The sequence below is a fragment of the Podarcis bocagei genome (genome assembly GCF_964188305.1).
Source record: "Podarcis bocagei genome assembly, chromosome: 12".
NCBI classification, from domain to species: Eukaryota; Metazoa; Chordata; class Lepidosauria; order Squamata; family Lacertidae; genus Podarcis; species Podarcis bocagei.
The window spans coordinates 25557415-25618362 of record NC_138137.1 but is presented as its reverse complement, the minus strand read 5'-3'; the positions used below and the strand labels follow the sequence as shown (position 1 = coordinate 25618362).

General features: G+C 43.5%; 3 protein-coding genes across 4 annotated transcripts; all 3 read right to left on the bottom strand.

The window, feature by feature from the left end:
• Positions 1–23589: 23589 nt before the first annotated feature.
• On the bottom strand, positions 23590–27184 carry CYCS (cytochrome c, somatic). Of its 2 annotated transcripts, none has more exons than XM_081165045.1 (3): positions 27032–27184; positions 25099–25275; positions 23590–24014 (listed from the first exon to the last, which is right to left on the bottom strand). In XM_081165045.1, exons 2-3 carry the CDS (start codon positions 25265–25267, stop codon positions 23866–23868), a joined length of 318 nt encoding a protein of 105 aa, XP_081021171.1. In that variant the 5' UTR covers positions 25268–25275; positions 27032–27184; the 3' UTR covers positions 23590–23865. The 2 variants fall into 2 exon arrangements, with proteins under 2 accessions (XP_081021171.1, XP_081021172.1); XM_081165046.1 differs by having other exon boundaries at positions 25099–25272; positions 27032–27160.
• A 4272-nt stretch (positions 27185–31456) lies between these two features.
• Positions 31457–49628, bottom strand: SPMIP4 (sperm microtubule inner protein 4). The gene is made up of 9 exons (XM_081164708.1): positions 49543–49628; positions 46093–46235; positions 44668–44829; positions 41247–41276; positions 39789–39898; positions 35613–35674; positions 34702–34867; positions 33884–33975; positions 31457–32369 (listed from the first exon to the last, which is right to left on the bottom strand). Exons 2-9 carry the CDS (start codon positions 46224–46226, stop codon positions 31581–31583), a joined length of 1545 nt encoding a protein of 514 aa, XP_081020834.1. The 5' UTR covers positions 46227–46235; positions 49543–49628; the 3' UTR covers positions 31457–31580.
• A 1284-nt stretch (positions 49629–50912) lies between these two features.
• On the bottom strand, positions 50913–54333 carry NPVF (neuropeptide VF precursor). Its single transcript, XM_081163995.1, has 3 exons — positions 54171–54333; positions 52172–52554; positions 50913–51410 (listed from the first exon to the last, which is right to left on the bottom strand). The coding sequence occupies exons 1-3, from the start codon at positions 54297–54299 to the stop codon at positions 51323–51325; spliced, it is 600 nt and encodes a 199-aa protein (XP_081020121.1). The 5' UTR covers positions 54300–54333; the 3' UTR covers positions 50913–51322.
• Between the last annotated feature and the right edge of the window lie 6615 nt (positions 54334–60948).

The following is a 60948-nucleotide window of genomic DNA, read 5'->3' as shown; positions in this document are numbered from 1 at the left end:
GATCTTCAACACACCAAAAGGAGAAGATGGAATGCCAACCAGGGTCACAGAACAGATTTTTATTTTTGCAAAGTCAGGATTCATAGATGGCTATTTTAGGGATGCTACCCTTTGATAGAAGAACTCACCTACACAAACAGAAATTTCCATGAGATTGATTCATTTTCATGAGTCCTATGGAAGTGTCACAGGGGGGTGATCTGATCCCAAGGAAGTAGATAAATAGGTACCACTGCAGCAGGAAGGTAAATGGCATTTCTGTGTGCTCTGGTTTCCGTCATGGTATTCTATTGCTCCAGAAGCAGATTAGTCAAGCTGGCCACATGACCTGGAAAGCTGTCTGTGGACAAACACCAGCTTCCTTGGCCTGAAGCGAGATGAGCACTGCAACCCAATTTGACTGGACTTAACCGTCCAGGTGTCCTTCTTTTACCTTAACTCACCAGGGCAAACAGAACCATGTATCATGATCTATCAGGCGCTCACTCGTTTGTTTTGCTCCTTGCTTGGCACTATAGAATAGGAGGTTCTTTGGACACCTGGCAAGCCCACGGTACATGAATCGTGGGCTCTGCATTCACCATTGCAGGTCACATCTTGTACAGGCATAGAGATTTCACAGGGTGGGTAACATTGTGTTTTTAAAAAGTCATTTTATTGGCTTTTTAAAATGCCAATAAAATGTCATTCATTGTGAATAAAAAAAACCAAAACAGACTTTCTACGCATCACTCCTTTTTATTCGTTCTTCTGTGATGCTTCCCCAACATTGCTGCATTGTTGACATCTGGAGGGGAATTCTTGCGCTATAGTGTACCAAAGCACTACATCCCACCCCCCGCACCTGCTCCCGAACATTTGTGATTTTATCAGGAAATTATGGGGCATGTGCCTGAGGCAAATGAAGCAGTACGACTGCTGCAAAACAGGCGAAAAGGGTATTCAAAGTGGGGTTGTGTATAACTGCCCCAATAACATCATGATCACAAATTGTGATGAATGCTCTGATTACGCAGGTGTCTGGAGGGACCTACAGTTTTGATTGTTTTGTAAACTACCTTGGGCATCCTTTGGGGATGGATAGCAGAGGATCTTAACCATTGTAATAGTCATGACCACTCCCCACCTCAAATGGGAGGTGCTTTTGGGGGGTTGCACACAGCCCCTTGATCCTACACAATCCCCTGCAATGTAGCCTGTCTTCGCCTCCCCAAGCTGGATACCTGGAGGTTCCCACCCAACCTCAGACAGTTAGCCATCCCCAGCTGGGGAGGTGTTGCCAGGGGAGTTGACCAGGTAGGGTTAGGACCTCCCTGCACACACAATAGAGGGTGGAACTTACCTGGGAGTCCTCAGTCGGCACCAGAGCTTCTCCCACCCTGCCCTCCCTCAGTTTACACCTTCCTTTTGCAGGTTAACCTCTTATTTACAGGTGTGCGGGTGCTGCTATGGTCATTGATGGTTGCTGTTGAAGGATCGGGAAAAAGTTTCCCTGCATTGGCAGGTTTTGCCTTCCCCGTAGCAAAACGTCACAACTTTGGCGGTTTCAGGCTTTGGGCAGAATCCTTTAGTCTATCTTCCCTAAATGTGTGTGTGTGTGTGTGTGAGAAGCAGTGACCCACGCCCCCCATGTGGCGGCGATCCCAGGATTCCCCGTTAAAGGGGTTGTGTGGAAGGGAGTCACTGGCCAAACACCCTTAGGTTGACAGTGCTCTCCCCTGCGACAGCGGCGAAACAGGGGGCGGGCTCTCTGCTTGAACAGATGTTCTCCAGAGCCTGCCCAATCCACTCCTTCTGCATAACCCTGATGTTCCCCAGATCCCCAGCTGGGGACAGGGAGGGATAAACGCCCCATGCCTAAGCCAAGGTCTCCCTACAGCTGGAAGTATAATAAAGTTGTGGTCAATTTTAATCCCATAACACGTTGTCATGAGTCATTATTCCTCATGGGGGTCGCCTGGGGTCGGGGGGGTGTGTCTCTGCCTGGCCATGCAATGATTAAAAATTTTGTTTACAAGGATCTCTGGCTTGGGTCTGACTTCAATGAAAGCACATGGCTATGTGTCTCCCTACAGGGTAAGTTGCTACTACTGCTGTTCTTGTTTTCCCTCCTGGCACTGAGTTTATGGGCCATGCCAAGCTCAGCAAAGCATCACGGAGCAGTTCTTAGAACTGTGCACCATTGGATGACTCAGTAAACAGGTTTCTAGGTCTTTTCCTCACGACTGCTCAGGAAGTACAACTCAGCTAAGTCACTGAGTGTTCTGGGTCACAGAAAAGATTTGCTGCTGTGCAGAAGCAAGCAATAGAAAAACACACACCTGACTTACTCCACCAGAGTGCTTTATCTTTTTAATTACAAAGGTCATGTTTCTTGGCTCTGAATCTGACCTCCAAGCCTCACCTGCTTTCCAAGACTGGACTGGAACATCTAGTTTTAGGAAGTTAAATGGATAGGCCTGGGCAAATGAACCTGACAATAGTTTTGCTGGAAGACATAAGGGTTTCTATTGCAAACCTTGAGGCTGAGAGCAGTTATAATGCTACCTGGTCCTCTCATCATAGTTAAGAAAGTGAGGGCTTTGGTACTTACTACTCCTGCTTTATCTTCTCACTTTCATTTTCAAAGCTAACCATGGATAGCATAAAGGTAAAGGGACCCCTGACCATTAGGTCCAGTCGTGGCTGACTCTGGGGTTGCGGCGCTCATCTCACTTTATTGGCCGAGGGAGCCGGAGTACAGCTTCTGGGTCATGTGGCCAGCATGATTAAGCCGCTTCTGGCGAACCAGAGCAGTGCACTGAAATGCCGTTTACCTTCCCGCCGGAGCGGTACCTATTTATCTACTTGCACTTTGACGTGCTTTTGAACTGCTAGGTTGGCAGGAGCAGGGACCGAGCAACAGGAGCTCACCCCGTCACGGGGATTCGAACCACCGACTTCTGATCGGCAAGTCCTAGGCTCTGTGGTTTAACCCACAGCACCACCCACGTCCCAATATGGATAGCATAACTGGTATCTAAATGTGGTTAGTTGCAAACTATGGTTAGAAGTAGGTGCTTAAAATTAAAATCATGATTCATAAGCTCCAGTGCAAAGATAATAGTTGGTAACCACAGTTTGCACCAAAAATGAAGGGGAGAGTGGGATTCATCCCCAAGCATGGATGAAGCAGAGGCATAAAAGTCCACAAGGCATTTCTCACATTCTAATACTTATTTTAATGGTTTAGGTAGGAGATTGGGCATTGTTGTAGCTGTACTGGAACTGTGGCATAGTGTGGGTTGCCAGTGCCTGGGGCCATGCAGATGGGGGGGGGGGAGGGAAATCGATGGAGTGCGCATGCGTATTCAACTGCCTAATGGCATCCATGTCACCCAGGAGATGGCAGCTGCAGAGATAAGAAGAGTCATTCCTTGCTCTGTCATATGCTGGTTTGCATCTTGGCAACAGCTCCTGACTCCACTCTTGACAGATGCCCGTAGCTCATGTGCAGGTACCGTATTTTTTGTAAGGTACATTTGTATTGCTATGAACGTTGCGATGGCTTTAAACAGAGACTGGAATGTAAGCCGTTAGCTGTGGGAAGAGGAATCATCTTCTACAGATACAGGGTATATGAGGCCTGTCACTTGGCAGTTAAACTGCCACAGTAGTTGTTCACTGTTGCTAAGGTGATGGCTTGGTTTGGCCTTTCATACACAGAACCCAAAAACGGTCAGTCTGGTTGGTCATTTGGTGGACATTCCATCCCAAGCTATTGGTCCATAATTGGAATTTGGAATTCCATCAGATACAAATTGATTGGCTGGAGGTCCCAGCTGAGGGGAATATAAAGCCGGGATCAGCACTGTTTGAGGGGTCAGTTGAACAGTCGTCGGTGGACAGTGAAGAGAATGGGCAAAGAAACCTCGAAAGCCAAAAGGAAGCCGAGAGATTGAGCCCAAAGCAAACTGAAGAAAATGGCGAACTTTTGCTGGATGCTGAAATGATTTGAGATGAGAACGAAGGTGGATTGTGAGAGAGGCTTGGAAGACTCTGGCAGCAGTCTTGGGGGAAACTGAGGTCAGATTAACAAAAAGTAGAAGCTGACCAGAGTGAAGACTTTAGATGACAGTAAAGCTGGAATGGAAAGGTACCCTAGAGCAATGAATCCTGAGCCACACTTCTAGGAATGCCCTCCAGATAAGCCTATGAGTTAACTGGCAGGGTGTGGGTGTGTGATTGGAGTTGGAGAGTAATTGGTTAAGGAGGTTATCATACACAGAGTGGTACTAGAGCAGGCCTCTAGCTATCTTCTTTAAGGAGTAGCAAAACCATTAAGTACTACTAACACATTGTACCTAATAATAAACCAAGTTTTCTTTTTCAACTTACCTCCAAGTAAATAAGTTATACAGTTATTAAGCTTTCATATACAGTGGTACCTTGGTTCTCAAATGCCTTGGTTCCCAAACACCAAAAACCCGGAAGTAAGTATTCCGGTTTTCAAATGTTTTCGGGAGCCGAATGTCCAATGCAGTTGTCAGCTATTGTTTCTGGGGCGCCTGCACCAATCAGAAGTTGCACCTGGGTTTTCGAAATTTCGGAAATCAAACGGACAGATTAAGTTTTGCGCTTTTGTTTTTGCTATTTATTATGGATAAAAGCCCCCTGTGGCATTTGCCCTCCTAGGTGTGTGACCTAGGGATCAACATCCGGGGATCCTGTGTGATCGCCACACCCCCCATCCAAACAATGACTATCATCAGTGCAGGTAAGAAAAAATAATAATTTTAATTCTTATCATTTACACTATTGTCTTATTTATTTTATAATACAGTACATTGATTATTGCTTTCATTTTATGGATCAATAGTCTCGCTAGATAGTAAAATTCATGTTAAATTGCTATTTTAGGGGTTGTTTTTAAAAGTCTAGAATGGATTAATCAGTTTTGCATTGCTTTCTATGGGAATAATAATAATAATAATAATAATAATAATAATAATAATAATAATAATAAATATTATTTATTACTTATACCCCGCCCATCTGGCTGGGTTTCCCCAGCCATTCTGGGCGGCTTCCAGCTGAATATTAACAACAATACAGCATCAAACATTTAAAACTTTCCTAAACAGAGCTGCCTTCAATTGTCTTTTAAAAGTAAAATAGTTGCTTATTGCCTTGACATCTGCTGGGAGGGCGTTCCACAGGGCAGGCGCCACTACCGAGAAGGCCCTCTGCCTGGTTCCCTGTAACCTCACTTCTCACAGTCAGGGAACTGACAGAAGGCCCTTGGCGCTGGACCTCAGTGTCAGGGCTGGATGATTGGGGTGGAAATGCTCCTTCAGGTATATAGGACCGAGGCCATTTAGGGCTTTAAAGGTCAGCAACAACACTTTGAATTGTGCTTGAAAACGTACTGGGAGCCAATGATGATCTTTCAGGACTGGTGTTATATGGTCTTGGCAGCCACTCCCAGTCACCAGTCTAGCTGCCGCATTCTGGATTAATTGCAGTTTCTGAGTCACCTTCAAAGGTAGCTCCATGTAGAGCGCATTGCAGTAGTCCAAGTGAACCTTGGTTTTGGAACGCTTTGGTTGTGGAACAGGCTTCCAGAACGGGTTAAGTTTGAGAACCAAGGTATCACTGTATAAGAATATTTTTGTTTCACTTATAATGAAAATTAGGAAATATGGGGAATTCTTGCCTTTAAAAGTGTGCCTTCAAGAGCTGTCAGCATGGCAATACTGATGGGACCTCTCACATTTTAATAGGGAGATTAAAATGTAAAATTCCACAATACTGGTGCCATCAGTGAAAAAGCCTGCCTCCATGTTACGACTAGTCAGTTATCAGGCTTTTAGCTTTGTTCTTAATGCCCCTCTGAGGCAATGGAGGGGGAAATGGTCTTTCAGATATGTTGTTTAGGGCTTTATATGTAAGAAACAGAACCTTATAATTGGCTTGGTAGTTAATAGGCAGCTATGGCAGATCACTTAGCACTGGCATGCTATGTGCTGGTAAGGAGCACTAACATGGGTTGCAGCCGTCTGTGAATAAAGGTTTGTGAGAGAGAGGGAGGAGAAGCTCTGTGAGTAACAGAAGCCCTCGGGGTGCCTTTGCACCCATGGGTGCCACATTGAAGCAGCTATGACTAGGGTTACCAAAGTCCTGTGTGTGATACTAAAAGCATACAGTGTCCTTTGGTATTCAAGAGATCTGTGGATCATGGCACATCTTCAGAACTGGTCATATTTTCCAATGGGAAAAAGCACTTTCAGTGCCAACTTAAGTTTTTTTGCTGCCTGAAGCAGAGCTGAAATGCTATTCATCTAGGGCTAACACTTTGTATGATACAGGAAGGTGTTGTTTATACAGTGGTAACTCGGGTTAAGTACTTAATTCGTTCCAGAGGTCCGTTCTTAACCTGAAACTGTTGTTAACCTGAAGCGCCACTTTAGCTAATGGGGCCTCCTGCTGCCACCGCGCGATTTCTGTTCTCATCCTGAAACAAAGTTCTTAACCCGAGGAACTATTTATGGGTTAGCGGAGACTGTAACCTGAAGCGTATGTAACCTGAAGCATATGTAATCCGAGGTACCACTGTACACCAGTTCTTGCTTTCACTTGTTCCCCTTGAAACTACCGCCAGAAGCAGGTCTGTCCGCTCTTATCTTGTCTGTCCACTCTGCATAACAGGGCTGACAACGTATCTAAACAAAAACAGTAGTTGATACTAATATTTTCTGCCAATCTTTGTACATAATCCAGCACAAAATCAGAACCTAACACTTTGGTTGTGACCAAACTTTGGTTTGTGTCCTCACAAACCAATGGAAGGTAAGTCTAATGCCATCTGCAAAATTTTAAGTAGTTGCCAGAAACCATCCCTAGGAATCCAGAGATAGTCACTTAATCTACCGTGTGTGTGTGTGTGTGTGTGTAATATGAAAATGAACACAGGTGCTCTTTGAGGGCATCAAATTTTGCAAATAATGCTTTCTCCTCCCCAAGATTTGAACTAACAATAGTGTTTTATAGAACATTGCATGTCTTCTGTGCTTCATGACAGTGTTCTGACACTTATCACCTTGGACACCATATGAAACGTCAGTTTTATTTTACTGTTGTGACAGACTGAATGAATATCAGTTATCAGTTGTGTCAAGACATCCGCTTTGAAAATCTGGTTGACTGATCTGTTTATATTGTGAATTTAATGAAAAAGAGAGAGGAAGATTTCCCTCTGGTGGCTAGACTAGGGCATTGGAGAAACTGAGAAAAGTGGTGAAAATACAAATTTATTTGGTTTGACTATTGCCTTGAAGAGTAGATCACGTTATTTTGAAATTTTTAAGACTCCTCAGGCTACATTAAAATTCCATAACAGGAGTGCCTGGCATGCTCTGGTCCATGGGGTCAAGAAGAGTCGGACACAACTAAACGACTAAACAACAACAACAAAATACCTGGGGGGCAGAATGGTAAAGACAGGACCCAGTAGGATGCACCTGTGCTGGGCCCAGGGGTTAACCCGAGCAACACGGTCCAGGTCTGGTTCCGAATCCAAGAATTCCATGAGGAGTCAGTCCAACAGGGCCAAGGCAGGAAACCGGGCTAGGTCAGGCACAAGGTCTCAGGCAGGTTCCAGCAAGCAGCAATGTTGCTCCCGCAACCTGGGGCAGGGTCACGGCCGGTCCTGATCCCCCGGTGACTCACCTCCCTGTCTTGCCCGTAGGTGAGCACTTCTCCAGCGAGTACTCAGGTCTCTCCTCTCAGACCTGAGTCTCTGCAGCTCGGGAGATGTCGGTGGGTTACTAGACCCAGAGGCTGCCTTAGCTTCTCCTGACCTAACTGGTAGTGGAGCAGCTGTATGTGATTGCACAGCAGAAGGCAACGAGGTAATCCTCACATCTGGAGCCAGGGCAGGCTCAGGCTCCTGACTCAGCCCTGCTGGTGCTTGTTGCAGGGGAACCTGTGCAGACTGGGGCTCTTCAGAATCAGGCCCCCGACTTGGTTCAGATGCCGCCTGAGGCAGAGGATCCGGTGTGGACCGAGACTCCTCCAGTTCCGAGTCCGAGCCCGAGTCCCAGGCCATCACAGCACCAATGTAGCAACCTTTTGTGTTGAATCAAGAGCACAAGTCCATCTTGCTGTGATGTGATGTGGCTGTTAAATGTAGACCAGCCTATCTCCCTAGGGAGTTCACAGCTGTTATGTTAACTGGTGTGTACGTGCCACCAGATGCCAATGCCAACTTGGCTTTGGGATGCCTGCAGGACCTTATCAGCAGCCAGCAAGACAAGTATCCTGAAGCTGTGCACATCATTGCGGGAGACTTCAACCATGTTGAACTTAAAACAGTGCTCCCAACGCTCTATCAGCATGTGAAATGTCCCACAAGAGGGGACAAGACACTGGATAAAGTTTATTCGAATGTAAATCACGGCTATAGGGCTTTACAGCTGCCACACTTGGGCCAGTCCGACCATATGTCTCTGTTCCTGGTACCAGCATATATCCCAGTCAGGAAACGGGCTCCCACAATATTATTTTTTTTTTTTATGAAATTTTTTATTGCGTTTCTTTCCATAGGTTAACAGATTTGTTTACATAGCAACATGCAAGAAACATTTTTTATATATGAAAAAAGATAAAAAAAAAGAAAGAAGAAAAAGTTAAGAAACTTTCACAACGTCCTTCAACAGTTCGCTTTCTTTTTGGACCTCCTCACATCCTCTCAGCATTGCATTCATTATTCTAGCCAGTTCAGCAATTTGTTATCTTGTTTCCCATCTTATTATACCTTTGAGTTTATTATGTTACCAATTTCGAAAATTTGTAATTTAGTTTTAACACTCTTAATAAACATAATATTTTGTTTCTAATTTGTCTCGTTTTTTTTCCATCAATGCTTACTTTATCATTTACTTAGATAAATTGCAGAAGCATAACGTTTCTTAATCGTGCACAATCTTAACATTCAAACAACTTATAATATTTTTGCAAATAGTCCTTAAATTTTTTCCAGTCCTCCTCCATTGTTTCTTCGCTCAGATCTCGAATTCTGCCAGTCATTTCTGCCAACTCCATATAGTCCATCAGCTGCGTCTGCCAGTCCTCCAGTGTGGGTAAATCTGGTGTCTTCCAGAACTTTGCAATAAGAATCCTAGCTGCTGTGGTTGCATACATAAACAAGGTTCTGTCCTTCTTTGGCACCTTCCGGTCCACCATGCCCAGGAGAAAGGCCTCTGGTTTCTTAGAAAAGGTATATCTGAATACCTTTTTCAGCTCATTATGTATCATTTCCCAAAAGGCCTTTACTTTCGGGCAGGTCCACCAGAGGTGAAAGAATGTCCCTTCTGCCTCCTTGCATTTCCAACACTTATTATCAGAAAGATGATATATTTTAGCCAACTTGACTGGGGTCATGTACCACCGGTATACCATTTTCATAATGTTCTCTTTCAAGGCACTACATGCCGTGAATTTCATACCGGTGTTCCATAACCTTTCCCAGTCCTCAGACATAATGTTGTGTCCTACATCCTGTGCCCATTTTATCATAGCAGATTTAACTGTTTCATCCTGTGTGTTCCATTTAAGCAGCAAGTCATACATCCTCGAAAGTAACTTAGTCTTTGGTTCTAATAACTCCGTCTCCAGTTTCGATTTCTCCAACTGAAAACCCGCTTTTTTATCCATTTTGAATACCTCTTGAATTTGAGCATAATGTAACCAATCTCGCACCTTGCCTTTTAGTTTGTCCTGGCTTTGGAGCTTCCAATTATCTCCAACTCTTTCAATCAATTCCCAATATTTTGGCCAGTAGGCCTCCATATTGGGCCTTTTTTTAGAAATCTTGGCTTCCACAGGTGATAACCACCTCGGGGTCTTACTTTCTAATAAATCCTTGTACTTCATCCAGACGGCAAAAATTGATTTTCTGACAATATGGTTTTTAAACAGTTTGTGAACCTTCGCCTTGTCATACCACAAGTATGCATGCCAACCATACACATTATCAAACCCTTCCAGATCTAGGACATCGGTGTTTTCCAACAGAAACCAATCCTTCAACCAGCAGAAGGCTGCAGCTTCATAGTACAACCTTAAATCCGGCAGGGCAAACCCCCCTCTTTCTTTTGAGTCAGTTAGTATTTTAAATTTTATTCGGGGCTTTTTGCCCTGCCAGACAAACTTAGAGATATCCTTCTGCCATTTTCCAAAACATTCCATTCTGTCCACGACCTGAAGGGTTTGAAATAAGAATAACATTTTTGGCAAAACACACATCTTTATAGCTGCGATTCGGCCTGACAAGGTAAGTTTCAATCTTGACCAAATATCCAAGTCTTTTTTAATTTCCAGCCAACATTTTTCATAGTTATCTTTGAAAAGGTTTAAATTTTTAGTGGACAAGGATACCCCCAGGTATTTCACTTTTTTAACCACACTTAGCTCTGTCTCTTTCTGGTACCCCTCTATCTCTGTAGGTGTCAGATTTTTGACCAAAACCTTAGTTTTTTGTTTGTTTAGCTTAAATCCCGCCACCCGACCAAACTCCAAGATAAGTTCCAAAACTCTTTTTGTACTAGATTCTGGCTCCTGTACTGTCAAGACTAAGTCATCTGCGAAAGCTTTCAGTTTGTATTGTTTCGCTCCGACCACTATACCTTGCACCAACTGGTCCTCCCTGATCATATTCAGCAATACCTCCAGAACAGAAATAAATAGCAGAGGGGATAGAGGGCACCCCTGTCGTGTCCCTTTTTCAATTTGGAGTTCCTCCGATACCACATTGTTCACTATCAGCTTAGCTTTTTGCTCTGAATAAATTGCTTCTAGTCCATTTTCAAACCCCCGTCCCACTCCCATCCCTTTCAAGTTTTTCTTCATAAACATCCAAGAAATGTTGTCAAATGCTTTCTCCGCATCAATAAAGATTAAAGCAGCCCTTGTGTTTCTAATTCGCAACAGCTCCAATATATCAATAATGTTCCTGGTGTTGTCAGACATGTGTCTACCAGGGAGAAAGCCTGCTTGGTCCTTGTGAATTACTTCATTTAGTACATTTTTAAGTCTATTTGCTAAAATGTCTGCAAATATTTTGTAATCCACATTCAGGAGTGAGATGGGACGGTAGTTCTTAAGCTGAGTCTTTTCCCTTTCTGACTTGGGAATCAATGTGATGAATGCTTCTTTCCACGTTTCCGGTGCCTTCCTCCCCTCCATGATCTGGTTACAAACCTCCAGCAACGGTTGTATCAAGAAGTCCTTCAAAGTCTTATAATATTTGGAGGTGAGTCCATCCGGGCCTGGAGATTTGCCCGGCTGCATATTTTGGATGGTACCTTCAATTTCCTGTTGAGTTATTTTGCTGTTAAGAATTGATCTTTTATCTTGACTTATTTTAGGTAATCCATTTGTCCTCAAAAATTGATCTATTTCCGATTCTTTCTGAGGCCCCTGTGCGTAAAGCTCTTTGAAGTATCTGTGGAAGCACTTTCTTATTTCTTCTGGTTTCTGAACTATTTTTCCTTGAATCTCCAAGTTTGTAACCGTATTTAACTTTTGTCTTTTTTTCAACTGCCAAGCTAGCAACTTTCCACATTTATTTGCTGATTCAAACGATCTCTGCTTCATTTGTTTGATTTTCCACTCAATCTCTTGATTGATCAATTTCGAATATTGTGCTTGATGGAATTTGATCTCTCTTAGCACCTCTTTTGACTTCGGTTTGGTTCTCAACTTTTTCTCTCCTTCACTTATTTTCTCTAAATTTTTTTCCTTTTTTCCATTCCAAAATTTTCTCTTTATTGTATTCTGTTGTATCAGAAACCCTCTCATTACAGCTTTACTTGCATCCCAGATTGTTCTTTTCTCCACCGTAGTGTTCAAGTTTATTTCAAAGTAGTCCTTTAGCGTTTTTTGGGCCTTCTTAACAATCTCTTGATCTCTTAGCAAGGTGTCATTCATTCTCTATCTGAAGGATCCAGTTGGGAAAAGTCTCAATTCCATTTTTAAGGCATTATGGTCGGAGCAGGTTTTTGGGCAGATTTCCACTTTTCTTGTTTTCGGGGCCAGCCCTCTAGATATCCAAATTTGGTCAATTCGTGTCCATGATAAGTGGGCCTCAGAGAAGAAGGTTCCTTCTTTACCCAAGGGGTTCCTTGTCCTCCAAATGTCAATCAAGTCCATATTGTCTGTCATTTCAAAGAAGGTTTTAGGGAGTCTGCCGTCTGTTGTTAAGTTTTGATTTTGGGATTTGTCCATATTTGTAGACACCACCCCATTCATATCTCCCATCACAATAATGTTAGAATAGTCCAAATAGTCCATCATTGTCTCATGCAGCTTCTTATAGAATTCTGATTTTCCATCATTTGGCGCATAAACTCCTAATATCAAAATCTTTTCCCCTTGTGTTTGGATTTCAATTGCGAGAATTCTTCCATGATCATCTTTGAATAAAAATTTTGGTGACAGGTTCTCCTTTGCATAAATTACAACGCCTCTTTTTTTAACTTTGTCTGATGAGATAAATTCTTGGCCAAGTCTTTTATTGATTAATACTTTCCTGTGGAGCCTAGTCACATGTGTTTCTTGAAGGCATATTACATCCAATTGTTCTTTTTTTAGGATATGAAATATCCTCCTTCTTTTTTCCGGAGAATTCCCGCCATTTATGTTCCAACTAAGTAGCTGCAGAGACATCCTGTTCTATTTAAGATGTTCTTAGGATGGGGTGCCTTCCTTTTGCTCAGATCCCGAGGGTGCAGGCGTTGGCCCGCTTCCAGGCAATATTGGTGCTGGTAAAACTGGAAGCCAGTCCACTCCTTTTTGGAGATCTTCTCCGTGGTCGTGAAGGAACTTTTGGTTATCTTCAGGTGTTCTAATTTTAACCTTCCTTTCTTTGTAGGTGAAGGATAATCCTTGTGGAAACTCCCACCTATAGGGAATTGCGTTGTGTCTCAGCAATTTTGCTAGTTCTGTATAGGTGGCTCTGAGGTCCAGCAACTGTCTCGGAATATCTCTATAAATTTCCACCCTTTTGTCTTGTATTTCAATTGCTTTTTTGAAGTGAAGACCTAGGATCTTGTCTCTCTCTTCCTTTGATCTTAAAATTATCAAACAGTCTCTGGATCTGTCTTTCCTTACCAATCTTCCCAGTCTATATGCCGAGACAATCCTGAAATCTGTATCTTCCTTTAAACCCCAGAACTTCGAGAATTCCTGTGTCAAGTATCCAATCAAGTCTCCTTGCTCGAGTTCCGGGATGCCTCTCAATTTGATGTTACTCTCGCGATTTTTCAGTTCCACCATTGACAGATAAACTTGTTGTTCACCCACCTGTTTGTGCAGGGGCTTAACTTCTCCTTTTATTTCTTCAACTTCTTTTTGTAAAGCTCCCACTTTCTGGATTGCTTCTCCAGCTAATTCCCGATTTTCCGCTGTTGCTCCTTGCAAATTCTCTATGGCTTGCGTGTGCTGGGAAACTTGATCAGTCAATTTTTGAATCGAGGAAGTTGCTTTATCTATCTTCAAAGACTGGTCGTCCACCTTCTGGTTTAAACTTGATAGTTGCTCCAATATTTGTTTTAATAGTGTATCTGACCCACCTGCTGCCATATCTTCCTCAGTGGACTTCTCAGTTGTTTCCCCTTGTTCCCTTTGGGTCACCAGTACAGCTGGAACCGACGATCGGCGTCCTTGGGTCAGTGTTGTTTGTACAAATTGTGCTGGTTTTCTTTCCTTTTCTTTTTCCTTGGCCTCTTTAGATTCCTTAGCTTTAGATGCTCTTGTTCTCCCTGCACCACTCATTACACATCTGTCAGTGTTCAAGGTCAGATTGTCTATTGTTCCATGGGAGAGACAAATTCAGTTATAAACGACCAGTGAAGTGGAATTCAAAACAAAAGTCAATTCCCAGGATTTTATAATCCGAAAGCCCTGTAGGGGGAGTGCCACCAAGTTTCAAAGACAAAGAAGGAAGTAATCCGCCATTAAAGTTCCAAATTGTTTCAACTCAGTAAATTCGATAATCCAACAGTCCCTTCAAAGACTCAAAATTCCCCAAAGCACCTTTTAAAGTTCAGCAAAGTTTCACAAGAGGTGCTTGCAACAGTATCACGTCCAGTCTTTCCTGCTCAAATGTATCAGTTATGCTCCAACAAAGTTTTTACAAATTTTTGCAACTGTTTCCGCAGTTTGACACAGTCTCCCTCTCCGGCAGCCCGACGATCTGGCTCTTTAAAAATACGACCCAAAGAAAAGGGGAGGTAGGAGGGAAGCCCCCGTTACTCCTTCTTTTAATCAAAGTCCCTTTCCACCTTCAGTTCAGCAGGAAAAAGAGCAGGTTTAATAGCACGAAAAAGTTAGAACTTCCCACAGTCCCGTTTCAAGCGCTTTCCGCTTTTTAAAGCTTTGCTTTGATCTTGTCAGCAATGTCGGAAGACGGACTTCCCTTTTCTCGTCTCCCGTTTTCAGCCAAATTTAACAAATTCTTTGCCAATTTTAAACCCTTTACTCACGGGTATGTTACTTGCAGTTTGGTGTTGGTTTTAGGAAGAAGGATCAGCGCTCATCTGCAACGGCCGCGCGGCTTCACTTCCGCGGAAAGAGCGATGAACTCACAGCACCGCTACCCCTCCTTCACTCCGGGTCTCCTTACGGGGTCCCTTCTGTGTTTTCGGAGCAGCTTCTGGTGCCCGCCGAGTCCCACGGCCACGGGCTCACTCTACCCGTGGTTTATCTTGATGGGTCGTCGCTATGCCGCAGCGAGCGACCCTTTTCCGCGGAGCCCCTCTTCAGAGCTCGAAGAGGACCGCCATTACAGTTTCGCGCCGCCCCCGGAAGTCCTCGGGCTCCCACAATATTGCGGGCTCCCACAATATTAAAATCTGTTAAAATCTGGCCTGAAGGTGCTATTCACCAGCTGCAGGACTGTTTTGAGAGAACCAATTGGGATATTTTCGATAGTTCAGACCTGGAGGAGCACACGGCGGCAGTTCTGTGCTATATCAATCACTGCACAGACACTGTCACTGTAAATAAATCCATCCGGTTTTACCCCAATCAGAAACCCTGGATGAATAGAGAGGTCCAGTGCCTGTTGCGGGAAAGGAACAGGGCTTTCAGGTCAGGCGAGGTGCAGCTTTACAGTGTAGCAAGAGCAAACTTGAGGAGGGGTATTCGACGGGCAAAATTGGATTATAGGCTGAGGATTGAGGATAATTTAAGGAGCAACAACACAAGACAGATGTGGCAGGGGATTCAGCATATTACCAACTACAAACCTAACCTTGGTGCTGTCGACGGTGACCCCTTGCTGGCGGAGGAGCTTAACCTCTTCTTTGCTCGCTTCGAGAAGGAGCCACCTGAGACGCCGGTATTACAGCCACCAGCCCATAGGGGCCCCTCATTCACGGTAGAGGAACATGAGGTGAGACAGGTTTTGAGGATGGCGAATCCGAGGAAGGCGGCTGGACCTGATGGCATCACTGGAAAGGTGTTGAAGGGCTGTGCGGATCAGCTGGCGAGGGTCTTTACTAAGATCTTCAATAAGTCCTTACACCAGTCTATTGTCCCACCCTGCCTGAAGTCGTCAACTATTGTCCCTTTGCCTAAAAAATCCACAATCAGTAGTTTGAATGACTATAGACCAGTTGCACTGACTCCAATCATCATGAAGTGTTTTGAGAAACTGGTGCGCCGTCACATTATTTCCTGTCTTCCATCAACTTTTGACAACTACCAGTTTGCATACAGAGCAAATAGATCCACAGAAGACGCCATCAATACCACTCTCCATGCTGCTCTGTCCCATCTGGAGCAGCCGGGGAGTTATGTGAGGCTGCTGTTTGTGGACTTTAGCTCTGCTTTTAACACTATCCTCCCCCATAGACTGGTGTCCAAGCTAGAGGCGATTGGACTCTCCAACTCCACCTGTCTCTGGGTTTTGGATTTTTTGTCAGAACGTTCTCAGAGGGTTAGAGTAGGGTCACACATGTCCACAGCCCTTAGCCTTAACACCGGCTCACCACAGGGTTGTGTGTTGAGTCCCCTGCTCTACACTCTCTATACGTATGACTGTACAGCCATCTATTCCAGCAACAAAATCATCAAGTTTGCTGATGACACTACAGTGGTAGGGCTCATTTCAGGAGGGGATGAGTCCGCCTATCGGGACGAGGTGGAGCGGCTCTGTGTTTGGTGTGGTGAGAACAATCTGGCTCTTAATACGGCTAAGACCAAGGAATTGGTGGTGGATTACAGGAAAAAAAAGGCGGACATTCAGCCCTTGTATATCAACGGGGAACGGGTGGAGAGGGTGGCGGAATTCAGGTTTTTGGGAGTAGCTATCGATCAGGGCATGACTTGGAGCGCACATACCACTGCTCTGGTGAAGAAGGCCCAGCAGAGAATTTATTTCCTCAGACTCTTAAAGAAGAACAATCTGAGTGAGAGACTGCTGGTGTACTTCTACCGAGGCTCCATAGAGAGCATTCTTACATACTGTATTTGTGCTTGGTTCTCCAGTTGTACAGCTAGGGAGAGGAAGGTGCTCCAGAAGGTCATAACCACAGCCCAAAGGATTATTGGTCATCCTCTCCCATCCTTGGAAGAACTGTACGGTTCCCGTTGTCTTAGGAAAGCAAATAACATCCTGCAGGATTCATCTCACCCGGGACACGGTCTGTTTGCACTACTGCCTTCTGGCAGGAGATATAGAAACATCAAGTCAAAGACAAATAGACTGAAAAACAGTTTCTATCCAAGAGCTGTGGCCTTTTTGAATGCTGTAACTCGATAGTGTGACCTGGGAGTTTGATGGGTGTGGTGTGGGTGTGGCTGGAATGTGGTTTGTTTGGTTGTTGTTGTTGTTTTGCTTTTGATGTTTTAAGGGATGGCATCCAATTTCGTTGTACTTTGTACAATGTTGCACTTGTGTAATGACAATAAAGAATCTATTCTATTCTATTCTATTCTATGTGATGTTTGTCAAGTGATTGAATTCAAATAGAAAATATTAGTACCAAGTATTCAGAACATAATTGTGTCATAGTGATGGCTGAAATGCCACTATGTATTTGCTTTTTTGGTTCGGTTCATTCTTAACTCCCTTACCCCTGTCTTGTTTCTCTTCATCCCCTGACATTCCCACTGACTTCCGTCACCTTCCATTGCCTCATTCCTGCATCCTGGGGCCTCTGTGATGTGGGGCTATTCCCTCACCCCACTTGTATTACATCTCCTCGTAATATGTTATATAACAGCAAAGATATGAGTTGAATTTCCAGCTCCTTACAAAATAGTCCGTTCGACTCCCAAAACCATTCGAAAACTAAGGTGCTGCTTCTGATTGGCTGCAAGAGCTTCCTGCACTCAAGTGGAAGTTGTGCCGGACATTTGGCTTCCAAAAAAAGTTTGAAAACTGGAACACTTATTTCTGGGTTTTTGGCATCCAGGAGCCGATTTGTTCGTCAACTGAGCCGTTCGTGAACCAAGGTACCACTGTAATTTAATTGAGTGAGATTCTAAATACTTTTATGTATGACTATGATTGGTTGGTAACTGAATTCTAGAGAGTTCTCTAGTAGTCACATGAGAGGTATCTAGTGAATGAGAGACTCCATTTAATGTCAGGAAGATGACTGTGTTTTAGAATCCACTGTGAATACTGCTAAGTTGAACAGAATGTTTGAGTGCTTCTTCTTTGCTTGAAAGACAGAAAAGCTGAAGGAAAAGGTGAAAGTGGAAATCTCTCATAGAAGTCGCAAGGCATGGCCTAACTGAGATACAGAAGGCTGAGTACTGAGCTCTGGAAAGGGAGGAAAATACAGTTTGTTTGGAAGCCCATGCTTGGAGAAGCACGTGACTGTAAATATTCTGTTTTAATTCATTCATAACTAAGTTTCTGCAAGTAAAGTTTTTGAATGTTGAAGTATTGACATTGGTTTAATTTCCAAAGAAGGGTGTCAGTCACATATACGATTTGAGCTTCTTAGCTGAAATTTCACTAACTTCAACAGGGGTTCCCATCTCCCAGAGTTTGGCAGGTCTGGGTGTGAAACATCTCTACTGCATCCAAACCCCCTCCAGCGTTGCAGACCAGAAGTTTGGCTTGCTCTGTTCAGAGGCATTCTGGATTATTTATCCCGTGAATGTTAAAGTGAGCCACAAGTGCAATCCATAGCGGCAGTCTCCGTTTTCTCTCCTTTGTTTGCCTGCCTGCTGCTCAACGCAATAAGCTAATGCAGACACTGTGCCGCGCAGGTAAATACTTGATCCCAAGCAGAAATCAAAGGATAACACTGAGTGTTCTGAAATTCAATCATACCATCTAATGGAGGACCCAAGAGTCTAGCATTTCACAAGAGGGATCAGAGTCTGAACTCCACAAAGCCGCCATTTGATACATGCAGCAAGCGACACTGTTCTTTCGCCAGCCACTTATGAATAGGCAACAAAAATGAACACAGGAGGATATCAAAAACTACGGAATAAAAGAAAGGGCAGGAGTGTAAGATGGATTCTCTGTAGCTGTGGCAGAATGCTTCCCTGCAGGGCGAATTTTATCTCATGTTTTGGCTGCGTAAGTAGAGTTCTTGGTAGTACATTTCTATTGAAGCTTCTGGAGCATGTTCTGAACTGGCTGCACTCCCTTAAGAACCACTGAAATATACTCGGAGTCGAGAGTGGATTTCATGCTCTTTATCCAGCTCATAGTGGTGAGGAGGAATGGAAGTTCCCCCAGAATGTCTGCTTTATATACATTATTTACACAATGGGCCCCAGGTGATTGGCTAATTCCGGGATTCTCCTGTAGGCCAATCAGGTTGCGGATTCACTTCCACCTGGAGCTGGATTGGGTGGCTCCTGTGGACCAATCAGACTGCTGCATTCTGAATCCTATTGTTCTAGGACCAATCAGACTGCTGCATTCTGGGGCCTATTGTTCTAGGACCAATCAGACTGCTGCATTCTGGGGCCTATTGTTCTAGGACCAATCAGACTGCTGCATTCTGGGGCCTATTGTTCTAGGACCAATCAGACTGCTGCATTCTGGGGCCTATTGTTCTAGGACTAATCAGACTGCTACATTCTGAATCCTATTGTTCTAGGACCAATCAGACTTCTGCATTTTGGATCCTATTCAACTCAGTACATAACAACCACCCTGCTGGATTAGTCCAACGGCCCATCTAGTCCTTTGTCCTTTTCTACAGTGTCAACCAGACACTTGGCGGAAGATCACAAGGAGGCATGAAGGCAACAGATGCCTGACACTATTGCCAGTTGTCTTAACTCTCCCTGTCAGATGAGGGACTGGAACTCGTGACTCCGGTTTTGCTTTGAATTTCAGATTAGAATGGTACGAAAAGTAAATCACAGGTTGCAAGGCTCAGCAGCTGTATGAGAAGCATGAGCTAAGATGTTGAAGCAACAAGTGACACCCCCTCTGCCCCCTCCCAGGGATGGACTTTGGTCTATAAAATTTCAGAGGCGCCCAGTGTAGAGATGTAAAATTTTGAAGCCGTGAGAGGAAAAAGTCCCCCCCCCCCCCGTTTCCTCTAGGGAAAAATGGAAATTTTGGAAAAATTGAAAAAAAGTTCAGTGTGGAGTGGTTTTACAAATTGCATGAAACACAGTATAGATAAAAGTATTATGCTTGCAATAAAACATGTAATCACCCCCTTTCCCCCAAAAGCAGTAAAAAAAGCAAGAAACCATCAACATAAAAAATAATCAATTTGCCCTTTAGCACCAACAGCAAATAAAGTTACGGTCCACTCCAATATTTAAGCTCCAAAGAAGGTCTACCCTTTGAGTAGTGCTTTTTTAAAAACACAAAAAACACACAAAAAAAGAAGACACAACATATACATGCAGTTTATTCTATCTCATTTTCTGAACTACTGCTATCATTTTCCATTTCTTCTTGTTTTTGCTCTTTGTCATTTTTCTCATGGACTTCTAAAAAATGGCTTTGGGGGGGAGGGAAAGAGGGGGAACCTGCCCCCCCCATTTTTCTGTTCTCTCCGCCCCAGCCTTTCCAAATCTACATGACGATAGCCGGGGCAAAGCATAAGGCAATTTTTTTTGTATGCCAGGCCCAGAAGTACGGTAACCAACATCCAGTTACTGAATAGTATGTACCGTATTTTTCGCACCATAGGGCGCACCGGACCATAGGGCGCACCCAGTTTTTAGGGGGGGGGAATCAAGAAAAAAAAATATTCCCCCCCCCAGCCCCAAAGAGCAGCGTACAGGCTGCGCACAACCTCTCCCTGCCGGAGGGGTTGCGCGCAGCTATGGCACAAGCCAAGGCAGCGAGCAGGATGGATCCCGCTTGCTGTTTTGGCTTCCTCTTTAGCCCCGCGCAGCCTCTCCTTGCCGGGAGACGCTACGCAGGGCTTCTCCTGGCTTTCCTGGGAGGTGGTTGGATTTCCTCACCTCTCCCATAAGCCCGCAGAAGCCGCGCAACCACTTTAAAGAGATCACGGCTTCTCCTGGCTTTCCTGGGAGGTGGGGGGATTCCCTCACCTCTCACAAAAGCCTGCAGAAGCCGCACAACCCCTTTAAAGAGATTGCAGCTTCTCCTGGCTTTTCTGGGAGGTGGGGGAATTCCCCCACCTCCCGCAAAACCAGCAGAAGCCGCGCAACCCCTTTAAAGAGATTGCGGCTTCTCCTGGCTTTTCTGGGAGGCGGGAGAAGGGACTGATGCGGCCAGTCAGTCCCTTCTCCCTCCTGTGGAAAAGCCCACAAGAGCGCACGGAGCTTGTGTGAGGCTCTTGGGGGCTTTTCCTGCCTGCCTCCCCCCTGCATTCGCTCCATAGGACGCACAGACATTTTCCCTTGCTTTTTAGGAGGGAAAAAGTGCGTCCTATGGTGCGAAAAATACGGTAATAGTAAGGCTCAAACTCTGTTTGAAAGGAAAATAAGTGTGTGTGTGTTTTTTAATTGAATTTGTTATTATATATTATAAACCACATGATGGTAAGAGAGCTTTCTGAACAGTTTACAAAAATATACAAAAGACAATTAAAATGATTGATAAAACAAAGTCAAAAGCAGGTATTTAAAGAGTATTCAATAGATGTTTAAAGTCAGCAGTGGTTGAAAGGAAGTCCTGGCTTCAGCGAAAGGGACCCGAAGCCTTTGGAGCACAGCGCGAGGTCCCGCTGTGCTCCAAAGGCTTCAGGCGGCTATCCCTGCGACCCCTCTCACTCTCCAGGCTTCAGCAAAAGCAACGTGTAGCCTCCGGAGCGCGGAGGGAGCGCTCCCTCTGTGCTTTGGAGGCTTCGCGTTGCTTTCGCTGAAGCCAAGGAGCCTGCATTCGCTCCATAGGACGCACAAACATTTCCCCTTCATTTTTGGAGAGGAAAAAGTGTGTCCTATAGAGCGAAAAATATGGTATTTCATAGAACTGTAGAGTTGGAAGGGACAACAGGAGCCAGTCAAACTCTCTGCAGTGCAGGAATCTTTTGCCCAATGTTGGGCTCAAACACACGACCCTGGGATTTAGTCCTATGCTTGACTGACTGAGCTATCCCAGCTATTTGAAGATGGCTATAATATCTCCTCCCAGTCTCCTTTTTACCAGGCTAAACATACCCAACTCCCTCATCCGTTCCTCCTAAGTTTGGTTTCCAGACCCTTGATCATCTTGGGTGCCCTCCTCTGCACACATTCCAGCTTGTCAACATCCTTCTTAACTTAAAAATGTTTTTTTAATTATTTTTTTAAAAAAACAGAAGCATTTTTACTTGGCATTATAGGTCAGGACATTAATAGGCAAGATGTTAAATTGTTTTTATATGCAACAACTGCGGCAAGAGTATTGTTACCAAGAAGAAATTCCGACGAAAGAAGAATGGCAGACGAAATTAATGGACTATGCAGAATTGGACAAAATGACAGGAAGGATTCAAAACCTGTGGGACCAGAGATTTACAGAAGATTGGAAGAAGTATATGAATTATTGGAAGAGCAACTGTAATCAACAAATTACGCTAGTAGGACTACAAGAAGTTTTGTAAGGAGAAATATACAAAGTGTTACAAAGTAGAAATAGAGATATTGGTTGTGAGTTTGAAATGTAATAGGGAAGATAAGAAATGCATACTGGGAGATTAGATTGGAAAATTTTCAGACAGGATTGATGGATGTCAAAAATTTGAATAAGATGTAAAAGTATTTTTAATTACTGCTGAAAATGATATGTTAAAAAAAACTAATAAAAATTATATATATATATATATTTTTAAAAATCCTTCTTAACTTGTGGCGTCCAGAACTGGACACAGTACTCCAGGGTGGCCTGATCAAGGCAGAACAGAGCGGTATTGACTTCCCTTGATCAGGTATGGTAGTTTAATCTGGTTTGAGTATGTCTTACCTCTAAGCTATATAAAGAAATCAATGAACCTTTCAACTCAATTATGAGTTCAGTGATAAGGAAAAAGAATTTGGAAGTAAAATGGTTGTGTTAGTTCAGAGGTGAGGCACCTGTGGCCTCCAGCTGCTGATCTGTAATTTCCTTCATCCCTAACCGTTGGCTAGAATGGCTGTAGTTAATGCTGGTATAATTACTACATTGCTACAAGCACTTATCTTGTAGTGCCTTTTCCTTCAAAGCCCTCAAAAATAGTACTCATAAAAACGCAAGAACCTGCCGAAACAGGCCAATCGCCCATCGTGAATTCTGACCAACACACTTCCCCAGCCAGCTGCCCCTAACCTTTTAGAAATTAAGATTGTAATGTATCATGGCATGGAGTGCTGCCATTTGATATACTGTGTACATTTCTTGCTCAATATAGACACGTAACACTCCAGGGTAAAATCTAATTGGTGTCCTTGTATACCTCAGCTAAAAGAATGGGAGGGAATGCATTTTTCTCACTCTCCTTTCCCCCTGCAGCCCATCTCAACCCTTAGGACTCAACAGCCTTTTGGGGCAGGGGAGAAGAAACAACAAGCTGTCAGAGAAGGGGATGATGGGAATTATTATTATTGCCTATCTTCTTCCATTAGTGAAGACCTTTGCTGGCTCTAAAGCCCTTCTGTGAGCACAAGCGCACCAACAGGACTCTACTCATGGCTTTTACCATCACTTCATACCAACTTGCTACTTTTTAATAACTGTAGCAGTTATTATGCTGCCTGCCTCTACCATAAGCCTCTGGAGAGCCAGGGCAAGAGGGCATGTTCCAAGTTTTGTAGCTAAGTTTAAATTTAAAAAAGTTTGTGTTTGTTTTGTTGTATGGGGAAGGAAAACAGGAGAGGCATACAGAGCCATGGACTTGCTTGTGATGAGGTTATAGAAAGCACCATGCTCATTGCTTTCAAATACAGTGGTACCTCGGGTTAAGAACTTAATTCGTTCTGGAGGTCCGTACTTAACCTGAAACTGTTCTTAACCTGAAGCACCACTTTAGCTAACGGGGCTTCCCGCTGCTGCGCCGCCAGAGCATGATTTCTGTTCTCATCCTGAAGCAAAGTTCTTAACCTGAGGTACTATTTCTGGGTTAGCGGAGTCTGTAACCTGAGGTACCACTGTATGCTTGAACTTGGAAAGAAAAAGAAGACACATTGACAGGGGTTGTTTGTTTTTTAATTACATGATCAGGAAACGCTACAGTCACCCTGACTGGACTCATTCAAGCCTGATTGTGCAATTCTATAAATTATAATACAACAACAAGTACATATGTTAAGAACCATCCATGATCAAGGTTCTCTGGCTGACGAGAAGGCTTTTTGAAGTTGTTACAATAGAATGCATGTAAAAATAGAAAGTTTAAAAACCAATCTCATCAGAGAGTCATTTCCATTTGTATGGTGAAATAAATAAGGCAGCAGAAGCCATTAGTTAGAAGTGGCCTCCTTCAGGTATGCTATTAAATCTGCCCTCTCCCCCTTCTTCTTAATGCCAGCAAATATCATCTTGGTTCCTGGAATATACTTCTTGGGGTTTTCCAAGTAAACCATCAGTGTATCTTCTCCCCAGGTTATACCTAGGAAACAACAACAGTATTTAACAAGATGTTTTCTATATAAAGAATCCAACACCCCCCCATTTCAATACTTTGGGGTCCAATGTTGAAAACCATGTCATATGGTTCATTTTATATTTAAAACCACCAGCAGATTTGGACGGACAAATTAGGCAATCAGGACATGAACTGGTAACTTTTAAGACCAGTCACTGAGGCATTACTCTTAAAGATGTTGTTACTGGCCCTGAACTGAAAGCACATGATGGGAGTCAACACTTCCTGCTCAACCCTGCTTGTTTGTACAGTCATGATGCTACCTGTAAAATTCTATGCTGTATTAGATAAAAGCCAAGTCACGCATAGGCAGTAAATTGCCGTGCAAAGCATGGCAAAATCTTTCCCTAAGTGGGCATTTGTTAAGATGAGGTCCTGAGTATTTTTCTTTTAGGAACTCTGAAATTGCTCATTCTCATGACATTCAAAACCTAAATGCCTGCCAAGTGCGTGCAACCACTAGGTGGTGTTTCTATGGCTCTTGACTTGGCAAACAATTTTTTGCCATCTAACCTGCACCAATAGGTATGGAGCTGGGAGCTGCAAGAGACACTAATCTAGTGTGGGCTGTCTCATGATTAAATGGCAGCTCAAAGCTGCTGCAAAGAGGAAGTTAGGAGGCTGACTCCAGAGAGAACAGAAATTAAATGGCAAGTTAATTCTTGGAAACAGGCAGGAGTGGCAACATCATGCACATGGACTCCTGCCACACCATTGCTGGGACAAGGTCAGTGCTCTGTGGATGCACCATGGAGCCAACCCAGCACTCCCACTGGTGCCATGCACACAGAGCCGACCTTCCTCCTCTGCATCCTGATAAGCTGCAGTCGACTCCCTAGCCACCTTTCCTTGATTACCTAAAAGCAGGTCACATAACAGGCAATGAAGGGGGACTGGTTGAGTTTTGGAAAGATGCAGAGCACACTCCAGAATGCCCTGGTCATGGGAGTGAGCATGCATTCTATGTTACAACTATGTCCTCCCTATTGACTGCTACTAGTATTCTTGCAATCTGATTTGCAAAGCTAATAGGACACTTCCATTTTACCTTTGCTTTTGTTGGCGTCTGTGTAAGAGAAACCTTCGGCCTGACCAGTCTTTCGGCCAAAAAGACCATGAAGATTAGGGCCAGTCTTGTGCTTGCCTCCCTTCTCAACTGTGTGGCACTGCGAACACTTCTGAACAAAGATCTTCTTGCCCTTCTCAACGTCTCCCATGGTCACTGCTGAAGAAAAACAAGAACATCATACAATCTTAAACATTTCAGTTGGGTTCTGAAGTGAATGAGAAACGCAGTAAGAATGCAAAGATCCAGGTACTTCTAAAAGCGGCCATAAAGAAAACAAAAAACCAAGCACCAAACAATGCATTTTTAAAGCCAGTGACTATGACCAGTAGATCAACTTTCAAAAGCGATTAGATTTTACTAATGTTACATGTTAAAATGAAACATTAAAGAAGAAAATGGTCTGTCCCTGGGGTTCAAAACTATCTCAGGAAATTTGTTTGGAGCATTTGTTCTAGAGTAAGATAGCATAAGTGAATATCAAAGAGCTTGTCTGCATAAAACAAGGTATCATATTCAATTCTGTCTGATTCATAGTAATCTATATTCCTGTAGTGTCATCATACCCAGGATACAATCAGGGCAAGCTAAGTTGTTCGTGACACTGTTATTGTGCAACGCTACAGCCCTATGTACTTTACTTGGGAGGTTCTTGCTTCCAAATCAACATGCACATAACTGAAATTATTAAGCAAGAGGTGTTCCAACATTACAGTGCCTCTCACACTGACCTCTGTAACACGGACAATTTTTAAAAAAATAAAAATATTGCAGAGCTGCAGCCATTTTCCTGGTGTCACTGTCCTAACCAGTTTTTGAGACTACCCCCAAACTGAGGGAAGATGAGAAATAACCCCTAACATGACCCTTATTTCCTCAACAGGACCCATTGCTGCCAAAGCCCTTGGTTCAGCATGTTTTCTCGAGTCTCCCGTTTCACAGACTTAAGGGCGCATCCACAAGATCACACTGAACAGCAGGGACGAGCAGTCTCTCTTTGCCAGCCACCCTCACAGATATGGAGTTGGTAAACAAAAGGATAGATTTAAAATACATATATCACATGTATGTAAATGTATATATGTATTTAAAATTTATTCTTTTAAATACCAACCCCGTATCTGTGAGTGGCTGGCAAACAGAGAATGCTAATCCCTGCTGTTCGGTGTGATCATGTGGACGCCCTATAGATATATAGGGACCAAGTTCACCCTGTGCCTTTAGCCATGCTTGGTTTTCGGCGGGAAGCTCCAGGCCGCGCGAAAAGCTTTGCTTAGGGCGGGATGAAGGGCACGAGTTCACGCGGGGGGTCAAACTGGCGCGCAGCAATGTTCTTTTCTCGGGCGGCCTTTCATTGGGGTCAACGACCTGTGCCTTCCTTTTCGGCTTTATGTGGAACTTCACAAGGTCGAAAGATGAGCAGCAGCAGCAGCAGCAGCAGCCTCTTCCTTATCTTGCATAAGGGCGCATGCTCGAAACCTTATAAAATCGCCGCCGCCGCCTATGAGTCAGCGCTGCGGGGCCTCTGGGGACGCCGCGTCCCTCCGGCAGGAGACACCGGCGTCTCCACCGCCCGTGGAAGGGAAGGGCCGCTGCAGGGGCTGCATCTATAGCCCCTTCCAGGGCGATGACCGGGGGGGGGGGGATGGAGGCCATGAAGGGCCGCGATTCCGCCGCCCGCCTGCTCCAGGCCACGTGGAGGCGGCCCGGCCTCTCCCCCAGGCCTCTCCCCCCGGGCTCACCTGCCTGACCTTGGCCTTCCGCACAGCCCGCTCCCGCCTCGACCCGCTTCTCCTCCCTGCCCGGCCTACAGCGCAGGCTTCTGCTTCTCCCCTAACCCCGCTCCTCCGGTTCGGGGTACGGGTTGCCCCCCTCCATTCCTCACACGAGAGGCTCCCGCTCCCCCATTCATTACCACGCGAAGTAGACGAAGGGATGCAAAGCCGCCGCGCGTTCTCCCGTCAAGAGTTCTGCAGACTGAGCCCAAGGGCACCCCGTACCCAGCGCTATGTAACCGGTGTCTGCGCAACCAAGCTTCCCTCCGGGGGCCTGCCGCCGTTTCTCCCAGTTGGCCAATCAGACACCGGCTCGGAGAAGCTCTATTGGGCCAGCCGGACGCCTGTCAGCGTGACTAAGCTCAGCATGTTAGGTTGAGCCCGAGGGGATCTCGGGTGAGCCGGCTTTGGCGTTGCGCAAAGGCAGGGACGTAGGGAGATGACGACAGCGGCGCATGTGCAGAAGAGGGATAGCGGCAAGGTCAAGCACGCTTGAGGATGCTGGCTTTAAAAAAAAAAAAGGTCATGTGATTGGATGCTCCTCCCTGCAGAAAGTGACGTGCGTGGGAATTCCGCCCAGTGTGTGATTGGGCGAGGATGTTGCAGTTCCTCTTCGTACAATGAAGGGGGATGCCCCATTCAGGTAATGATGGTGTAGTCACAAAGTTACAGGTAAATGATGCAATTAGGGAGCAAGACAAGCTGGAACGACTCTATTAACCTTCGCACCCAGAGCAAAGTATTAAATTGTATAGTCTGAGGATTATTATGCCACAATTTTTTTTAAAGGGCTAAAGGTTGTTTTCTCACCTGAATCTATCTGAGTAAATATTCAAACACAGAGTAAGAAAGAGGTGGGATAAAAACAGTTTAGCATACAGCCATATATTTTTTCTGGGAGTAAGCTGCGTTGAAATCAATGTGATTTGCTTCTGAGAAGACATGTTGTATAGGTTTTCAGCTTTTGGAATGAAATGCATATTCTAGCTAGTGTAGATTTTACATTAGGGATATCATATAATAATTTTGTTTTTGAAGAAGCCTTTTAGTGCCCTCTGTGACAGTGCTGGATTGTGTCGATATGACGTTGCAAAATTCAGTGCCACAATTGTATATGCCCCAGAACACCTCTCTTCCTGCCTTTGAATTCCCACTCAAAGGCAGTGGGATATCTTGTGCAACCTCCCAAGGTCCTATGCTTTACAACAAGGATTGCCAACATGGCGCCCTTCGGATGCTGCTGGACTACAACTGCCGTTAGTTGCAGCTAGCATGGCCTGTGGTCAGAGATGATGGGAGCGGCAGTCCAACAAGCTGTAGTCCATCTAGTGCAAACTGCAGTGACCCTTACTCCAGGCTCAGTTACAGTGAGGCAGGGATAGCATAACTAGATGTTATGTCAATCACATGGATAGTGTCTATATCAAGGGACTGTCAAAAATTTAATATTAGGCATGGTGATTTTTAAAAATAAGGCCACATTGCATGGGAAGAGCAGCTTTAACTCTTTCGTATGATGTGATAGGATCCTCTAGAAAACCACCCACCACCATCGTAGTACAGGCATGGATGCTTTTTGCTAATTCAAATTGCTGAGGTTTTGGTCAGGCAAGTGAAGGGTTAAGCCTCCCCTCCCTGTGCGTTGCAGCCCCAATAACAATTGCACACACCCCACCTAGCCTTATATTGATTTTAAATCCCATGATGTGGTTGCTAGCCATATAATTAGCTGGAAAATGCTGTTGGGTGGTTAAAGGTCACTGATGTGGATTTACTGAGTATTCTCAGTAAATGCAAATACACGTTGCATTCTGTGTATTTTACGTCCACCACTGTAAATGAACTGAAAGTTCCGCTTCATTGTGGTTAGAGTACTTCTACAACTATGCAGGCAAAGGTTGTTGGCTCCTTCCTTTTATGGAGCTCTTAAAAGCACATGATCTCCATATAGTTTGACAGGTGAGTAGCAAATTGACTCTTCCACTATATTTTAAATTAATCTCAAGAGTTGAAAATATTTTTTTCTCTCTGGGGGGATTTGTGCATATAGATGAGGAGTAGGGAATACTTTTCTGTTGTGGGCTGCACTTATTATGGGGTGATCTATTAGGGGCTGTGTTCCATAAGTAGGCAGGACAAGAGCCAAAAGTGGGTGGGGTCACCCCCCTCTCTTTTGCCCTCCCGCTGCCTTCCTGCCCAGTGAGCTGTTAAAGACAGGTTTGGTCTTGCCACAAACATATCCTAATTGCTTCCAGAGTGCTTCCCCCTCATTCCACTTTCCATCATTTGATTACCGTATTTTTTGCTCTATAAGACTCACTTTTTCCCTCCTAAAAAGTAAGGGGAAATGTGTGTGCGTCTTATGGAGTGAATGCAGGCTGCGCAGCTATCCCAGAAGCCAGAACAGCAAGAGGGATCGCTGCTTTCGCTGTGCAGCAATCCCTCTTGCTGTTCTGGCTTCTGGGATTCAGAATATTTTTTTTCTTGTTTTCCTCAAAAAACTAGGTGCATCTTATAGAGCAAAAATACGGTAATTTTTGAAAATGATGTACAGGTGGTACATGACTCCAGTCAAGCTTGCAAAAATATATCACTTGCCCGATAACAAATGTTGGAAATGTAAAGAAATTGAAGGTACATTCTTTCACCTTTGGTGGACGTGCCCAAGGATTAAGGCTTTCTGGGAAATGATATATAATGAACTGAAAAAGGTATTTAAATATACTTTCCCGAAGAAACCAGAGGCCTTTCTCCTGGGCATAGTTGGCCAATCGGTGTTAAAGAAGGATAGAACTTTTTTTATGTATGCTACAGCAGCAGCTAGAATTCTCATCGCAAAGCATTGGAAGACACAAGACCTACCCACCTTGGAAGAATGGCAGATGCAACTAATAGACTATATGGAGATGGCGGAAATGACTGGCAGAATCCGAGACCAGGGAGAAGAGTTGGTGGAAGAAGATTGGAGGAAGTTTAAAACTTATTTGCAGAAATATTGTAAAATTTTTGAATGCTGATGACATTGAAATGAATTGAAGGGGTTCTAGCAACAAGGTAAAATGTAAGATGGGATTAGTAATAGATAAACTAATAGGACATGAATTTGCTGAACCAATTTCTAAAAGGGATACAAAAATGGGAGACGTGAGGAAATCAGGAAAATAAGTTAACTAAAGATGAGAAACTAAGAAAGAGGGAATTTTTTTATATGTGTTTTTTCTTTTTCTATCTTTGTGTTTAATGTCTGTATTTTTGTATTTTGTAATTTTGTATCTTTTTCGTTTTTTGTATTTTTCTAAACTTTTCTATTGATAAAACCTAATAAAATATTATAAAAAAACAAAACAAAAATATGGTAATTTTTCCTTCCCACATTTTAAATCCTTCCCTCTCCCCTCTCCCTCAGTGCGCTCAACACGTGTAAGAAATTAGGCCCTTCTGCTCTCTCACATGCAGTTGAATACACGAAAGAGATCCTTGCATATGCAATACTGCATAAAGGAAAGACCCCGCTTTCCCATTCAGTAGAACACACACATGTCAGGGGCATAGAAAGAGAGGTGTGCTGATGACAGCCAGTGTGGCGTAGTGGTCAGAGCGTCAGACTAGAACCTGGGAGACCAAGGTTCAAATCCCCACCCGATCATGAAGCCCCCTGGGTGACCCTGGGTCAGTCACTGTTTCTCATCCCAACCTACCTCACAGGGCTGCTGTTGGGATTAAAAGAGGAGGGGGGAGAACCATGTGCAGCGCCACCTTGAGTTCCTTGAAGAAAAAATGCAAATGAACAACTACAGTGGTACCTTGGTTCCCAAACGCCTTGGTTCCCAAACGCCAAAAACCCAGAAGTAAGTGTTCCGGTTTTCGAATGTTTTTCGGAAGCCAAATGTCCGATGTGGCTGTCAGCTATTGTTTCCGGGGCGCCTGCACCAATCAGAAGCTGTGCCTTGGTTTTCGAACGTTTTGTAAGTCAAACGGACTTCCTGAACGGATTAAGTTTGGCACTTTTGTTTTTGCTATTAATTTTGCATTTTCGTTTTTGAGGCTTTTTCAGTTAATTTGTTTTTGTTACTGTGTGGATTGATTGATTGTGTGACTGCAGAAATGGATAAAAGCCCACCATCCAAACAATGACTATAATCAGTGCAGGTAAGAATTTTTTTAATTTTAATTGTTATCATCTGCAATGCTGTTGTATTTATTTTATAGTACAGTACATTGATTATTGCTTTCATTTTATGGATCAGTGGTCTCATTAGACAGTAAAATTCATGTTAAATTGCTGTTCTAGGGGTTGTTTTCAGAAGTCTGCAACGGATTAATCCATTTTGCATTACTTTCTATGGGAAAGCGTGCCTTGGTTTTGGAAAGGACTTCCGGAACGGATTAAATTTGAGAACCAAGGTATCACTGTACCTCATAATATTAGAGGCATGGCTAGCAGGTGTGGCCCTAGGTGCGAAGAGGCTTTATGACTTGTTCTCATTTGATTCCTCCCGATCCCCTTCAGAGCTGCCTCGACCTGCCTTTGGACGACACTGAATCAGTACTTCACGCAAGAAAACTGAAAAACTAGGAGAGTGTTTTATAAAGCACAGCAAGCCAATTCAGAAGCAGCAACTGGAAAAATCGGCTGAGAATATTTTCGCCCCTCCCTTTCACTTTTTTTTGAAAGGGTGAGGACGTGTGTCAGTTATAGTGATAGGCATTCACGCCGTAGAATTTGTGCCTTCTGCCTTTCCTGTCGTGATCCCTCAGGTCCCTTATTCCTCCTCTAGTTAGATCACTCAGGCGTTTGATGGCTTCACCCTTCCTAAAACAATACTGCATATCGTTTAATTTTGTTTGAGGCCGAGCTATCCCGCAGTTAGGAATCCATTCTGGGAAAGTGGACCTGCTTTCGATCCCTGGGAACACATTAGGAACACATTGAACACCCGGTATGTCGTCACATGTTTCAAAGCTCACCTCCGTTGGGCCTGGTTTAGAGAGGCTGATGGGATGGTGCCACACAATGTAATTGCTTAAGCGGGAAGGGGGCAGATCTTCGTAGCGAATGGATTCAGCGGGCTTCACAACAATCTCTGGTTCGGGGGGAACAGCAAGCTGTCTTTGATACAACTTCTCCGTCTTCCAAGTATCTGTAATTTTCTGAAACCTGCTCCACGGAAGTTTCGTATGTTTCATGCTTTCTCTCGGGTTACCTACCGGGCGATCGATCTGATTTTGTTGGAAGTCCTCAATTCTCTTTTTTGCTCCGCTGTCCGTTTCCGGAGGCATTTGCCTACTGCTGCTCTGCACCGCATCTAAACATTTGCGTATGAGTGACTCGCCTGTCCATTGAGGTGGGTGCTCACAAATATAGCCAGGATCCTGCTGCTGAGGGTCATAGGGGCGAATTGGTTTGCCTTGAAGTGCGCGAGCAATACGTCCTTCTAAGGGTCTTACTTGAGTCTCAGCTGATGGAAATGATTCTCTCTGAAAAACAGATAGTTTGGGATTGATGTTCTCTAAAGACAACTCTCAGAGCAGCAATGGGGAACTTTTGGCTCTCCAGATGCAGTTAGATTCCCAACTCCCATCAGCCCCGGTCAGCATGGCCAATGGTCAGAGGTGATGGGAGTTGTAGTCCAGCAGTATCTGCCATGCCAGAAATACCCCATTTCTGTTTTAGGACCAAACAAGATACTGTATATCATTTGCTTGATGATTTAATATTTAAATAAATTGTCCTTTGTGCAAGCAAATTCCAGGGCAGTGTATGATAATATCAGCAACAAGAGAATACAGTGGTACCTTGGGTTAAGTACTTAATTCGTTCCGGAGGTCTGTTCTTAACCTGAAACTGTTCTTAACCTGAAGCACCACTTTAGCTAATGGGGCCTCCTGCTGCCACCACGCTGCCGGAGCACAATTTCTGTTCCCATCCTGAAGCAAAGTTCTTAACCTGAAGCACTATTTCTGGGTTAGTGGAGTCTGTAACCTGAAGCGTATGTAACCTGAAGCGTATGTAATCCGAGGTACCACTGTACAAGAAACCAAAAGACAATATCTATGAAACGAACAAACAGACTGGAGAACAGATGTAACCTTTTAAAAATGTGTGGTCAAAGAATAGGGCTGGGCAATATTTGGTTTTCAACAGCGTGATAAACATTGCGATATACTGATATATCATGATGTCTGAAATAAGGATGGAGCTATGTATAAAGGCGCATTGTCTGGGTTCACGGTTTCCCCCACATTGCAATTTTTTGCATAGCACACACAAACACACATAATGATTCGTGATATATTGCCCGGTCAAAAATTATGAAGCCGATACCACAATATGGACTTCAAACTGGTTTTGGACGATATAGTGATATGTCGCCCAGCCCTAACAAAAAGGAAAATCTTAACCTGGTGCTGAAAAGATTGTAACTTCAGTGTCAATGCAAGATTAAAAGTCGCTGTAGGCATTGCAAGGTGACAGCTATGTTCAGGGTATTACCCTTTTTTTACTGTTTATCTCCATTATTATTAGTAATAACAGTTTATTTGTTCCACTCCATTAAAGAAAAGCTTTAATGAAGACATTTCATCACCACGGAGCAATAAAACGTGTCTCATCATGAACAAAGCTAATGCATAGAAAAAGTGTGCCTTGGAACAATAAGGTTGCAGTGTGGAGTGTTGCTGTTCAGAATTCCAGCCTCTCCATTCTCCTTCCCACCTGGTTTTCTAGGACAGTCACCTGGCTGTTCTATGAAACTGAGCATGCTCAATCCTCACTGGGCTGCTTTGTGGTTTCCCCCTTCCCTTAGAGACACGTTTATTTGTTTTTGCATTTCTGCAAACTCCGTGCCCACCTCCCAGCTTGCTGATACCTCCCTCTTGGGTGCTGTGGGTGGGTGCTGCCCTTCAGTCTACATCATCAATGGCATTCACAGCCTGAACATCAGAAATGGAAGGGAGCGATCAGCTTGAAAGGTCCTAGTTGCCATACTTACGAGTTCAACGTCCATGCCCAGTTCTCCAGTTGCTCTGCCAATCATCTTGGGATCATGGTCATCCAGCAGGAAGGGGTTCATAGAACCTTTACCTTAAGCAAACCAATGTTGACATCAGTTTAGGAAGCTAATATGTAATATGTGGTATTTTTCTTTGAAAAATAGCAATAATATTGTTATGTGTTACCCCAGTCTCCAAGCTGTTAGAGATTCCAGGGGTACCTGTGCTTAACCCAGGATTTGGTTTCCTTGGAATGAAAGCCAATGGAGATGGTGGTATCTCCAGGATAAATGGTTTTATTTACACATATATAGATCCCAAGCATAGGTTGGAGCGGCCCACAGCAACACCCCCCCCCCCCAGTTTTTGCTTCCCCTTTAAGCTTCCAGGGGAGACACAAAGTCATGTCTCTGTGTCTGCGGCTTCAACATCCAGCTCACACCTCACAGATATACCAATTCTGGGCATTGTTCTTCTACCTAGGATCATGTGGCCTTTAGTCAGGTGAAGGGAGTGAGGAAGATCCCTATGGCCCCCTTTCCTGGAGAGTAGCATCACTTAGCTCGTTCTTTGAGATGCTCACGAAGGCTTCACTCAAGCCATTATCATTATAAGTTTGACCCATTCTGCAGGTTCCCTACAGCCTTACAGGTACAGGTCCCAATAATTGGGAGCCCAGGTATCATCATCAAGACTGTCCCCCCCAAAAACCCCCCTCATCTTAATATTTTGGAAAATGCAGAGCAAATCTCAAGATGATTTATCTGTAGGTATTTTGTGTTCCAGCATTAATCTCTCATGTCTAATAAGTGTGTACCTGTGTAGTCACGCTTGTAAGTCGAAAACCAGAGGGCCTTTTTGATATTTTCCAGCATGTTGGCAGCTCTGAATGAAATGTCAAGCTCCGGGGGTTTGGAAGTCTTCTTGCGGCCCCCCTTTGGGGAAGCATTTGGGTCGCCTGGCTGACCATTTTCATCGCCATTCTGAGAATAAAAAGTAGGACAGGCATGCTAAATTCTCCTGCTTGAACCGTGCAAGTGTTTGCTGAGAGGGTAGGAAGGACACAACTTTCAAAATTGAAGCTGTCAAGGTTTAAAACGTGGTTTTAGAAATCTGTCCAATTGGGAGCAAATGAATGAGGATGGTAAAAGTTTGGATTCACTTTCCACATAAGAGTCTAGGGGTGGGATGGGGAGCTGTGTTCAGCTTGAGGGCCACATTCCCTTTTGAGCAACCTTCCGGAGGCCATGTGCTAGTGGAGGTCAGGACCAGAGGCAAAACAGGATGGAGCCATTAAAATGAATGCTACCTTAGTACTGTGGGATATTTTCTACACACATTCTGCCATCCTCCCTCCTACATTCAAAGAAGGCATTGCCTCTGCCATGGGCGTGTCTACTTTGTATGATTTTTTAAAAAATCATTTCCTGTCATTGTTCTGTTTTAAACTTTTTTAAAAGGTCATTTTTATTTTGTGCATCATCTCGAGACATATATGTGGAAGGCAGTTAAGAAATAACAACAATAATATTATAGTCCATGAAGCTGGTTGGCAAAGGCTGGTCTACTCTGCCAGAGCTGTCTCCAAGACCTCTTTGTTACTTGAGGTTTCAACATTTTATTTTTAAAGATGGAGGTAACCAGGAATTGAACCTGGTTCTTTTTTATTGCTGAGCTGTAGCCCTCCCTCTAATGTTAAAATCCCCAACCATAGTAGCAATTACCTACAGGAAAGTATCCAAGCCGTCTGTCTAAAGGTTCGCCAGCTCTTTCGTCTCTTTCGGGGCCACCTTTAAAATTCAGGAGGAAATACTTGGTTGCATAATATGAAATTCAAGCAGCTCAGGTAAGAAGAAGAATCTGACTTGGAAGGGGGCAGCTACTTTGCTATAGTCGAGAAACGCTTCCTGGTCCACCACAAATCAGAGATGTACCAGTAGGTCTTGGCCTGTGTCCCGGTTGGGCAGAAGGCAGAAGACTACCATCTTTCGCAGAGCACTTTTAACAATGTTTGTGGAAGAGGAGCAAAATTGGCTGAGTACACACCATACAGTAAAAGCACAACCTTGGGCACAGTAATTTGTGAAGGGTGCTCTGTGAAGGGTCAACCAAAGTTCCCAGGTTTCTTTCCGGGTTGGTGGTAGTGGTGTGTGTTTTAAATGTATGAAGAAGAGAAGAAGAGTTTGGATTTGATATCCCGCTTTATCACTACCCAAAGCGGCTAACATTCTCCTTTCCCTTCCTCCCCACAACAAACACTCTGTGAGGTGAGTGGGGCTGAGAGACTTCAGAGAAGTGTGACTGGCCCAAGGTCACCCAGCAGCTGCATGTGGAGGAGGAATGGAGACACGAACCTGGTTCCCCAGATTACGAGTCTACTGCTCTTAACCACTACACCACACTGGCTCTGGTACACACTCTTGGTGTACAGTCATGATGATTTTGCTGCCAGCGCCTGAATGCAAAGAAGGAACACAGCTGAAGAATTCCTCAGAGAAGGCCATAATTCTTAACCTGATAAGCTTTGCTTGGAATAGAACTTGTCCTCTGATGGTCCCTTGCAAAACAAAAATAGAACCGCACATCTTTCCATCTTTGTACTGCTTAGGGCCAGTCTAGAATGAAGTACTGGCAGATGGAAGAAAGTTTAGAAGGAGGAATGCTAATCACACTATTGTACAATAATGTCTTACAAGCCTCCTTTGTTTACTAGGCAAAGATCCCACAATGTGCTTCAGCATTCTTATTCAGCGTTGTGGTGATGGGTGGTTGGAGATAACAGCTCCTTAACTCAACTTGACCTGTTGCTTAATGCCATTACTTCCCAATGATTAAAGCTTCTTAACACTGTATGCATTTAAACTGGACAAATGTTCTGTGACTGCAGTAGTCTCATGAGGTTTTCCTCTTACATTACTTCCCTTTGCCTGTAATCTGTTTTGCGTTATTGACAACACGTTTATAGAAGTCTGAATGCGCAGTATGGTCATTTATTCATTCATTTATTTAAAAGATGTTATGCTACTTTTTCAACACATTCAAAGCAATTTGGGGGGAAAGGAGAAAAATTAAAACTGGAATAATAAAAATAAACATGCATATACATTGTGGTGTGCTGTCCCCAGGGAGGTTCATCCAGCACCTTCATTATAAGGTACAAGGTAAAGGTAAAGGACCCCTGGACGGTTAAGTCCAGTCAAAGACGACTATGGGGTGCATTACTCATCTTGCTTCAGGCCGAGGGAGCTGGTACTTGTTCACAGACAGCTTTCGGGGTCATGTGACCAGCATGACTAAACTGCTTCTGGTGCAATGGAACACCATGACGGAAACCAGAGCGCATGGAAATGCTTTTTACCTTCCTACTGCAGTGGTACCTATTTATCTACTTGCGCTGGCGTGCTTTCGAACTGCTAGGTTGGCAGGAGCTGGGACAGAGCAGCGGGAGCTCATCCCGTTGCAGGGATTCAAACTGCCGACCTTCTGATCAGCAAGCCCAAGAGGCTCAGTGGCTTAGACCACAGAGCCACCTGCATCCCCCTACCTTCATTATACATCTTTAGACACCAGGCGAAAACATTCTTCTTCAACCAGCCCTTGGCTGATTCTACAACCTTTTAAATGTGTTTGCAGAAGGAGGGGTTATTGTTTTGTTGTTTTTGTTTTAACTATTTATTTGTGCTTTTGCTTTATATTTTATCTTGTTAACCACCCTGAGATCTTGGGATGATGGGCATTATATAAATTTAATAAAACAAACAAACAAACAAACAAATGTGTGTGTATTAGCCAGTTGAAAGCATCATAATAGGTAGATAAAGAAGGGATGGCTTGTCTGAAAAATCAGGCTGAGAAGAACAATCCCTCAGTTTCAGAAGATATTGGGGCCACAGCAGTAAAGCCCTTCCTTTCAGTGGCATATATTTGTATTGCGTAGACAGATGTATAAAGTAACAAAAGCAGGACTGGCTGGATGAAGGAAGCTTGATAATATCACTACATTACAACCTCATCTCCAGGATCTCCCTCCCCCTTTCCTTGGAACAGGAGAAACCCTGCTGCAGGCCTCAGTTGAAAGCCCCACCAGGAACTGTGTGGAACCCTGCCAATAAACCCATTATGTTATGAGCACCTATACAGAGCTTGAATTCAAAAGTCAAGGTTCAGCCATCAGGACTGAGTCTGTGGCTTAGCCTCCTGTGACTCAGTTGATTTGAGCCTGATGGTTTTTTCACCAGCAGATTTCTATTGATTCCAAAACAGTTTTGAGCCTTACATGGATCTCAGAGTCAGAGGATGTTTAGCATTTTCACAGAAGTGTGCAGACGAGGGGGAGATGGGCAAGCCCTGAATACAGAGATGGTCAATGTTTCCTCCACATACCAGGTATGTCATACCTGCCTTTTGGGAAAGGTAGCATAACAAGTAATAGAATCACAGAATGGTAGAGTTGGAAGAGTTGGGGGGCCGGACTATATTTTGAAAAATATATATGAATGAATTCCTGTGCACATTGGGAAGAATGGGGCGGAGGAAGTCTTCATGGCAGGTTCTCGAGCTGGATTTAGGACCCAGGCGGGCCTGATCCGGCTCGGGGGCCGTAGTTTGCCAAACCCCTGATCTAGTCCAACCTTCTGCACTGCAGGAATCTTAACTAGATCATACATGACTGGTGGCCATCCAACCTTTGCTTAAAAACTTCACAGGAAGGAGAGTCCGCTACCTCTTGTTAGGAGTCCGTTCCTCTGCTGAACAGCTCTTGCTGTCAGAAAGTTCTTCCTGAAGTTTAGTCATTTGAAGCCATTGGTTTGACTCCTACCCTCCAATTATATGGACATATTGCTGCTCCCCCTCTTCCCCCAAGATAATGCACAGAACTGCCTTAAAGAAGTTTGAATGAAGAGTTTGGATTTGATATCCTGCTTTATCCCTACCCAAAGGAGTCTCAAAGCGGCTAACATTCTCCTTTCCCTTCCTCCCCCACAACAAACACTCTGTGAGGTGAGTGAGGCTGAGAGACTTCAGAGAAGCGTGACTGGCCCAAGGTCACCCAGCAGCTGCATGTGGAGGAACAGGGAATCAAACCCGGCTCACCAGATTAAGAGTCCACCGCTCTTAACCACTATTCCACACTTCTAAATAGAGAGATCTGCTAGCTTATACAGTTGAGAATATGATCTTCAACAGGCGTGGGGAACATTTAGTGTTCCAGATGCTAAACTACAGCTCCCATCATCCCTTAGCCATTGGCTAAGATTGCTAGGGCAGGTGGGAATTGTCGTTCAGCATCATCTGGAGGGTCGCTGGTTGCACACTTCTTCTTTACAGCTAACCTAAGAGCAGGTTTTTAAATTAAGTTTCTCTAGCTGATAAAATAATAATAATAATTTTTATTTATACCCCACCCTCCCCAGCCAAGGCCAGGCTCAGGGCGGCTAACAAGCAATAATAAAAACAAGTTGAATGAATACAACTTAAAAAGATTAAAATACAACATTAAGATATTGAAACATTAAAATATTAAAATGCAGCCTCATCACAGGAGGAGAAAGGAAAAAGAAAAAAGAAAGAAGGGGAGGGAATCAAACTGGCTCCAAGCCAAAGGCCAGGCGAAACAACTCTGTCTTACAGGCCCTGCAGAAAGAAATCAGATCCTGCAGGGCCCCGGTCTCATGAGACAGAGCGTTCCACCAGGCTGGAGCCAGTGTTGAAAAGGCCCTAGCTCTACTTGAGGCTAATCTAACTTCCTTAGGGCCTGGGACCACTAGGGTGTTGCTATTTATGGACCTTGAGGCTCTCCGTGGGGCATATCAGGAGAGGCGGTCCTGTAGGTACAACATGAGAAAAAGACATGAGAAGACTTAAACCAAAACCGCACACAGGCACAAATGAATAATGCCTTACCTGTGATGTCGATGTTATTGTGGACGTAAGGATGAAGTGGCCGGTGACGGCCGGCCACAAGATGGGTCTCTGGATTGGCTGGCGACTTGTGCCTTAGATACTTCTCATATCTATCAAATACAGCAGAAAGTTTTTGACAGGGACAAAGAACATTGTATGGTCATGATGGGCTTCGGTTGCTTGGAATGGATTTCAGATGAAGAAATACAATCCCTTAATTTTGCTCCATACTTCTACCTTGACTTCTCTACAAGCTGTTCCATACCTGCCGACAGGAATGCCCTGGGTTCAGGCTACAGCAACTACAGGCTACAGCAACACATTTCACCCAGATTTTACTAACAGTATTAAAAAGAAGAAATGTAGTCCTAGGAATAAGCCAAAGGCATGGGAAAGAAGGACATCCCTACTGCCTCACCAGAGTGGTACATGCTCTGGTTATCTCCTGCTTGGCTACTGCAATGCTCTCTACACGGGGCTACCTTCAAAGGTGACTCGGAAGCTACAATTAATCCAGAATGCAGTTGCTAGACTGGTGACTGGGAGTGGCCACTGGGACCATATAACACCTGTCCCAAAGGATCTACGTTGGCTCCCAGTACGTTTCTGAGTTTAATTCAAAGTGTTGGTGTTGACCTTTAAAGCCTTAAACTGTTTTGGCCCTGGACATCTGAAGGAGCATCTCCATCCTCATTATTCAGCCTGGACATTGAGGTCCAGCTCCTTCTGGCTGCTCCCTCATTGAAAGAATTGAGGTTATAGGGAACCAGGCAGAGGGCCTTTTTGGTAGTCACCCCCCCCCCCATGGAATGCCCTCCCATCAGATGTCAAGGAAATAATAATATGACTTTTCATAGATATCTGAAGGCAGTCCTCTTTTGGGAAGCTTTTGATGTTTGGTGTTCTGTTGGAAGCTGCCCAGAGTGGCTGGGATACAAGCAATAAATTATTATCATTACTCAGCGTGAATTCTTTCCCTTTTCCTAGGAAGATGACCCCACACCTGCCCTTCTCTGCACCCGAAGTGCTAAATGCACACACTTGTTTTCTTTCTTAACTATTTTTGCACTTCAGGAAGGGTAATGCAGAATTCTGGAACGAGGTCCAGTGGAGAGCTTGGACCATCGTTTTCTAGCCAATAAATTATACAGAAACTAATTTAACAATAAACCAAAGGGAAGGGCAGTGTCCTCGGCATCAGCAAGCCTTTGTGGTCATCTTCAGCTCTTTCTGTCGCCTCAGGGGGAAGAGCTGGGAACCTGACTGTGGCATCAGTTGCCAGGAACTAGAAGCCACAAACTCCTCCATATAGTCCTAATATATTGTACATTTTGAACTGTAAGCTGCTTTAGAAGCCAGTTTGGCTGGGAAATGGATAAAAATGTTAGTCATACTTTTTCTGTTATCTGAATATAAAACACACAGATTTTAACACAGACGTAAGTTAACTATACTTACTCCTCTGAATTTTCTGGCAAGTCAGGAAGTCTGTAATAAGAGAGAGGTCAGCCAATTACGTCAGTGTATAGGATACCTTATACTTCCAAAAGGCAGTTGTAATTGAGACTATTCTGATTGTTGCAGCTGAATCTGGCCAAATGGCTTTAGGATATACTCGAAGCTTTGTAAATTTCACCCATTGGTCTGGAGAGGTCCAGAAGGTACAACACGAGAACGGGCCTTCTCTACAGTGGCTCCCTGCCTGTGGAATGTTCCCCCCCAGGGAAGTTCACCTGGTGCCTTAGGTGCCAGGCAAAAACGTTCCTGTTTAATCAGGCCCTTGGCTGATTTGATTGACATCCTATGCCCTTTTAAATTGTGGGGTGGGTTTTTTTTTTGGGGGGGTAGGGTTATTATGTTGTTGTTTTTATTTTGATTATGTATTTTGTGGTTTTATATTTTGATTTTATTCTGTGAACCACCCTGGCACCTTCGGGTATAGGGGGGGGTATATAAATTCAATTGATGAAGATGATGATAAAGATGATGATAAAATGTCCTTCACGTTTTGGACATGGATTGTAACATGATGCAAACAGCAGCACTTTGCGTTGTTAGGAGTCAAAATGAGGAGAACCTCATTGGATGGATCTACTTTGGGAGACAAATGTTATTTGGAATCCATCAGGTAGTATTTTGTCTGCACTGTGCTGAATTATTCATAGTTGTAAAATATTTACATCAGTGGTTTATTGATTTTGGTAATTATTTTGCTATTAAACAGTGTATTTTGTATTGTACTGTATTTAGAATCATATAGAATTGTAGAGCTGGATGGGATCCTAAGGGTCATCTAGTCCAACCCCCTGCAAGGCAGGAATCTCAACATGCAGTCCCCCATCCAATTTGAAACCAGACCAGACCCTGCTTAGCTTTGCAAATGTGCTAGCAGTTTTGTTGCTGCATCACTAGCAGGTAACTTCTGTTTGATTATTTTTGTCCACCGCCCTGGGATCCTATGGGCTGAAGGGCACTTTTAAAATCAAATTAATAACAGCAGAAGCAGCAACCAAAAATTATAGGGAGCAAGGCTTGCATGTGTGCAGTAAAAGGAGGCGGTCGACTTCTGAGGTGCTAAAAGAGACTGTGCCATTTCAAACTGCAGGTGGTAGATCACATCTTTTAACCCTCCCCGTACATAAACAACTCACTGGAAGTAGTTCAGTCCTGTTCAGTAAATTTATTGTGCTAGCCAAAGGACCTGACAAAACCATATAACACAGGCAATATAAAATATAAAGCAAAACCTCTATTTGAACAAACAGAACCATGTGTTGCAAGCAAGACTGTGAACAGGGAGCCTCCGCAACCACATACATTGTATTTCAATTTAGAACGCCAAATCTTCCTTACAATTTACTGTAATTTTGTCCAATTCCTTCTTCCTAATCTTTCTCGCCGCTAGTGCAAAAAGGGTGACTTTATGAGCCTCACGGGTGTTAGAGTTACTCAGCAATCTCAGAACTCTCTCTGCCGAGGAGAGACTGCTTTCTTGAACAAACAGGGGATTTAGAAACCATCTCCAAGCTCCGTGTATGATGGGCAATAAAACAAATAATGAAGAATGTCTTCGACCCCTGGTTGCCCACATATACAGAATCTACCTGCATATGGAATCTTTGCAAGTAGAGAGCTAGGGCAACATGGAATGGTCCCAGCTAGCCAATCCTTTCTTCCAGATGTGCTAGGTTTTTTACTTGCAAGATGAGCAATTTTATGAAGGGGTGAAGTTCTAAACAAACCACTTTGCTGAATGCGTAGAGCAGGTTTAATCTATCTAGTCTGTTCTTTCCAGCTTTCTGGAGACTGGTTTCCTGAAATGACGTGTGTCCAGACATAACCACAAACGTTACAAACACTGCACGGGAAGGAAGTATGTTTTAAAATAAGGAACCACTGCTTCCCTACATCAATACCTAATAGGGGAGGGGCCCAGCTCAGGATCTCAAGTGGACTCATTGTAATATCTGGATTTGAAGACTGAAAAAATATTGGGTTATGAAAAATAGAATAGGTGGATGTTAATGAGTGAATACTTTATTTAGGTGAAGGACAGAAAACCGGAAGTCTTTTTATCTCCTCCCCTCTTTCTTTTCCTTTTCCCTTCTTTTCCCCTTTGTTCCTTTTTAGATTAGATTTTTAAAGTATTTATTTTATTCTGGTGTATTATAAAAGATAATTTGTACTGGGAATGAACCTTTGTATATCTTTGGATTAGTATAAATGCAAATAGATATATTTTTTAAAAGGATCTCATGTGGGCTTTAATAGTTGTTCTTGGAATGTATCCTAATTTTTTCATTATGCTGATAAAGCAACTTTGTTTCTTTCTGAATGAAACAGGCATTCAAACCTTATTCCAGTTCTAAAAACGTGCAGCAACCACTTTTTGTGTTTTGGTGCCATCAGGTGGCCAAACTATAGTTCTGCAGTTCTAATCCCACAATGCTCAAGTTTCTGTCAGCCGGCTAAGTTTTCATATGGGCAATGAGAGAACCTTTTCTTCAGTTATTAACTTAACCGCTAGCTCTCTGCAAGGACTGAGACTCTGCATCAAAATATACAGGCACAACCACAACAGCACTCGAGCTCCATGTGCTATTTAAAGACAGTCTGATCTTAGCTGGGAACAACATCTTGAGAGACAACCATGTTAACCTGTTGCTGCAAATATAACAAAGGGTGCTTCTAGACTGCCATTATTTTCAAGTGGAATTCTGTCATCTAACCTCCCCAGAAACAAATCAGAACAAAAGCTTATCAAATAGCCAAAGCTGTCTAACCTTCCTGCAAACCAATAAGAATGGAAGCCAAAGCAGTTCATCTTTAACACATAATCATTTATGAACTGACACGGAATCCAGTCCACAAAAGCCCATTTTATAATACAGTTGTCTTTAAAGGGGTCACAATACAATCTGTGGTTTTAATCTTAGGATATATGTGACCTGACTCTTGTGATGAAGATACCTGTCTATCTTAGCGATGCTGACTAAAAACCCATTCAACCAAGCTTAAATGCAAAACCACACAAGGTATATAGGAGTGCCCTTTGCTATGGCACTATTGCCAAAATAATGACATACTTGTTAATGTAGTGATCTGATAACTGCAGAATTTCAGGATGTAGACACCAGTGCCTCATTATTGAATGCTGCAGGTATTTTAAACGTGAGCTTAGTGTATCATAAAAGCGCTCTGTTCACATTGGGCAGTCTCTTTTGACCATAGGATGGAGGGAATGTTTTTTTATAAAATAAATATTCTTCCAGGTTTAGTCCTCATCAGTTTTTGGCTTTCCAAGCATTTATGAATTGGCTTCTGGATTTGAACACGAATATCCAGCCATCCAGAGACAGAGAGAAAGCAGATAGCCTACCTTAGTGGGGCATCTCTGTTACTGCCATAGTACTGGTGTTCCTGATCAAACTTGTAAGGTGGCTCGTAGATTCTGTGGGATTCTGGCAACAGGGGTTCAGATTCTTGTTCCCCTTTCACGATGGGCTTGCGCAGCTGGAATATTTCCCTTAGCTCTTCATATCTGAAATCAGATCAAATGTTCCCAAAGAGCAGCTGCAACAATGATACTCTACCTGAGTAACGCTCGCTTCATAGCTAGAATGGCCACTTACCAGACCAGAGGGCAAAAGAGGACACAGATTTGCATAGTAGTTGCACATGCTGATTAAGATGCATTGGTTCACATTTGGAAGCAATTGCTGCAGTTTAAATAGAAACATAATGCATCTTGCCATAGCGGGCATGACTGCTGACCAGGCTCTGACTGTTGATAGTCAACTTGAAGGCTCTCTCGCCTTTGCCAGTGTGGTGTAGTGGTTAAGAGCGGTAGTCTCATAATCTGGGGAACCGGGTTCGCATCTCTGCTCCTCCATATGCAGCTGCTGGGTGACCTTGGACTAGTCACACTTCTTTGAAGTCTCTCAGCCCCACTCACCTCACAGAGTGTTTGTTGTGGGGGAGGAAGGGAAAGGAGAATGTTAGCCGCTTTGAGACTCCTTAGGGTAGTGATAAAGTGGGATGTCAACCTTTTATAAAAAGGATGTCAGACCCCTGACAGTTAAGTCCAGTTGCGAATGACTCTGGGGTTGCATCGCTCATCTCGCTTTACTAGCCGAGGGAGCCAACGTTTGTCTGCAGACAGTTTTTCCCGGTCATGCGGCCAGCATTAAACTTCTGGCAAAATCAGAGCAGCACATGGAAATGCTGTTTACCTTTCTACCAGAGCGGTACCTATTTCTCTACTTGCACTTTTTTGCGTGCTTTCGAACTGCTAGGTTGGCAGGAGCTGGGACCGAGCAACGGGAGCTCACCCCATCGCGGGGATTCAAACCGCCAACCTTCCGATTGGCAAGCCCAAGGCTCGGTGGTTTACACCACAGCGCCACCCATGTCCCTATATGTGTGTTTACTCAATTAAATCTCATCAAAGTCAATGAGGCTTAATTCCAATACACAGCATTGTGGCCATAATGAGTATATTCATACTACAGTGGTACCTCAGGTTACAAACACCTTGGGTCACAAACACTTTGGGTTACAGACTCCGCTAACCCAGAAGTAGTACCTCAGGTTAAAAACTTTACTTCAGGATGAGAACAGAAATTATGCGGCAGCGGCAGCGGGAGGCCCCATTAGCTAAAGTGGTACCTCAGGTTAAGAACGGTTTCGGGTTAAGAATGGACCTCCGGAACAAATTAAGTTCATAACCAGAGGTACCACTGTATAAGACCTAATTCAGTTACATAGAGATATTGGAAAAAAATAGAGTGAATAGCCTTCTTACCTTTCTGGTGATATAGGTGGGCCCGGGGGGATATGCAGCGGAGTCAGGTGATTCTCAGATTCCAAGGTTTTTGTTACTAAGGCTGTTCCATCTTGAGCATCATTGTAATAGGTCATACCCGTATGCATTTCCATCTTTAATAGCTACAGAGTAAATTTATACACAGAAAAGTCCGTGATCAAAGCAACTAGCATTTTGCTTAGTTTGAACAGATAAAATTCTGTTTCGATAGGTAACTAGAATTGACTTTTAACAGCGCCAACTTCATTACTGAAAGAGATCACTTTTCAGATTGCAATGTGAAAATGAGAGAGTCTGGACAAAAATAGACATGACAATGAATTTCATGATTAACTAGAAACATTGAAAACTTGGGATTTTAGAAAAGAAGAAGCCAATTTTGTTTTTTCAAAGTGACACAGTATCATATTAAAACAAAGTCCCTTAAAAAGCTGGAAGGGACTAGAGCAACCTTTTCCAATCTGATGCAGTCCAGATGTTTAGAACTGCCACCCCTGGCTGGATGGGGTTGATGGGAGTTGGAGTTCAGTAACATCTGGAGACACCATGTTGAGGGAATGCTGGATTAAAGTTATTTGCATGAGGGGAAATTCTCTTTCAACTTCTGGGTATTGTACCAAATGGTATGTGGGAAGAATATGAGTCAGTTTCTTCTTAGCAGCCATTCAATAAACTCTAGCTCTTACTTTGATTTCCCTTAAGATGTAGTTCATGGCAGAAATACAATTATACCATGCCTTACACTCTAATGTGATCTAGCATTGAACTTTGACAAATTCATACAGAACTATCACACATTTCTGTTGTGTTCCACTTTTGATAAATACATGCAGTTTTGTGAATGTGTTCGCCTGCTGGATTACACCAGCGTTACGCCCCATATACCAGTGCTATGGGTACATGAAATGCCAGGATGTGACCGTAGTTGGTTCTATCCCTGTTCCCTTCTTCAAAGGACATTTCAGTGGAAGAAATATACAAGCAGAGCATAAGGCAGGGGTGGCAAGCCTGTGACCTTCCAAATGTTGCTATATTATACCTCCCATCATCCCTGCCCATTGGCGATGCTGACTGGGTCTGATGAAAGCCAAAGTCCAACAACATCTGGAGGGCCACAGGTTTGGCACAAGGAGAAGCAAAGAGGCCCCCTTCCAAGGCAGGAGATGCGCTACCCCATAGCAGATCCCCAAACAGAGATAGCTTGCATATCCAAGATGCCCTCAGCCAGAAACCAGTTTTCTTTCTGTGTCCCTTTCTTCCAAATGGCAAGTAGTCTATGTTTACACAAACTGTTCACATCATCCTCTGCCTCTCAGCTGGAGGGGTGGTTGTAGGCAGTGGCGTAGCGTGGGGGGTGCAGGGGGGGGGGCCGGCCGCACCGGGCGCAACATCTGGGGGTTAGGGTTAGGGGGCGCAAATCCACGGGTTAGGGGGTGCAAATTACTTGCCTTGCCCCGGGTGCTGACAACCCATGCTACGCCACTGGTTGTAGGTCACCTTCTCTGTGCTCCAATGGGTACCTCATTCAAAGGCATACAAAGCATCCCAGCTATCAGGGACTGGACTGAGGAGGAATGGTGGGGACCGCACCCCCTGCGCTTCCCAGAGAAGAGGGAGACAGTATAGATTTAGAACAGTGGTTTGCAGAAGGTCATAGTTCAGAGGCTGCAGAGGGGAGAAGCTGGGAAATATTGGGAGAGGAGCAGGAGGAGGAAGAAGAACCCGGGGAGGGACAGCTGACAAATTCAGTGTATTTGGAAAGCATTCCTGATCCGCCCCCCCCCCCCGCAGGACCTGGCGAGCATTGAGAGTAGGAGAACAGAAAGCTCAGAGGCAAAAAGCACAGATTAGCTGATGCAGGGATGATGTATACCGTATTTTTCGCTCTATAGGACGCACTTTTCCCCCTTCAAAAATGAAGGGGAAATGTGTGTGCGTCCTATGGAGCGAAGACGCCATAGCCCCGCGACCCTCTCCCGGCTGGAGAGGTGACGGGCGGCTTTAGAGGCTCCTGCCATAGCCGCGCGTCACCTCTACAGCCGGGAGAGCGCGCGGGGGGCTAAAGAAGCCATAGCCCCGCGACCCTCTCCCGGCTGGAGAGGTGATGCGCGGCTATGGCAGGAGCCTCTCCGCTACGCCTTTCCGCTGCTCCCTGACCTGCTCTTAGGGGCTGGTGGTGGGCTTCCCCCCGCCAGCCCCAAAGAGCAGGTCGAAAGGAACCTGAAGCCTGGAGAGCGAGAGGGGTCAGTGCACACCGACCCCTCTCGCTCTCCAGGCTTCCAAGGTAGCTGCCTGAACGCACCTTAAACGGCACCTTGTTTTAGAGCGGGAAAACAAGAGGGGGAAAGTTCTTCCCCTCTCTGTGCAGCGCCTCCTGCCGCTTCACTGAAGGGGCGCTGGGCAGAGAGGGGGAGATTTTTTTTTTCTTGTTCTCCCCCCTCTAAAACAAAGTGTGTCCTATTGTCCGGTGCGTCCTATGGTGCGAAAAATATGGTAATAGGAGAGACGGAGGGGGTGGGACTTTACTCAGAGCAACGCCATTATCTGAGAGACTGCATCCTATGTCTATTTCTCTGAATATTGAATAAAACATCTTGGTAAGAGCTTCTTGTTTTTTCCATTACAGTGGTACCTAGGGTTACATACGATTCAGGTTATATACACTTCAGGTTACAGACTCCACGAACCCAGAAATAGTACCTCGGGTTAAGAACTTTGCTTCAGGATGAGAACAGAAATCGTGCTCTGGCGGCGGGAGGCCCCATTAGCTAAAGTGGTGCTTCAGGTTAAGAACAGATTCAGGTTAAGAATAGACCTCCGGAACGAATTAAGTACTTAACCTGAGGTACCACTGTACTGGCAGCCTGCTGTGAGGGAGGAGGATCAGATTCCCTGCAGCCTGACACCAGCTATCAACCTAGCCATTATCCCTCATCAGCCACCCATTCTGGACTATTAACTAATAACCTGCTCTGCCTCCACGGTCAAAGGCAGTCAACTTTCCGAATACCAGTTGCAGAAAACCGCAAGAGGGGAGAGCGTGTTTTCGCACTTGGGTCCTGCTTGCGATCTCCCCATTGCCATCTGGCTGACCACTCTAAGAAGAGAAGGCTGGACTAGATGGGCCCTTGGCCTGATCCAGTAGGCTTGTCTTATGTTCTAACTTGCTCAACGCCATCCGTCAACAACCACAACACCATGAATCGTGCAACACATGTCCACTTTCAAAGTTGTTATTATCATTTATTAAATTTGTATGCCACCCTCTACCCGCAGGATGGATGAAGATCCATCTTTGGTGCTTCCATTAGTCTCCAGGCCTTTTCCCCAACCCCATGCAGTGTTGAAAGTTAGACAGATAAGAATAGCTAGAAGAGAGGAAACAGATGGAAGCAGACATAAAAGTGGAAGTTTGAGCCTCAAACCTACCTTTCTAGTTTAAGGTCAGTGCAGTTCTAGTTTCCTGCCCTGCCCTGTCAGTGGTATCTGACATCACAATGGAGGAGATTGTCCTGATTGTTTGCTTTCACAGTTTCTGATGGAAAATTATCTTGTTGAATTTGGCACATTGTATTCCGGTAAAATGGATGTGGAAAAGTGAAATATAGTGCTTGATACAGAAACCAAAATACCACGAATGTACTTAAAGGAAGTTTAACTAAATTGTGCTTTGAAAAGCAACCTTTTATGCTACTTCTTGAAACAAGGGGGAGATATCTGAGAGTGACGGCCACGTTCTCATTAAACCAGTGCTTAGTTTTGTATTCTCTATGTTTCGACAGAATGAAACACATTCTAATGTTCATAGTCCCTGGGAACAGGGCAATGTTCTCCACTACAGCTGAAGGCAGCAGGCTTAGGGGGTGCAGGGGAGGCCACATGGCACACCCCATATGGCTCTCTCCTCCAACATCTGGTCACCACTCCCCATCCCCTAGCGGTGGAGGCAAATAGGGCACTGCCCCACCAACCTTAGTCTGCCCTCAGCCAATCCCCACCTGCCTGATTTCTTGGTTATACAACCAGTCAGGGGATGGCTTTGACTCTCATTGGCTCTGGCTCTACCTAATGTTGGTCCTCCTACTTTCTGCCCTACAAGTCCAACCCCTGACCACTACCTGCCAGCATCTGATTCCTCAGGTGGCCAATGATAGAGATACTTTCCTCTTGGTACTTATGGGGGACAATTATGACAATTTCAATCAAAACCATGGTGGGAGAGGAAAGAGTTGAAGCTCCCCTCCCCATGTACCTGGCCCTGATGAAAATCAGGGCTCCCACACTTAAAAAGCCAAAAACTCAGAGATTATTAGCAGTGACACAGTACAGTCTGTTGTTTAGTTTGGCCCTGATTTGTACATGAACGCAACCGCAGTACAATCCTGCAGGTGTCTGGACTCACTTTACAACCGCCAGCTCTTCATTGATTCATCTCTGACTTCTTGGCCTAACAAGAGTATCGTGTTCTTATTCTTTTGAAAAATAAAGGGCTTAGGCACCAACACACAACTTGTGTGAGAAACAAAGAAGGTTTGGGAGCTCCTGCAGCTTCCTGAAATCCATTCCTGTAGGTTTGATTTATTCCAGTCCTTCCCCTGCCTTTCTCCCCAGTTCATGAATAATATATATATGCATGGATAATAAATAATCGACAGATAGCCATCCTTGTGTGTGTTACCTGCCTAGAATTTGCTTGCAGCTTCACTTACTAGGCAGTGATTATCTCCTTGGCTCCTATGCTATAAAACCAAAGAGAAATTTGCATTGCACAGCATCATGTCATTCCCACCCCCATTTATTTATTTATTTTTACAGATTTCTTCATCCACAGGAATCAGGGAAAAGATTCCAATCCTTTTGTACATTTTCTTCCGCACAGCTTTTATAGAAGCAAGCCCCAAACCTGTTTATTTCTGCATGACTTTTCAGCCACTTTGGTTACAAGGTAGATTTCTTGTGGTGAGATTTTTTTATTTTGCTGACACTGTTTTCAGCTACATACAATACTACTATATGCTATTTACAATTGACACCAATGGTACAGAGTACAAGAGAGATTGAAACCCGCAGCACAGATATGGAAGCAAACTAGCACAACAGCCACCATCACCAGTCTATAAATGCCTCCTGATGGAAATCATGATTTGAAGACTGGTGGCTTTTTAAAAAACCGGCCCCTTTCTTTCTTTCTCTTTCGTTGTATCGCCTTTTAGAACGGAAATTCACCCAGAGCCTTCCAAAGTCTTGCCTCTTCATCATCAGATTCCCTTTTCATATTATTGCGTAAATGGCCAAATCTGAAAAGAAAGAATCAACCATGAATGATTCAGCGGCACCAATGATTCAAATGTGGATGGATGTAAAGGATAGAGCCCTTCACCACCCTCTGGATCATTCTTCAAATTAAATGTGCTTTTCAAGGGCACCATTCAAATGCTTAAAAAAAAAAAAATCCTCTCCACCACCCCATTCCAAAAATGTGTTTTGAATTGTATGAAATGTCCAATTATTATTTTTGGGTTTTGGTGATGGAGAATGGAGAATTGGATGATGGAGAATTGATAGAGAATGGTTGAAATATAATGCAGGAGAATTTTTCGGCACAACTCTAGAGCTTGACTTTGGAGAGGAAAGGTAATTTTTTATCAAATCCAGAGAGGATGCTTCCAAAGTGGCCTCATTGCTTTAAAAATATCACATCTCTCTCCATCATACTTTCCTCCGTCAAGTTCAGACGGCAGGTCCGTTAAGATTTTCTCAAGCCACAAAGGACATACTTGGACTTCCAGGGAATATTTTATTCACATTGACCTGGCAAATTCATAACGGTATATTATTACATCAATTCAGATTGGTAATGAGGTTGGGATTAGAAGTTGTTTATTGAATGAATAACACACAAAGCAGCTTTCTATGACCTGGTTCCCTTCAGCTGTTTTGGACTTCATCATGGACACACAACCTGTGACTGGTGGGAAGTGTTGTGTTGTTCAGATCATGGAAGGCTGCCACAGAGCGTTCAGCACTTGAATAAAACAATGGATTTAAATTTATTTACTTGTTATTGCCTTGGTCAGGGTCTTTGGCCACTTGAGGCAGACTGAAGAGAAGCGACGTCCCAAATCTTTGTGGCAAGTTGGCGGGAGAGTGGAAGGAACTTTGAACCGAAGGAGCTCTCTCAGATCTTTGTGACAAAGGAAGGGTGTGCCGAGCAAGGCTTCCGGCAGACGCCCTTCCAAACCGGAGAGGCAGGTTTGCTGAAGGCTTGATGCTTCTCTCTTCCTGAAAGTTTCTGCCAAACCTCAGGGGCAAATTCGCAGCTGAGTTAGGCACCTTCTTTGTGGTGGGCGTCCTCATCTTAATGATGTTCTTCAGCCCCCAGTCCTCCAGTTCTTCAAGGTTCAGGCTTCTCTGATTTTCTTCTATGATGTCTTCACTAGACTAAAAGAGGAAAAAACAATAACACAACTTCAAGGCGATTAATATACTGGTTACATGCTGATAATTAAGTGTGATTCTGATTAGGCTTTGGCCCTCTCCAAGTCTTGACTCTCTGCCAGTCTCAATTTTTTCTGTGGAGAGTGAGAACACTTCAAGAGTAGTTGGGGGAGGGGGAGTCAAATACAGTGGTACCCCGGTTTACAAACTTAATCCCTTCCGGAAGTCCGTTCTTAAACCAAAACTGTTCTTAAACTGAGGTGCTCTTTCCCTAATGAGGCCTCCCGCCACTGGTGCCCTTCCACCGTTTGGCTTCCGTTCTTAGACTGAGGTAAAGTTCTCAAACCAAGACACTATTTCTGGTTTTGCGGAGTTTGTAAACCAAATCGTTCTTAAACCGGACTGTTCTTAAATCGAGGTACCACTGTACTCAATTCATTCTGAAGTGGTCTTACTTTCAGATTGGCTGTGCACTTACCCCGGTGTTGGCTAATATCCTTGGCTTTATTACCAATCCCCTTTCCTAGTCTAATCCTTTTAAAAAATAGCCAACTGGCTGGAACTGGCCAGATTTTTTGTCACAGACACCAGGAAGGTGAAACCATCCTGCTAAGTAATGTCTGATGGATAATTTCTACCTTGATGACTAACATCAGAGATGGAGCTTATTTTCCAGGAGAGAAAAGCACGAGGTTATGATTTATTGAATAAGTAACAGGCAAATAAATGCAGACTCTCATTTTAATGAGATGTGCTGGAACTCACAAAAAGAAGTATCTCACAAGAACCTGGAGAAATATTAATTTGGGGACAATTGGAAATAACAATAAAGGAAGAGTCATATTAGACTGATTGAGTGTCAGAACTGGAGATGCTGGAGGCCTGCAAAGGGAATTTGAAGTAGTACCATTAGCAGATGGCAAAAAGCTGTATACCACCTACAGCTAGGAGCTATTCTGGAGTGTATCTGCTAAATATTGGAAATAACTGTATTCTATTTAATTGACAGATAGAAGAGAAGTACCTCTTTTTTCTCTTTCTTTCTTTTTTCTTACTTAGTTTTTGATAGTATTTTATTAATATTAAATAACATTACTTATAAGCATGATATGAATGATATGATATGATATGAAGATACATAAAGAGAGAAGATTGGTAGAAGAGATTTGTGAGAGAGGCAGAATAGACTGGTTTTTCTCAGGGTGTGAGGTTGAGAAAGATGGGAGCTGTCCCAGGTGGGAGCTGGGAAGACATGGATCTCTGTAAACTGAAGATGAAGATAGGAGGTTGATAAAATATAAAATTGTGCTGTGTGTGTGTGTGTGTGTGTGTGTGTGTGTGTGGCAGCAGGAGGCCCCATTAGCTAAAGTAGTACCTCAGGTTAAAAACAGTTTCAGATTAAGAACAGACCTCCAGAACAAATTAAGTTCTTAACCCGAGGTACGATTCTTGGAGGGGCGCAATTTTCTGATTCACCTCAGGTGCCAAAATGCCTTGGGCCGGTCCTGATTCATCCACACATATGCTGTTTCAACATTTTCTCTGTCAACCTCTTTATGTACCAACAGCAGTGCAAACACAGTTCTTAAAAGATAATATTATGTCAGTAAATTTCTTACCTCGGAATAGTTATCATCACTGTATTCTTCTCTGCTCTGCAAGCTGGTCATTACCGATTCATCACGGCAGAAGGTCTTTGAGGCTAAAAGCAAACATGTAGCTAAAGTAAATAAGATTAATCTGTTCATTTGAAATAATTTTCAGTTCTCCTAAATCGTATTTACATCAGAGATCCAAATCTGGACAGCAGAAAAAGTGGCATCTTTTTATACTATCAGGCAACAAAAAAAATAATAATCTTACCATGACACCGATTCCAAACATCTTCATTTTAATATGAATTAGAAATGTGATGTTAATTATGTATGGGAAGTATGCAGAGAATTTGTTTTGTGAACTTGTTTAAACAAAAGTGTTTCCGGTCAAGAAATGCAGATGGGATTACCAAATATTTCCCTTGCCTATTAAAGAGCTTTAATTAGGGCTACAATAATCTGGAGCAAGACCTTATGCTTAATTACCACATTTGAAACAAAACCACTCTGTTCTTGCATCAGCCTCAGTCATCAGTGCTTGAAAATGAAATGCCATTCTCCCAGGTCTGTGGGAGTTTGTTTCTTCTTAGAGGTGCACCACTGGAAACAGACTGCCTTACTGGGTTGCTGGGAACAGTAGCTCTGTGCGCAGTAAACCTCACTGCCCAGAATTCTTTGAAGATGGAAATGTGTTTTGAATGTGCTTTAAAGGTGTAGTTTGTCATTCTGGATTCCACCCTGGGCATTATTAAACACTTCTATAGCAATTGTATTTGTTATAGGTAAAGGTAAGGTAAAGGTACGTTTACATTTATAGAGCACCTTTAGCTTCCAAGGATCTCAAGGTGATGTACAGTGGTACCTTGGGTTACATACGCTTCAGGTTACATACGCTTCAGGTTACAGACTCCACTAACCCAGAAATAGTGCTTCAGGTTAAGAACTTTGCTTCAGGATGAGAACAGAAATTGTGCTCCAGAGGTGCGGCAGCAGCAGGAGGCCCCATTAGCTAAAGTGGTGCTTCAGGTTAAGAACAGTTTCAGGTTAAGAACAGACCTTTGGAACGAATTAAGTACTTAACCTGAGGTACCACTGTACATGGTTATCCTCCTCATTTCATCCTTGCAACCTTTTGATGTAGGTCAAGGTAAAGGACCCCTGGATGGTTAAGTCCAGTCAAAGGTACTATGGGGTTGCGGCACTTATCTCACTTTTCAGCTGGCGTTTGTCCACAGACAGCTTTTTGGGTCATGTGGCCAATCGCTTCTGGTGCAACAGAACACCGTGATGGAAACCAGAGCGTACAGAAACGCCGTTTACCTTCCCGCTGCAGCAGCACCTATTTATTTTACTGCACTGGTGTGCTTTCAAACTGCTAGGTTGGCAGGAGCTGGGACAGAGCAACGGGAGCTCACCCCATTTCAGGGATTCTAACTGCCAACCTTCTGATCAGCAAGCCCAAGAGGCTCAGTGGTTTAGACCACAGCGCCACCCACATCCCCTCCTGTGAGGTAGGTTAGGATAAGAGATGGTAAGTGGACCAAGGTCACCCAGTGAGCTACATGGCTGAGTGGGGATTCAATCCCTGCTCTCCCAGGTCCTATCCCAACACTCAGTCCAACTGTTACATATTGGAAACTGTTTTGCAGGATATCGTATCCTCTGTAAGATTACTTGCTAATATATAATTTATTGTGTTTTATTAAATAAGAAGTGTAATGATATCTGAGCTCAAAACCTGATGGATATTAAACAAATTCTTTTTTTTTTTTTATAAAATTTTTTATTGCGTTTCTTTCCATAGGTTAACAACTTAGTTTACATAGCAACATGCAAGAGACATTTTTTTAAAAAAATATAAGAAAAATAAAAAAAAAGAAAGAAAAAAGATTAAATATCTTTCACAACGTCTTTCAACAATTCACTTTCTTTTGGACCTCCTCACATCCTCTCAACATTGCATTCATTATTCTAACCAGTTCAGCAATTTGTTATCTTGTTTCACATCTTATTGTACCTTTGAATTTATTATGTTACCAATTTCAGAAGTTTGTAATTTGATTTTAACACTTTTAATAAACATAATATTTTGTTTCTAATTTATCTTGTTTTTTCTTCATTACTTACTTTATCATTTACTTAAATAAATTGCAGAGGCGTAACGTTTCTTAATCGTGCACAGTCTTAACATTCAAACAACTTATAATATTTCTGCAAATAGTCCTTAAACTTTTTCCAGTCCTCCTCCATTGTTTCTTCGCCCAGATCTCGAATTCTGCCAGTCATTTCTGCCAACTCCATGTAGTCCATCAACTGCGTCTGCCAGTCCTCCAGTGTGGGTAAATCTGGTGTCTTCCAGAACTTTGCAATAAGAATCCTTGCTGCTGTAGTTGCATACATAAACAAGGTTCTATCCTTCTTTGGCACCTTCCGGTCCACCATGCCCAGGAGAAAGGCCTCTGGTTTCTTGGAAAAGGTATATTTAAATACCTTTTTCAGCTCATTATATATCATTTCCCAGAAGGCCTTTACTTTCGGGCAGGTCCACCAGAGGTGAAAGAATGTCCCTTCTGCCTCCTTACATTTCCAACACTTATTATCAGACAGATGATATATTTTAGCCAACTTGACTGGGGTCATGTACCACCGGTATACCATTTTCATAATGTTCTCTTTCAAGGCACTACATGCCGTGAATTTCATACCGGTGTTCCATAACCTTTCCCAGTCCTCAGACATAATGTTGTGTCCTACATCCTGTGCCCATTTTATCATAGCAGATTTCACTGTCTCATCCTGTGTATTCCATTTAAGCAGCAAGTCATACATTCTCGAAAGTACCTTAGTCCTTGGTTCTAATAACTCCGTCTCCAGTTTCGATTTCTCCGTCTGGAAACCCACTTTTTTATCCATTTTAAATACCTCTTGAATTTGAGCATAGTGTAACCAATCTCGCACCTTACTTTTTAATTTATCCTGGCTTTGGAGCTTCCAATTGTCTCCAACTCTTTCAATTAATTCCCAATATTTTGGCCAGTAGGCCTCCATATTGGGCCTTTTTTTAGAGATCTTGGCTTCCACTGGTGATAACCACCTCGGGGTCTTACTTTCTAATAAGTCCTTATACTTCATCCAGACGGCAAAAATTGATTTTCTGACAATATGGTTTTTAAACAGTTTGTGAACCTTCGCCTTGTCATACCACAAGTATGCATGCCAACCATAAACATTGTCAAACCCCTCCAGATCTAGGACATCGGTGTTTTCCAACAAAAACCAATCCTTCAGCCAGCAGAAGGCTGCAGCTTCGTAGTATAACCTTAAATCCGGCAGGGCAAACCCCCCTCTTTCTTTTGAGTCAGTTAGTATTTTGAATTTTATTCGGGGCTTTTTGCCCTGCCAGACAAACTTAGAAATGTCCTTCTGCCATTTTCCAAAACATTCCATTCTGTCCACGACCTGAAGGGTTTGAAATAAAAATAGCATTTTTGGCAAAACACACATCTTTATAGCTGCAATTCGGCCTGACAAGGTAAGTTTCAGTCTTGACCAAATATCCAAATCTTTTTTAATTTCCAACCAACATTTTTCATAATTATCTTTAAATAGGTTTAAGTTTTTGGTGGACAAAAAACCCCCCAGGTATTTCACTTTTTTAACCACACTTAGCTCTGTCTCTTTCTGGTACCCCTCTATCTCTGTAGGTGTCAAATTTTTGACCAAAACCTTAGTTTTTTGTTTGTTTAGCTTAAATCCCGCCACCCGACCAAACTCCAAAATAAGTTCCAAAACTCTTTTTGTGCTAGATTCTGGCTCCTGTACTGTCAAAACTAGGTCATCTGCAAAAGCTTTCAGTTTGTATTGTTTCGCTCCGACCACTATACCCTGCACCAGCTGGTCCTCCCTGATCATATTCAGCAATACCTCCAGAACAGAAATAAATAGCAGAGGGGATAGAGGGCACCCCTGTCATGTCCCTTTTTCAATTTGGAGTTCCTCCGATATCACATTGTTCACTATCAGTTTGGCTTTTTGTTCTGAGTAGATTGCTTCTAATCCATTTTCAAACCCCCGTCCCACTCCCATCCCTTTCAAGTTTTTCTTCATAAACATCCAAGAAATGTTGTCAAATGCTTTCTCCGCATCAATAAAGATTAAAGCCGCCCTTGTGTTTCTAATTCGCAACAGCTCCAAAATATCAATAATGTTCCTAGTGTTGTCAGACATGTGTCTACCAGGGAGAAAGCCTGCTTGGTCCTTGTGAATTACTTCATTTAGTACATTTTTAAGTCTATTCGCTAAAATATCTGCAAATATTTTGTAATCCACATTCAGGAGTGAGATGGGACGGTAGTTCTTAAGCTGAGTCTTTTCCCCTTCTGACTTGGGTATCAATGTGATAAATGCTTCTTTCCACGTGTCCGGTGCCCTCCTCCCCTCCATAATCTGGTTACAAACCTCCAACAACGGTTGTATCAAGAAGTCCTTCAAAGTCTTATAATATTTGGAGGTGAGTCCATCCGGGCCTGGAGATTTGCCAAGTTGCATGTTTTGGATGGCACCTTCAATTTCCTGTTGAGTTATTTTGCTGTTAAGAATTGATCTTTTATCTTGACTTATTTTAGATAATCCATTTGTCCTCAAAAATTGGTCTATTTCCGATTCTTTCTGAGGCCCCTGTGCATAAAGCTCTTTGAAGTATCTGTGGAAGCACTTTCTTATTTCTTCTGGTTTCTGAACTATTTTTCCTTGAATCTCCAAGTTTGTAACCGTATTTAACCTTTGTCTTTTTTTCAACTGCCAAGCTAACAACTTTCCACATTTGTTTGCTGATTCAAACGATCTCTGCTTCATTTGTTTAATTTTCCATTCAATCTCTTGATTGATCAGTTTCGAATATTGTGCTTGATGGAATTTGATCTCTCTTAGCACCTCTTTTGACTTTGGTTTGGTTCTCAACTTTTTCTCTCCTTCCCTAATTTTCTCTAAATTTTTTTCCTTTTTTCCATTCCAGAATTTTCTCTTTATTGTATTCTGTTGTATCAGAAACCCTCTCATTACAGCTTTACTTGCGTCCCAGATTGTTCTTTTCTCCACCGTAGTGTTCAAGTTTATTTCAAAATAGTCCTTTAGCGTTTTTTGGGCCTTCTTAACAATCTCTTGATCTCTTAACAAGGTGTCATTCATTCTCCATCTGAAGGATCCAGTTGGGATAAGTCTCAGTTCCATTTTCAAGGCATTATGGTCGGAGCAGGTTTTTAGGCAGATTTCCACTTTTCTTGTTTTCGGTGCCAGCCCTCTAGATATCCAAATTTGGTCAATTCGTGTCCATGACAGATGGGCCTCAGAAAAGAAGGTTCCTTCTTTACCCAAGGGGTTCCTTGTCCTCCAGATGTCGATCAAGTCCATATTGTCTGTCATTTCAAAAAAGGTTTTAGGAAGTCTGCCGTCTGTTGTTAAGTTTTGATTTTGGGATTTATCCATGTTTGTTGACACCACCCCATTCATATCTCCCATCACAATAATATTTGAATAGTCCAAATAGTCCATCATTGTCTCATGCAGCTTCTTGTAGAATTCTGATTTTCCATCATTTGGCGCATAAATTCCTAATATCAAAATCTTCTCCCCTTGTGTTTGAATTTCAATTGCGAGAATTCTTCCATGATCATCTTTAAATAGAAATTTTGGTGACAGGTTCTCCTTTGCATAAATTACAATGCCTCTTTTTTTAACTTTGTCTGATGAAATAAATTCTTGGCCGAGTCTTTTGTTGATTAATACTTTCCTGTGGAGCCTAGTCACATGTGTTTCTTGAAGGCATATTACATCCAATTGTTCTTTTTTTAGGATATGAAATATCCTCCTTCTTTTTTCCGGAGAGTTCCCGCCATTTATATTCCAGCTAAGTAGCTGCAGAGACATCCTGTTCTAAGATGTTCTTAGGATGAGGTGCCTTCCTTTTGCTCAGATCCCGAGGGTGCAGACGTTGGCCCGCCTCCAGGCAGTATTGGTGTTGGTAAGCCTGGAAGCCAATCTGCTCCTTTTTGGAGATCTTCTCCGTGGTCGTGAAGGAACTTTTGGTTATCTTCAGGTGTTCTAATTTTGACCTTCCTTTCTTTGTAAGTGAAGGATAATCCTTGTGGAAACTCCCACCTATAGGGAATTGCGTTGTGTCTCAGCAATTTTGCTAGTTCTGTATAGGTGGCTCTAAGGTCCAGCAACTGTCTCGGAATATCTCTGTAAATTTCCACCCTTTTGTCTTGTATTTCAATTGCTTTTTTGAAGTGAAGACCTAGGATCTTATCTCTCTCTTCCTTTGATCTTAAAATTAACAAACAGTCCCTGGATCTGTCTTTCCTTACCAATCTTCCCAGTCTATATGCCGAGACAATCCTGAAATCTGTATCTTCCTTTAAACCCCAGAACTTCGAGAATTCCTGTGTCAAGTATCCAATCAAGTCTCCTTGCTCGAGTTCCGGGATGCCTCTCAATTTGATGTTGCTCTCGCGATTTTTCAGTTCCACCATTGACAGATAAATTTGTTGTTCACCCACCTGTTTGTGCAGGGGCTTGACTTCTCCTTTTATTTCTTCAACTTCTTTTTGTAAGGCTCCCACTTTCTGAATTGCTTCTCCGGCTAATTCCCGATTTTCCGCTGTTGCTCCTTGCAAATTCTCTATAGCTTGCGTGTGCTGGGAAACTTGTTCAGTCAATTTTTGAATTGAGGAAGTCGCTTTATCTATTTTCAAAGACTGGTCGTCCACCTTCTGGTTTAAACTTGATAATTGCTCCAATATTT

Excerpts from the sequence above, each read along its gene's own strand:
- NPVF (XM_081163995.1), bottom strand. The coding sequence starts at position 54,299 with ATGAACAGATTAATCTTATTTACTTTAGCTACATGTTTGCTTTTAGCC. Across the intron at positions 52,555-54,170 it reads GTGATGATAACTATTCCGAG|TCTAGTGAAGACATCATAGA; the intron begins GTAAGAAATTTA and ends TTCCTCTTTTAG. Across the intron at positions 51,411-52,171 it reads CCTGACCAAGGCAATAACAA|ATTTGGCCATTTACGCAATA; the intron begins GTAAATAAATTT and ends CTTTCTTTTCAG.
- SPMIP4 (XM_081164708.1), bottom strand. The coding sequence starts at position 46,226 with ATGGAAATGCATACGGGTATGACCTATTACAATGATGCTCAAGATGGA. Across the intron at positions 44,830-46,092 it reads CCACCTATATCACCAGAAAG|ATATGAAGAGCTAAGGGAAA; the intron begins GTAAGAAGGCTA and ends ATCTGATTTCAG. Across the intron at positions 35,675-39,788 it reads CAATAACATCGACATCACAG|GTGGCCCCGAAAGAGACGAA; the intron begins GTAAGGCATTAT and ends TGAATTTTAAAG.
- CYCS (XM_081165045.1), bottom strand. The coding sequence starts at position 25,267 with ATGGGAGACGTTGAGAAGGGCAAGAAGATCTTTGTTCAGAAGTGTTCG. Across the intron at positions 24,015-25,098 it reads AGACGCCAACAAAAGCAAAG|GTATAACCTGGGGAGAAGAT; the intron begins GTAAAATGGAAG and ends GTTGTTTCCTAG.